The sequence below is a fragment of the Photinus pyralis genome, unplaced genomic scaffold (assembly GCF_008802855.1).
Source record: "Photinus pyralis isolate 1611_PpyrPB1 unplaced genomic scaffold, Ppyr1.3 Ppyr1.4_LG8, whole genome shotgun sequence".
NCBI lineage: Eukaryota > Metazoa > Arthropoda > Insecta > Coleoptera > Lampyridae > Photinus > Photinus pyralis.
The window spans coordinates 35,945,238-36,016,896 of NW_022170819.1; the positions used below are offsets into that span (position 1 = coordinate 35,945,238).

Sequence of the window (71,659 nt, forward strand, 5' to 3'; positions counted from 1 at the left end):
TATCGCTTTTGTACCGAGAATAGTGAATGAAAGCGGATAGTATGCGTTCTTTTGGGAAATGATATCTGCTAATTCGGGAGTTCTTGAGAATGTCGCGTGATTTTTCTAGAAACTTTTCTTTTGCTATTTAAGCCAATTGAATTGTGTTTAGTGGAAGTTCCAACATCGACACCGAAATCAGCAGTGATTTCGCGCTCATTTGTTATAAATCTACTTGTTATAAATGTGTGGACAAGTGACTGATAGTGATAAATAATAATTACCTGTTACAAATCGATCTATTACAAATTCATAAAAAATTAATTGTAAATAAATAAATCAGGTATTTAAATTTGCATCACAATATTTTTAGTTAAATAAAAATATGTGCGATCATGGGTTTGCGTGTTTCTTTCCACTTACGCAATAATATTCGACTTCTGAATCAATATACTATTTTCAATACAGATAAAGTGGAATAATTTATTTTAATCTTTGGTAATCACCTACTTATCTATTTAATTAGTATTCCTTCTTAATTCTTTGAAATAGGACAGCTTTTAGTGGCCTTTACACAAATATTGATTGTACTTTGTCAAAAGAAGACCACAAGTGCGACAGTAAAGTGCTTGTGTTTGTAGTTATGAGCCAATTAAGGTAAAACTTACCTACTTGTTTCATTTGTACCTTTTAATCTTCTCAAAATATTTATGCAGTCTGTCTTTTAAAAGTCTCACCAAATGTTTTCCAAGGCCAAATTCCTTGAGAACTCTTTAAAGTCCCTTGACAGTTTCTTCAGAAATCTTTTAGTGCGCTTCTAATTAACTTTGTACAGCATTTTCAATAACATCTCAAGATATCTAGACATGAATTTCTTCAGGATTTATCCGCAATTTCAGCGTAGTCGCCCCAAAGTCGGTCTATATCTTTTCATAATTTCTAGGATCTAGGATTTCCCTAAATCTTTTCAGAATCCTCTCTTGTAGATTTATTTACATTTTTTTTCTCAAAATATCCAAGCATTTTCAATAAGTCTTCAGCACCATTTCGGATGCTATTAAGAAGTCTACAAAGTTGCTTCAAAATCTGCCATCTCTTCAGATCATATTCCAAATCGATTTTTAGAACTTCTTCAAAACCATTCTGGAAAAACCTAAAGAATCTAAATTGTGTCTTTAGAGCCTCTTCAGAATTTCTTTTAAGGTCCTTTCAGAAACTCTTTAAAATCTCTTAAAAACTGTATTAAATTTTTCTTTTTCCGCCAGGACTCCATAAAAATTCTTTCGAATCTTTTCCAAACCCTGTTCATGTTTATTCAGAATCTAAATAGTTTCTCAGAGTTTTTTCGGCATAATTTCATCATCTTTTCAGAATAGCTTTAGGATCTTTTTTAATCTTCTCAGAATTCTTTATAAACCCTTTTACATTACTTTTTGGCGAGGTGTATTTTTTACGACATCTATATCTGCCCGAAAATCTCTTAAATATTTTTCAATCTTTCTTCAGTATTTTCGTTATCCTTTCACGATGTTTTCCCTCAGTGTGTGAATTTCTTCAAAAATTTTCTCAAAGCCATTTTAATCTCTCTGCCGAGCGCTATCAAAAACTTTATTTTAAAACTTTTTTGCAAATATAAAAATATTTTCAAAATCTCTCCAAATTGTTGCAAATATCTTCACAATCTTTCTACCATATATTTTTTAAATCTTTTCAAAGTTCCTTCGATTTTGTTACATTCTCTTTGTCTCCTTTGCCTTTTTAATTCCTTTCTTTTTGCCCTAGGACATTTTGAATATTTTCGGAATTAACCTCACCTCACAAAAATACAAAATGCTGAAATAACACGCAGAACTTCAGAAATAACACTTAAAAATATAGTAAATTGCTAACCTACTATTCATTACTACAATCGCTTCAAAAAGTCACAAGCTTTACAGAACAAAATTTAATTGCATTTATTTTCAAAATTTCTTTAAATTTTTGCTTAAATAAAAACTCTCGGTTTACCTAAATTACATGAGACTTAAAATTTACTGGGTTTATAAATAGGCGTGACAAACTTGAAAAAACAAACACTTTAATTCTAAATTAAAGCCTATCTTTACCCAATACTAGACAAATTAAATATACCCAGAACAAATTCAACGTTAATCAAATCGCACAGACGAAAATACAGATACATGAAGCTGAAGTTTTATATATTTCATCGACGCTATCCTGCAGATACATAAAACATAATTTCTTATATATTTAAAACTTTTAATGCAAATATATAAAAGTTCTAGATATATGCATGAATGATCGCAGGATATTCCATGCTTCTTGTTTGTATCACAAAATTATAAAGGATGCTTGCCCAGCATACTTATATAAAAAAATAACTTTCAGAACAGATGTACATCATCTGAATTTACGTTACAGAGGAATATTAACTCCTCCGTCGCACAAACATGAATTTTTCAAGAGATCCTTTAGTTATCAAATTGCACATCTGTATAACAAGATACCATCTGATTTTAAAACATTAAGCCAAGTTAATTTTAAAAAAAGCCTGAGAATGCATTTCTTATATAAAAATTAATTTTTATGCACTTAATTGCTCCCTTCAGTTGAATCTTTGCTTGTTTTCGTGTCCCATTAATTCCAATAATATACCTACCTATATATGATTATGCGTGTATGAAACGTGTACCTATATGTATATAAATAATTATGTACCTTAGTGTTCACTGGAGATATTCTTTCTTTAATTTTTTACATGTTTATGTTTTATCTGTGGCCATATCAATATTAATTTCTATATGTTATATCGGGTTAGGTGGAAGAGCAGCACATGGCATACATGTCATTGCTGAACCTCGCCCATTCCTAGTGAATAAAGGCATTTATTATGATTATTATTATTATTATCGGTGTTTCTTGTGAGAACTCAGGTCTAGCCTGGTTAACTAATCGCACGGATTAAAATCAAGTAACGATTAGTGTCTGTGTCTGTGTCTGGTGAAGTTATGTAGGGTCATTAAAAAAAAAAAAAAAAAAATCACACGTACATTGGACATCTAGGGATAGTATGTAATTCGTACTTACCAACATACCTATTGATGGGCACAATAGCCAACGCTATCAGGAAAGAGGAAAACAAAACAAAAAAAATCATTATAATAATTCCTGTAATTTTATTAAATGGAGTTTATTGTGTAAGTGTTTCTTTGGCTTTGCGTTTGGGTTGAATACGAGTGGGTTGTGATAACGTGGTGTGTTTCTGTGAAGAAGGAGTTTTGTGTTTTTTAATTGTATTTATGGTGTTTCTTTGTTCCTGAGGTCGTATTTGTGAGGTTGCTTGGGTTTTTGGTGGAGATATTGCAGTATTTTGTGAGCCTGTGATGCTGTTAAGGTTTTTGCGTTTCGGTTGTATACGAGTGGGTTGTTTCTGAGAAGAAGGAGTATTGTGTTTTTTAACTGTGCTAGGGCGTGTAACTTTATTGGGTGGACCTGTCTTTGTAGTGCATGTTGCGTTACTTGTATTTATGGTGTTTCTTTGTTCTTGAGGTTGTATTTGAGAGGTTGCTTGGGTTTTTGCTGGAGATATTTTAGTATGTTGTGAGCCTGTAGTTCTGTTAAGGTTTTTGCGTTGCGGTTGAATACGAGTGGGTTGTGATAATGTGGTGTGATTCGGTGAAGAAGGAGTTATGTGTTTTTAACTGTGCTAGGGCGTGTAATTTTATTGGGTGGACCTGTCTTTGTGGTGCATGTTGCGTTAGTTGTATTTATGGTGTTTCTTTGTTCTTGAGGTTGTATTTGAGAGGTTGCATGGGTTTTTGCTGGAGATATTTTAGTATGTTGTGAGCCTGTAGTTCTGTTAAGGTTTTTGCGTTTCGGTTGAATACGAGTGGGTTGTGAAAATGTGGTGTGTTTCTGTGAAGAAGGAGTTTTGTGTTTTTTAAATGTGCTATTATGTGCTATATTATTATTATTATGGTCGGTGTTTCTTGTGAGAACTCAGGTCTAGCCTGGTTAACTAATCGCACGGATTAACATCAAGTAACGATCAGTGTCTGTGTCTGTGTCTGGTGAAGTTATTATTATTATTATTATTATTATTATTATTATTATACTGCAGTTGTGAAGAAAAGAACCACTCCAAAGTTACATAGTAAAAATTGAGACCTGTTGCTGTCCCCAAAATAGAATTTGTTCCTTTGAAATTCCTTAAAAGAAATTATCCTACAGAAAAGTATACTACCCAAATACCGATACAAACACTCCGACGTTGAACTAGGAAATTAACTAAATTCCTACTTTAAACTGAAAAAATAAAATATGGGTTAATAAGAACACCATTAGAAATCGATGTAGCGAATCGATGTATAACAAAATTCACATTAAAAAAAAACATTTTTTGCAACCTTGAAAATGATGAAAGTTGTCATTAAGTTTAGGACGCCCTGTATGCAAACAACCAATTGTCAATGTTGATTTTGAATGTATACTTCTTACGCTTCCGTGTACCCCAGAAGCGCTTATCAGCAGTCAAAAATGAGTGCTATCAGATAATTGATAATATGTATAGCAAAACCTGATGGAAGTCATCATGAAATTTTTCCAGAAATCCAAAAATTAAATAATATAGAGGGGGCTTTATTTAAAATAAGCAAGTTGCCACCAACGTCCGGTATAACCGGAAATGCGACCAACTTGAGAATGTTTTAAATTATCCTTTTATTCACATTAGTATACTGTCAAATTACTAATATTCCGCGGTCTCTTTTGAAGATGAAGCTGGCGTTAGTCGGTTCACCTAAAAGTATTCAGGCTCTCATTTTGATAATCTGAAAATTTGCATACCAACATAGTCTTTCATGATCTATCGAAAGAAAATATTACCATAATAGAACACCCTGTAATTGGTTGCATTTTCGAAATCTATATGAAAATCTACGTCTTTTGATACGAATCTCCCTACACCCAGCATCAAAGGTTTTCAAGTTATTCAAGATTTTTCCAAATGTTACACGTTTGACTGCTTTCTTTTGAGTCCGTTGATTTGAATTTTCAAGTCTTCCAAAATCAACAGTTGTAACGAGAGGGCATTTTTTGGAATTTATTCCATTAGAATACGTGGAACAATCGGTCAAGGTTTCATACATGTTCAACCAAATATTCCTTATGTCATGTTCAAGTTTTTATTGTGTCGATTGGAGTATATCACATTCGGTGCCCTATTGACGGGAAATTGTGTTAATTTTACATGATAAAAAGAGTTCATATAATGTTTCAAATCTTACGATGTGAATTAAGTTTCTTCGGAAAAAATAAGTAAATTTCTGTTGTATCAGCGCTTTTGTAGGCGACCTTGGAGTTGGTTAGGGAATGCAATCCCGCAGCAAAATTTTGATCCCGGTATTTGCAGGATCATTAGATAGTAATCCCGCAGGACCTCACAAAACTTTAGACATTCCGAAATAATCAATTTTGTGCATTTAACCGAATATTCTCGAACAAAACACATTGTACTTCCCAGAAAGGGTGCGCCACATCCGCCTTCCTTTCTTGTCGCCGGTGAGTAACCTTTTATGGACCCTTCATGTTTCTCTGGATTTCTGTAATATTCGCTGCAATATTTCCATACAGCCACTTTACTACTAAAGTCTTACAAACAATCGACGAGTCCAACATATTTTCTATATAAGAATAACGGTTCCTGTGTTTTAAAACAGTAGCAAAATAAGTCCGATTTGCGCACTCACTCGCTGTTTAACAATGTTAATAACAGATACAGGTTTGCGCGTAATTATTGCATGTACTGCAACAACAAAAATGTGCGAAATAATCAAATTTTTAGAGTTGCTAATGTATGGTGGTAAGCTTGGTCGATAAATTCTGCAATCCCTCAAATCCCGCGGGATCCCGCTCCATTTACGTACGGGATTAATCCCGCAAAAAGGCTGCTCGATCTCGGTATTGCATTCCCTAGAGTTGGCTCATCAATGAGAATTAACGAAAGATCGCCGCCATTGCTTTCGCGTTTTAAGTCAGCTTAGTATAAAGAGTCTGATCTGAGCCCTAGAGCGAGTTAGAGTCGGATTCTGGTTCTGATAGTCAACTAGGAAAGATTAGCGTTTGAGAGCCCCATTAAATCCAACGTTCGGGATTCACCGAGTTTAAAGAGAAGAAAATAATCCAATTAAAAGTGACCATTGATGTCTAAGTTATGCATTCAGTAGCCGTCTGGAATTTATTATTTGCCCAAGTGGAATAGTTAGCATATAAAGGAGTCCCAGCTACTATTTGGATTATTATAAAGATAGTGCCGTTCAGTTTTCGCTACCTTTAGTGAAAGTCGAGTGCGTATTTTGTGCACATTAATTTGCAAGAGGAGTGCCATTTTTAATAAGCTTTAATGTGACATAAAACTCCGCCAAGGAACATTTATATATTCTAGTCCCACAATTCGCAATCGTGTCAAAATTCAGTATTTGTAGATAACGTGCGAATTCAGCGGATTCCACATAAATAAAATTAAAAACCCTGACCAATATTCCGTATAAAATGAAATTGCAATAGAGAAAACTGGTAGCACCTATTGATACGTTCATTTTTGAACCGCTAATGTTAAAATTAATTAAGGTGAAAAGTTTACAAAAGGGATATCCTACACACTAAACCTGAAATTCATCAATAGGCATTTAAAAACGAGTTTACAAAAGGATCACAACCGAAATCGGCGAGTCAATCGATCTACATCCAAGACGTCTCTTTCCGGAAGCTGCAGTTGGGATTTTAAAAATGCATCAGATACCTTTCCTTTTAAGAACTCCAGGTCTGCACATCCGGGGAAAAGTCGCCCACATATGGTTCGTTATGCAATTGTATTATTTTGGTAAACTTAAATCGGCAGCTGTATGATCATCTGGATAAAAGAAATGTTTGACCTATTACTATTATCACTAAACTGTAAATGAGAGATTGAAAACTTATGTAAAAAATTGTTTGTATGTTTTTGTATTCTCATCGAAAGAAATCTCTGAGTTTGTAAACGAATTCCACTCGTCACACAGACGAAGTTGTTTTTGAAGTAGGTACAAGTTATTAACAATTTTAGCACAAATTATTGACCGATTTAATAAAGAGATGGCCACCTCGACCTAAAAAGTAATTATTCTTGTCTATGCTAGCTAGAAATTTAATGTTTAAACAATTCCATAAGAAATTAATTACCTGTGTCTATTTTTATCAATATATCGAAAGTTGACCATTTCTGCTGTTATTGTATTGGACAGTACAAGTTAAAAAGAGCTCCTTTTTGGAGTAATCATTTCAGCTAAGGGAAATCCGTTAAACAACATCGCAACAGGTCCATTTATCTATCAATAATTTGCAACAAAGCCTCATTTTCTTGCAAAGGAAATTCGCTTAACAAGGCTTTGTTCACAAGTGGGCTAAATACCATTGATAATATACGCTACAAATTTCGGTTTAGACAACGTGATTCTAAAGTTACGTTAGGCTTATTCGCATCAAGCAAAGCTGACCATATAAACTTTCAGCAAACTGCTTCGTGTGTACACTAAGCTAATTGAATATAATGTGATAAGACTTACCAACAACATGAAGGTAGCCAAATTGCGTTTTAGCGGTAACGGTATTAATTTGGCACATGTATCTGCCTTTGTCTTCTTCCTGCACGTTGTTTATATGTAGAAACCAAGTTCTGTGCTTATCGTGAGTTACGCTTATTCTTGGATTTCGCGTAATTACGTGATTATGTACGGTTAGTATGGCCGACTGTTCGAAATGCATCCAAGCTACCTGTAACAAATATGAACTTTTTAATTCCTGGCCTCAACTTCACGAAAGTTTAAAATTGTGTATTGGGGTTTTTAAAATGGAAGCCGATGTGTTTATGAAGTTTAGGTACCAGCATATACTAGTAGATCTTTATTCGATTCAGAACAATGAGTTTTATTTAAGTTTCGCAAAGTTAGTGGAATACTTGGGTTTACCGTATTATGCATTATTCAGTATGATGGGTTTCTTTTATTCGAAAACAATGTCTTTAATTTCAGTCCTAATGATACAAAGTTTTAATATTTGTAGTTGTTATTGTACCACAATCGCATTTTTGAGTTTTATGGCTTTCTTTTATGTATTTTGGCATGCCCATCTTTTATAGGTAGTACGATTAAATGCAGCCAGAAATTCAATTACACTTGAACCGTGTCTTCCAAGCTTTAAACGAGAGCAAAGTATTTTTTTTTCATTAGAACCGAAATATGAGCTAAGAAGCTGGTGGGCGGAATAAAAGCTGGATAATTGAGTGCTAACATCCCAAGAGTAAGATGTCGCGATTTATCGAAAATTTAATATTTTGGATCTAATGAGCCCAAGATAAATGCCTTTTAAATAAAAAAAGGTGTACACACCGAAACGAAGTACAAATGTAATTTTCTCTTTAAAGGCGACGCCGATTAAGTAGGTAGTTTATTGCGGCCAGGTCAGTAAAACACAATGACACGCACTAAAATTAATTCTTAATTATTGAACCTGTTGAACGCTACTTAAGGGAGTATGCGAGTAATCTACGTAGTATGTCGAAAAAACAAAAGTTGAGAACGTAGCTTATTTCGTAATCTTCCTTCATTTACAACTTTCTCGAGTTTTATAAGTAACAAGTTAGATACACGGTTAAGTTTTCTGTGCTTTAAAAGGGACTGTTATGCTTAAATAATAAAATCTACCAAAATTCTCATCATTCTTTTAATCGAAATAACGACGTTTTCAAAAATTGATATAAACCATCCTCGACATGGATTACAAGGCACTAATACCTACCGCCTTCACGACAAATTTGATCAGGAACTGATAATGCCAATTTTGCACAAGAAATCCATCAGATCATTACCGAGGGCAAAATTTTCTACTAGAATTGTTCATAGATCAGTTAAATGAGATAGGACGAGCAAAGTTAACGAGCAACATCGACAAAGAAACGAAATAACAAACAACTTTTCACTACGCGGTCAAAATACCATCCGTCAGACACCTACGAGGTACCTAACCAGCAAAAATTACCATTATTTCCTTCTCTCCTTTTAAATTTCCTCTCGGGGCATGACAGAAATAAAAAATTGACCTTAAAACTTTTCTAAATTTTAAAAAAGTATGAAGGCCTTAATCAAAATCCGTAAAATCCCATGAAATCAACTACTCAAATTTTGAATTGAAAACTAACAATCAGATTAAAACAAATTTGTAAAATCAGACAGTGAAAATTAAACCTTACCTGGATCTTCAATAGGGATTCAAATTGACACAAAATTGATTAATAACAAGAAATGACATTAGAGTACCATGGAGGATAAAACTAGTTCCCCCCCCCCCCCCCCCCACACCTGGTACTTTGATAAGAGGACAGAAAGAAGGATAGTAGTTGGTAGAAAACGGTTCATTTCGTTGAGACCTTTAATTAAAATACAACGAGAAAAAATTAATTTTTAACGTTTACTTTCTTGGGAGATGATTAACGGGCCTCTTTACACATAAAAAGACCGCCTGGCATACATTCAAAATGCTCCGAGACTCCATTCTGCAGATATTTGCACTGAAAGCTTTGACCTCACCAATAGATATGCCTCGTCCTGACGAGGGAATGCAATCCCGCAGCAAAATCTCAATCCCGGTATTTACGGGATTGTTAGATGTTAATCCCGTGGGATCCCGGTATTTGCGGGATCCCGCAAAACTGTAAATAAATTGGCAAATAAGCAATTCTGTGCGGTTAACTTCTATATTAAAATAAATCGCTAATTATCACAATATTTAACAAAAAAGTGCCTAACTTAGAACTCAAAAAAACCTCACCTGTAAAGCACTGAACTTCTAAAATCCCTCAAAAATCAATGTAAATTTTTAACGAAAAAGGTTTAAGAATTATTTAAAAAATAACTTCTCCGTTATGCGTTTCATTAACAAAGTAAACACAGTCGTCAAATTCCTCAGTCCCGCAAATCCTGCGGGATCCCGCTCCATTTATGTGCGGGATTAATCCCGGAAAAATGTTGCGGGATTCCGGTATTCCGGGATCCTGCGATCCCGGTATTGCATTCCCTAGCTGTAACTTTTGAACTAGTAGCCCAATCTTGAAACCATTTGAAATTATGGATTCTACAGGCCACATTCTATAAGAACATTTTTTTTCCGGGTCGATCTGAGACAATTATTTATTCGGGGCTCAAAAAAAGGCAGTGTATAACCTTCCTTTTTTACCAAAAATCGACTATACCAAAATTTCTCGGGAAAACACTTTTTCTTATTAATTTTGGTGCGTAGAATCCAAATCATTTCGTACTTTTTCGATCAGACTTCTCAATCAAAAGTTATAGACTAGAAACCAATTTCGAAAGAAAATTCAAAGGGGCTGTAACTTTTGAACTAGTAGCCCAATCTTGGAACTGTTTGAAATTATGGATTCTACAGGCCACATTCTATAAGAAAATTTTTTTCCGGGTCGATCTGAGACAATTTTATTTTTCGGGGCTCAAAAAAAGGCAGTGTATAACCTTCCTTTTTTACCAAAAATCGACTACACCAAAATTTCTCGGGAAAACACTTTTTTTATTAATTTGGGTGCGTAGAATCCAAATCAATTCGTACTTTTTCGATCAGACTCCTCAATCAAAGGTTATAGACTAGAAACCAATTTCGAAAAAAATTCAAAGGGCTGTAACTTTTGAACTAGTAGCCCAATCTTGGAACTGTTTGAAATTATGGATTCTACAGGCCACATTCTATAGGAAATTTTTTTTCCGGGTGGATCTGAGACAATTTTTTTTTCGGGGATCAAAAAAAGGCAGTGTATAACCTTCCTTTTTTACCAAAAATCGACTACACCAAAATTTCTCGGGAAAACACTTTTTCTTATTAATTTTGGGGCGTAGAATCCAAAACAATTCGTACTTTTTCGATCAGACTTCTCAATCAAAAGTTATAGACTAGAAACCAATTTCGAAAAAAAATTCAAAGGGCTGTAACTAGGGAATGCAATCCCGCAGCAAAATCTCAATCCCGGTATTTGCGGGATTGTTAGATGTTAATCCCGCGGGATCCCGGTATTTGCGGGATCCCGCAAAACTTTAAATAAATTGGCAAATAAGCAATTCTGTGCGGTTAACTTCTGTATTAAAATAAATCGCTAATTATCACAATATTTAACAAAAAAGTACCTTCGGCCTAACTTAGAACTCAAAAAAACCTCACCTGTAAAGCACAAAAAGGTGAACTTCTAAAATCCCTCAAAAATCAAAGTAAATTTTTAACGAAAAAAGTTTAAGAATTATTTAAAAAATAACTTCTCCCTTATGCGTTTCATTAACAAAGTAAACAGAGTCGTCAAATTCCTCAGTCCCGCAAATCCCGCGGGATCCCGCTCCATTTATGTGCGGGATTAATCCCAATGTTGCGGGATCCCGGTATTTCGGGATCCACTTTTGTTTAATACATAACTTGGATAATCCAGTAACTTGTTGGATTAGGTTAAGAAACAACGAGACACTGACTTTGTCCTTTTATCTGCAGAACCGCATGTGTAAGTTGACATACGCTTCTTTTAATCGACCCGCAAACAGCATAAACAGCATTACGGCGAGACAGTCCCCTTAGGCTCATCAGCCTCATACTTCAAGGCTAAGTCACCTCCACTCATCCGTTTCATATTGTAGTCTCGAAACACCGCTTCGTTCTCGCACATGGCGTTGTTAGTAAATAGAAGCAAATATGTTCGATAACTTTTATCTTTCTAACATTTAAGATACTTACATGACTTACACAATTACTAAATTTACAATTAAAAACAAAAACTCATATTACAATGACAGTTTAACAAATTTTCCATTTCTGTGTCTTTTTGAACAAAATTCCCCCATTCATTTCGACCGAAGACAGCCAGGTGCCGCGGTTGATAAATGAATTGGATCTATCGAGTTAACGTAAACTTAGGGGTTGTTTATTTTAACTCATAGGTCATCCGTACTATAGAAAAAACTCAAATTTATAAAACGTAGAATGTTGTTAGCCCTCCTGCCATTTTCTGGGACCTGGTACTTCAACGTTGGCATCAGACATTTCGTATAAAGCAGTAATCAGTAAATAGTTATTTATTCCCGTGTTTTGCCCATATGCCAGCAATAACCGATGTTTTTTGACAGGTTTCTCTGCCATTCACAATATTAGTATCTAACTGACGTTTAATGATTATTTTGAGTGAGCCAATAGCCAACAAGAAGGTAGTTTACTATTTTATATTAACAACAGTACAAATATTTAACCTATGTATGTGCATTCAGCCATTTAAATATTTGTTTAAACGCTAACCAACGCTTCAATTAAACAAACGGCACAAATTAATATCATCCATCACACAAATTAACTGTTTCCTTCTGTCAGTTTCCATTTTCTCCCATACCCCCTACATTCTGTATAACAGAATATCTACTGCAACAGGAAATGAAGTTACAATACCTTAGAAACTTGCTTTGGTCACCCTTTCTCTTGCCACCGCATCACTTTAAATTGATTAAATAAACCTTGAAACTGTAAATTAACTCTCGAAGTGAAAACGGTTACGCTTTTAGTAGGAACAAACAACTAAAGCTGAGTCATTTTTGCCTAATTACATTCACAGACGTGTAGCTGCAGTGATTATGAATTTATTGAATGCAATGTCTGTATTATTGATTATGACAAGGAGGTCACAATTTCGTGCATCGAATTTAAGACCTGAAATCCATATATTCACCCACAATGCACTACTGAAATTTTTGTTTGCACTCATTTTTAGAAAGCATGAACTATGTGTTTTGGACGCGAGTAAAATCATCTCATCTGTTACGTGTCACGCTCGACCAATGCCGTGCGAGATGAAATGTCTTTCTCTTTGAAATTGACTAATATCGTATACATTTTAAGGCGAATTTAAAAGTTTCGGAATAAAAAAACGTCAAAAAAAAGTTTAAAATGTTGTTCATTGTATGTATTAGTTTGTTGCATTTGTATAAGCGAATATTAAGAAATCGTTCTATAACATATCGCGACGAAATGAAGGGAGCAAAGGAGTGTGAGAGAGAAGGAAGTGGCACTCATCAGGTGCCACTGTAAATGCCAAACCAAAAAACAGAACCGCCACAATTTCGCGACCAGCACCCCCTTTTCACCAATAGAAGGGCTTCATTTTTATCTATTTACATTATCTCGGCTCTATACAGACGGAATAAACGAATATTTTACATTTTAGTAAATGCAACCACCTAGACACAGCCATTAGGTATAAGAACCCGGAAGCAAAAAAAGTGGGACTGATTAAGAAACCAATACAGAGGAAAATAAAAATTATCAAAGTCCTCGTGTGAGATCGAAGTGACTTGTGTGGCAGATCAGTGTTTTATTAGCCAGTGTTGACTCCACCATCAATAAGATCTTGGCGAAGGCTACCACATTCACTTGGTCGGTACCCGCTTCCGACTTTCGCGCGTGCACCCACAATTCGCGTTTGAAGTTTTGACTCCACCATTAGTAAAATCGTGTCGGGGGCTACCATATTCCCTTTGTCGGTATTCACCTCCGACGTCCCGTTGACTCTCAGTTCGCATTTTGGTGGATTTCGCTAAAAACCCGGCCCAAAATAGTAATCAATTTTTGGGTACTTCTCATAGCACGAGCTTCTATTGGCGACACGAGAAAGAGAAACCCAAATTAATAAGAAAAAGTGTTTTCTCGAGAAATTTTGGTGCAGTCGATTTTTGGTAAAAAAGGAAGGTTATATTATACACTGCCTTTTTTTGAGGCCCTCAAAAAAAATTGTCTCAGAATTGTTCTTATAGAATGTGGCCTGTAGAATCCACAATTTCAAACAGTTCCTAGATTGGGCTACTAGTTCAAAAGTTACAGCTCTTTGAATTTTCTTTCGAAATTGGTTTCTAGTCTATAACTTTCGATTGAGAGGTCTGATCGAAAAAGTACGAATTGTTTTGGATTCTACGCGCCAAAATGAATAAGAAAAAGTGTTTTCCCGAGAAATTTTGGTGCAGTCGATTTTTGGTAAAAAAGGAAGGTTTATACACTGCCTTTTTTTGAGGCCCTCAAAAAAAATTGTCTCAGATCGACTCGGAAAAAAATTTTTCTTATAGAATGTGGCCTGTAGAATCCATAATTTCAAACAGTTCCAAGATTGGGCTACTAGTTCAAAAGTTACAGCCCTTTGAAATTTCTTTCGAAATTGGTTTCTAGTCTATAACTTTTGATTGAGAAGTCTGATCGAAAAAGTACGAATTGGTTTGGATTCTACGCACCCAAATTAATAAGAAAAAGTGTTTTCCCGAGAAATTTTGGTGTAGTCGATTTTTGGTAAAAAAGGAAGGTTTATACACTGCCTTTTTTTGAGCCCCGAAAAAAAAATTGTCTCAGATCGACCCGGAAAAAAAATTTTCTTATAGAATGTGGCCTGTAGAATCCATAATTTCAAACAGTTTCAAGATTGGGCTGCTAGTTCAAAAGTTACAGCCCTTTGAATTTTTTTTCGAAATTGGTTTCTAGTCTATAACTTTTGATTGAGAAGTCTGATCGAAAAAGTACGAATTGTTTTGGATTCTACTCACCAAAATTAATAAGAAAAAGTGTTTTCCCGAGAAATTTTGGTGCAGTCGATTTTTGGTAAAAAAGGAAGGTTATACACTGCCTTTTTTTGAGGCCCTCCAAAAAAATTGTCTCAGATCGACCCGGAAAAAAATTTTCTTATAGAATGTGGCCTGTAGAATCCATAATTTCAAACAGTTCCTAGATTGGGCTACTAGTTGTAAAGTTACAGCCCTTGGAATTTTCTTTCGAAATTGGTTTCTAGTCTATAACTTTTGATTGAGAAGTCTGATCGAAAAAGTACGAATTGTTTTGGATTCTACGCACCAAAATTAATAAGAAAAATTGTTTTCCCGAGAAATTTTGGTGCAGTCCATTTTTGGTAAAAAAGGAAGGTTGTACACTGCCTTTTTTTGACCCCCTCAAAAAAAAATTGTCTCAGATCGACCCGAAAAAATTTTCTTATAGAATGTGGCCTGTAGAATCCATAATTTCAAACAGTTCCAAGATTGGGCTACTAGTTCAAAAGTTACAGCCCTTTGAATTTTCTTTCGAAATTGGTGTCTAGTAGAGAATGCAATCCCGCAGCAAAATCTCAATCCGGGTATATGCGGGATTGTTAGATGTTAATCCCGCGGGATCCCGGAATTTGCGGGATCTCGCAAAACTTTAAATAAATTGGCAAATAAGCAATTCGGTGCGGTTAGCTTCTGTATTAAAATAAATAGCTAATTATCACAATATTTAACAAAAAAGTACCTTCGGCCTAACTTAGAACTCAAAAAAACCTTACCTGTAAAGCACAAAAAGTCTTCTAAAGTGCCTCAAAAATCATAGTACATTTTTAACGAAAAAAGTTTAACAATTATTTAAAAAATAATTCGCCGTTATCAGTTTAATTAACAAAGTAAACAGAGTCGTCCCCTTGGTCGACAAATTCCTCAGTCCCGCAAATCCCGCGGGATCCCGCTCCATTTATGTGCGGGATTAATCTCGCAAAAATGCTGCGGGATCCCGGTATTTCGGGATCCCGCAATCCCGGTATTGCATTCCCTAGTACTATATGTTGGTTAGTAGTACCCTAACCTTCACCTGCGACAATATGAACATGGTCATTGTCCCAATTCAGGGGGATAGAGCAACAAAATGCCGTTAACGCAAGAAAATACGTATTGAAGTGTGTAGATAAGTGGACGCAATAATAATAATAATCCCGTAACATTGTGAGTCAAAATGTAGATTTTTGCATTTCTGAATTAAGATTCGTTAGCAAAAAAAGTTTCGCGGTTATTTTGAAATATACAAGTTTGAATAACTCGCGAGAATTTTAAGTTTTAATCAAATCATCGCATGGCATAACGAACACGGTTTTCTCTCAATTTCCGACAATTTCCAACATGACGAACGAACGACAATTAGTATTATGAGCAAAACTTTGTGTAAGGTGTCGTTATGGAACTGCAATTGTCATATAGTACATAAACCTTGACTCGGTGTTTTCCAAACGACCTTAGATAGAATTTAAACCAAAGGAACGCGTAGAAACCGCTACGAGGGTTTTCGCGTTTTCAATGCAGCTCCTTTTTCTTTTGTAGGTGTTCGTAGTGCACTTAGGTTATTTAATTGTAAGTGATGGAAAGAAATTCATATTTACTAAATACACATTCTGAACGGATATGCGATATCGCGCGGGAAAGGCCAGCGATCCCGACGTCGTGGCGTTGAGCGTGGAGGGAAATTTACTACCTTGTTTACCACTTATCCACGTTTACACACTCAGCCGGGGCGCATGAGAAAGCTTTGTTTTTCCTGGCTCTGAGCCCGGTATCACTGCCGCCAGCTAATCAGACGGAGTTGTTATTTTGTCAGCATGTAGTTAACGCACTATCGATCCTTTTCGAACTTTCCGATTGTTCCGAATTTTCCGAACATATTGGCCATTATCTACTTGCAGGTTCGAGAACAGTCATGTTCCATGCATAACTACTACAAAAACGCGTTTGACATTTGTTCCAAAGTAACGTTTACATATTAGGGCCCCCACGCTACAACCGCACACACATCACTTTGAAAGGAATTGTTTTATCTTCGCCTCTTTCTTACACATTAACGAACTTTCTATCTCCTAAGTTATATTTATAATACCTGACGTACATATATTTATGGTTGCTTTCAGAAAAATATATAGTCGTAAACATCAACCTAAAACTTTTTCCAATGTTTCACGTGAAAGATTTAATTAAAAGGGAACGTTGGCGTTCCACATGGCACGATGTTCCACCGAATCACAAATCAAGATACGTACAACATCGATATACCTACCCAGAGTTAAGTATTTGAAAAATTAATTTTTTTGATTTGCGGGCTAAATTCTACCTAAACTTACGGAATTTCCAATAAAACCGTACTACAAATATTACCAATCGGAATGCCCAGAAGCATTTTATTGTACCTACATCAAAAATTTTTACCACAACATGTACGCTCTCGAAAACTTTTCGCTTCCATAAAGAAAAACCGTTATTCTGACTATTGATTTGCGCAATTAACAATCGCTACTTATATATTGGACCGTATATCATTTCGCTTCATTAAATTGTTTGGACCGCAGTCTTATTTCTTAGTTTATGTTTGTCGTAAAGTCATAATGACATCAAATTTAACATCTATAACTTAACTTTTGTCACGTCTACTGCTCTTCCTACGTCACTAACGTTTCCTCTAGTAATATATGTATTTGAAACGAAAAACAGATCCATTTTTCTAGCTGGAAGTATAAATTTAGGGCATTTCCAATTAAGGAACCTTTTCGTATGACGAGTTTCGCGTTCATTGAAAACAACTTGCCTTTTTATCAAAAATTGACAGTTCTGACAAGAGGGAGAAAACCAAAATTTTCGTTCAATAGCTGATAGTTGCATAAATATGAGCGAAATAGAAAAATTTAGGGCTTTTTCATGTAGAAATAATTGTTTTAGTTGAAAACACTTATTGGATGCTATGCATATTATAAACCCTTACTTGAAAATATTCCAAGAAAATTTTTGAAATATATATGGCTAAAGCAGTTTGGTGCGTATACTAAATCCATACAATGTTAAAAACTAAAGTGAGTTACCAGGGCTGTTAAAGTTATATTTAAGATTGATTATTGAGGGCTGTTAAAGTTTAAGATTGATTATTGAGCCTCTAATTTGGAAGGGAGGCCGGTAGATTCTCCATTAACTTCCGGTTTTATGATGTCATATATTCGAAAAACGCTTAGTAACCACTTATGTGATTTTAATCTAATCTAACCTTGGGCTCATTGAAGAGATCGCGTTTCGTGAGGGTTTTCGCGAAATTTCTCAAAATTTCAATTTTTGTTTTCCTTTATGATTTTGATGATATTTGTAAATTACAAAAACCTGATTGTTCCTCTTTAAACCAATCCTGAAAATAATGATTGTTTCATTATACTTTGGGGGCGAACTAATCAAGCAATTCCCCGGTCGATTAGTAGAAGAAAAAATTAACCGACGGAAGGGTTCTTCACTGCACTGCCCATTGGTTAATCTTCTATATTATTGTCGATGCCTTCTGATTGTTTCATCAACATTAGCTATAAGGAAAATCGGTTTATGGGCCATAAACGATATGGGTGTCCAATAGATCGATTTGACCCGCAGTACTCCCTTCCCCCACCCTGTGGAACCAATATGGGGGGCATTTAGGAAAAAAACTGTCATTGATTAAAAAATATATTTATATTTCAAGGATGGCATGCGGGTGATCGTTTAAGGATAATTTTAGGTCGCTGATTTCAAATCTGCGACAAAAAAATCAAAATTCAAGCAATTTAGACTCTAATTAGTCATTTAAATATTATAAAAATACTTCTTCCAGTTAATATATTTTTTTTGTTTTAATGTCGATCTAAATCATTAAACAATTTGTTGGATAAATAATTAAAATTTTGATTTTGTAAAAAAATTCATTTTACTAATAAAAAGTAAAACTATCTTAGTTTAAAAATTTGTAGAGGGCGAAGAAGGGGAGATGAAAAAATTTTGCGTTATGCGCTATTTGTGAAACCGAGCTATGGACCGCTACAAATCAGAGCGCGAGCTGAGCTTCTGTCTCATCAAATCCAAAAAGTGTTACCAAAATTAAAAAAAAACTTATGTGCAGACCTGGATTCAACAAGTTGAATGGAAATTTTCAAAAAAATGTCACTTTGTATAGGTGATGTTTCCAAAAAAACAAAAATATCCCTCACAAATTCAAAAAAATTGTCAATTTAGTCTGCTTAAGATCATTTTCTTATCCCACCAAAACTGAAACTGAGAAATTGTCTTTGTTGAACAGTGAACAGTGCGAGGCGAAGCCGAGCTATGCACCTTTACAAATCAGAGTGAGGCGAGGCCGGAGCCGAGCGGATGTCACCTCAAAAGTAAAAAGTGTTAAAAAGTGTTAATTAAAAATTTTTACGTACTTATGTGTAGATCTGAATTCAACAAGTTGAATCCAAAATTTCAAAAAAAGCTATGGACCGTTACAAATCAGACCCAGGCGAGGCGGCTAAGCCGGCAGAGCCCAGCGTAGGTCTCATCAAAACCAAAAAGTGTTCCTAAACTTAAAAAATCTTATGTGCAGACTTGGATTCGACAAGTTGAATCAAAATTTAAAAAAAAAGTCACTTTGTATAAATGATGTTTCCAAAATACAAAAATATTCCTCACAAATTAAAAAAAATGTTAATTCAGTCTGCTCAATAGCATTTTCTTACCGCACCAAAACTGAAACTGAGAAATTGTCTTTGTTGAACAGTGAAAAATGCGAGGCGAAGCCGAGTTATGAACCATTACGAATCAGAGGGAGGCGAGGCGACAAAGCCGCCGGGGCCGAGCGTATGTCTCATCGAAACCAAAAAGTGTTATCAAAAATTAAAAAACCTTATGGGCAATTATGTGTAGATCTGGATTCAAGAAGTTGAATCGAAATTTTCAAAAAAAAGTCACTTTGTATAGATGATGTTTCCAAAAAATAAAAAATATTACTCACAAATTCAAAAAAATTGTGAAGTCAGTCTGTTCAATATCATTTTCTTACCGTACCACAACTGAAACTGAAAAATTGTTTTTGTTGAACAGTGAAAAGTGCGTGGCGAAGCCGAGCTATGGACCGTTACAAATCAGAGCGAGTCGAGGTGGCAGAGTTGCCGGAGCCAAGCGTATGTTTCATCAAAACCAAACAGTGTTATCAAAATTAAAGATAAAGCGCATTTTTTAACCGAAATAGCTTTTGTTTTGACATCACCAATGGATATATTTCCTGCAGACGTCGCAATTGCCCTTTGTGAGTACTCTCTTCCGACAATCCGTCCTTGAGGGAATATACCCGACCACGATAAGAGGTCGAGGAGGAGGGCTATGGTTGGTAGAAATTAATTTCTTTCGTTGAGACCTTTCATTAGAGTACCATGAAGGATAAAACTAATTAAAGATTAAATTTATTACATTTTGTTTTTTTAACCTCAGATTTGAAATCAGCAACCTCAAATTACCCTTAAAACAACTACTCGCATGCCCTCCTTGAAATACAAATATATATTTTTTCTTAAATAGCCGCCATATTGGTCCCACATGGTGGGGGAAGGGGGTGCTACGGGCCAAATCGATCTATTGAACATAAAAATCGACCATGTCAAACGGCATGCTTTCTGCATTATTCGTCAGATTTTTCTGTCTACCGCTTAGACTAGACTATGGGCAGAATTGAGGGATTTTCAACACAACGTTTCGATGTGGATAAATCATCATCAAATTCATTTTTTATATGGCCCGTAAATATTGAGTAGCATTATTTATTTCGAATACAACGATGTACGGCACACAAAAAAACGAAAGTTGGAAACTGTTAGGTCCAACGGGACGATGCACCCGCGCACAACGCCCTAATCGTGCGAAAAGACCTATTGGACAAATTTTCAATTTTCCAGGAAATTTCTTTGTAAAGTTGATGATTTCTCCGAAACGAAACTTTGTATTGAAAATCTCTCAACGGTGTTTTGTAGAGCTGAAAAAGTGTTTTTTATTTTTTGTATCTGTTCAAATAACATCAAAAAATATAAACGAAATCAACTTCGGTTTTGCTGGCATACCTTTGAAAGTAATGGGTATTTTCTGGTTTTCTTTAAAGCATGTTAGTACCTAACTCTTAAATTGAGCAACTTTCCCCAATTTGTTTGAATTGTCGTATCTTCTATGGTTTCCGAGATTCCCTTGATAGACATCCTTATCAAGGTATACTATCAAGGGTTCCTAAAAATGGCGCAAAGATTTCTGTTTGCGGCGCATTTGAGCGCATGATGAAAGGTACGATGTAGTGCAAAAAATGTGTTAAAAAACGTAACTTTTAAAAACGTTAAGTTCGCCCCCCCCCCTCCACTTTCTAACATTTTTTTTAGCTTTAATTCAAGTGGAGCAATTGAGCGCATAACCAGATGCGTCGGGCGGCACATATAGCGGTGGCAAAATTTAAAAACGTTAAGTTAGCCCCCCCCCCCCTCCACTGTGTAGCATTTTTTTTAGCTTTAATTCAAGAGCGCATAACCAAATGCATCAGGTGGCATATAATAGATACGAGCTTCAAATTATGTAGGGGGGGGGGGCTACGTATACTTGGCCCCTCCCAAATGTATTTTTGGTTTTATAAAAAACGATAATGGCGCAAGAGTTATTATCGGAGGCGCATGTGAACCCGTTGTAGAAGCGAAGGTGTACATGCCCTATTGTCGTTGGCCCGAGCGGCGGTATAGATGAGGATAAATATGTCTGTTACAGCTTGTACTGTTTTAAATGTCGGTATTTCATTAAATCTACGGACTCCGTGACTCGATTAGCAATTTACAAATCGCAAGTATAAACTATATACATACCGTGCGTGCTTTTCTCAATGTATAACAATGGTTTCGGCCCTCCGTAAAGATTTTGTCGTCAGTTTCGTTTTTCTATCATAAGATATAGTCCTCTAGAGATTCTTATAAGTAAAACTCTGCGGGACATTAAAATAATATGTGGAAACTAAAGATTTTCTATTGATTGTGAAAGTTCTTAAAAGTTTATATAAAAACTTGGCAAAGTTATATTGTGCAAGTGTTACAATAAATTTTCTCCATCCTAAGATTCACTTTAGCGATAAAATTATTTCCGAAACATACACGAGAAGAATTCGAAAAACTTTATTCCTAACTAAAATAATGATAAATTGTGCATTCAATATAAGTTGTTTTTAATCTGCCCTTTGAACTAGCCTGCATTGTATATCGGTTAGCCGTAATGGAAAAAGTTCGTCAACTATAGCAGCGGAACTTGCATGGATTATCAACATTCAACGTTATATAAAAGCGTCCTCTTGTGCCAAGAATATATTCCTTCGGTAGGTTCACTCGACTCCGAAAAAATTTTTCACGGGACACTATCAACGGGTGAAGTCGCGTTTAAAAAAAGCGGAAAATAAATTACAGCCATTACGAAATGAATCGAATTGGAGGAAGAGGCAATATCGGCGGAAGAAAAATATGGTGACGTTACCTGTGAGGTTATCTTGGAATCGATTCATCTCATCCAATCGAGTCAAGCCGAGTTGTTCTCCCCCTTTTCATGCTTATTAAGTTTAAGTATCGGATCCATACAAGGTTATTACAAGAAATAATGCTAAATTCCTACACGCTATAAACCGAATTTTAAACTATAATTTATTTTGATTTCACATTTTAATAAGCAGGTGAATTGCAATTGCGCTAAAATATTGATACCGAAAATCAATGAACGAAACGTAATATTAAGGGATGTTAGACTAATTTGTTCTGCACTCAATGCAACGCTCACTACGATATTTGTAAAAACAACATGTGCTGCTACTACTATAGTATCGAAACGAGGGTGGCTTTTATTTGTGGGCATTTGTCTCGTTTTTATTAAGTCGCCATTAATGCAATAAAGCGTATAATGTGAGCGAAGACAGGATGATAAAAGTAAAGAACAAAACTTACATTCATATTTTTTAAGAAATAAAAAATCTCAATCTTCCCTAAAATAAAGTTGGAAAGTATGATGAGTCTAATTTATCAAAAGCTTACGGCACTTAACTAGGTAAAATTCATCGATATAAAAATGGATGGAAAGCTCACCATAAATTTTGCGGCAAGACGTTACGTTGAGATAAATTTTTAGGGTCGTCAAAGCAATTAACTTAAAGTAGGTAATTGCGTGGATGATGAAGTGGTCGTTTCAAATTTATATAAACAACGGGACAATGAAAATCATAAAGTTTCTTTCAACCCGACATAGAGTAAAATGAATAAAATATCCGAGCGGTTTCAGAATCGTGTAGCAAAAGAGATAAAGAAATTTGAGACAAGAAATGTGGAAATTATTCATAGGCTTTATTCTAGTGGAGGTGCGGGATTCCAGCGAACCATCAAAAGTCCTTTTATTTCTCTCAGCTATCATTTGTCAAAGCATATCCCAGACTTTATATAGCAAAACGGAGCGGCACTATCCACAATCTGGTGAACACCGACAAAATCAGGACGCCGTAATGAACTGAAGATTACCGCTCAATTTTTCGTCCGATTTAAAAAATTTTCGTAGCCGAGATGAGTACTTGCAGGTGACGACATTTACCTTTCAAGCGTTCTGAGTTATTATCGCAGCTTTTGAACAGCGTCTAGCACAACATGGTTAATTACAAAGAAGCCTCGTGTTGCTGTGATTTATATATCATAACGCATGCGGAATAACTAATAAGCTTTTCAAACGGGAAGAGTTTGAGATAAGCCGCGTCCGCAAATGGGCAATCACATTATAAACACCCGGTGTATATACGCACATTTCCCTTACAATAATGGCCAAAATCGTCAGTCAAGCCGGCTAATATAAACGTAACCGAATTTCTTTAAACTTATTGCAAATTAAAACTTTTATAAATAACAACGCTCTTTAAGTACGGGACTACGACCTCTCTCTATTTAGAACAACGACAAACTTTCTTCGATTGTAAATGAAAGAAAGGCATCGTCACAATAAATCCTGTATAAGAGCAGATAAATGCTCATCAACAATAAAAACATTCAAAGTTAGGGATAGGGCGAGTTAAGGGAAGTTTTTACAGCACTCGCCAGCTGTTCTGCAACGGACTCGGTCCTCGCAAAACAGTCACAGTTTTTATACACGCTTACAAGATGAAAATACGTTTATTGATTAGATACTCCAGAAAGAAACAATTTAGATAGACATTAATTATTTTATTTGGGACATTTTATATTCCGACCCTTTCAGTTCGACTATTATGGGAATTTTGCTTAAAAGCTGTCAAATTATTTTTTTCTGGTTTAGAGCCCGTCAAGTACGTATATAAACTTTTGTCTTGTTTAAAGTTTTCGATAACAATGCTCGAGTTCTACTAACGACTTTTTTCCATTGTCTTGTTTCTTGAAATGCTAAAAAATGCTGGGACACAGTTTGCAATGAACCAAATTCTGAAACGGGCCAAAATACAATTTGTCAAATTCTGCACTATTTATTGCGATTGATTAATTCTCGATTCGGAGTAATAAGGGACATGTCCTACTTCCCTCAATTAAAACAGTTTCTTTAATTCAAAATCCCTTGTACATTGAACATGGACCAACATATACTCTTAAAAATAGTGCCTATTTCACCTTACATAAAAGTTAAACTAAGATTTATAAATAATCATATAGATAATTAATTCACATGATTTGGATATTGGGTGCCCAGTCCAAATATTCCACAGAGTTGCCTTTAGTTGCTCTTGGTTCAACAAAAGCCAAACCTTAATATGTCAGCCTTGTAGGAGTTGGGTGGATGGATAGGGTAAAGGGCACAAACGAGAACACGTCAGTGCTAACTTGGGTCCAGGACTTGCTTGCGTCCTTATGTTCCGACTGAACGGGACCCCAACCAACACTTTCATTCGCCCATCTCTAAAGCCAACCCAACCCACGAGTTATAAATAGCCGAGTTATAAAAAAAACGGAATTCCAGATTTAAACATTCACATAACAATCCCGATGAAAAGACAAATCATGACATAACATAAAAATTATCGCAACAATATTAACAGAGCAATCATACACATAGCTGTAGCCAGATGAGTTACTAAGAGCGGGCAAATAAATCTACATGGCGAGCGAGTGAAAGATTAATAATTTGCTGTGTTCCGCTGAAGACACAAGGGCACAGGGACAATAACCTAAAAAAATATCAAATCAAAAATGAACTTTGGCATTAATACATTTACACACGTGTTATTGCCCCAAATCGGTCAAAATTGTTATTTATGCAACAATTTTGTTGAGAAAAAAATCAAACTCCATTGCGATATGACCCAGAAACGATGATATGTGTATTTCTGGCCAACAAAATATTTTTACCCAAAGAAGATCAAAATCGTTATTTATGCATCAATTTTCTTGGGAAACTCAATTGCTTAATGCCCAAGAAGTGGTCCATGTGTATTTTTGGTGATCAGTATATTTTGGGGAAAAAAGTCGAAATCATTATTTATGTACCGATTGTCTTGGGAAGAACTCGTATTGGCTTCGAGTTTTCGCTATATGAAAGCTTATGGGTTTCAGATGTGGAAGTTCAGAAATTCATTTTAGCATCCAGCACTTTATTGCCAAATATCGATCTAAATCATTATTTATGCACCAATTTTCTTGGGAAAAAGACCACACTCGATTGCTCGATGCCAAAGAAATGATATATGCCTATCGATCGACTTTAAAAGCAGTCTCCATCTGCCTATGTGAGTAAGTTTCGCTAGAAAAACCCACGTAGCGGTGGTTTTGGTTCCACTTGTTCTTACAAAATATAGTTCACATAATTTGGTAGCATAACGTTTAATTGATTTAATAAATAAAAATAATAAGCACCTTTTCGAACGCTTTTCAGCTTTTCATCTTACGCTTAAGAACACGTGTGCCAACTTTAGTTACTTTCGGTTTAGTGGTTTGGCAGGAAATAAGTGGACAGACAGGCGGACTGATGATGATCATTGAAATCGTAATAGAAAACAAACTATTAAATCCATCTTTCAATCTAAAACATTTTTTAATTAATATCGCCACTTGAAATGGTTGAATTTTTCTATCTTTTGCCATGCATGCCACAAAAGGGTCATATTAAGCAATTTTCAAAAGCGGGCAAAGTGGATCCCTCTTGCCCCCCCTCTGGCTATGGCCCTGCTGATACATAATCATAAACAACATATATAGCATCGATAGGCTCAGCCTTAGCAAAAAACACTAAAACGAATATTCGGTCACTACATGTCAAGGGTCAATTAAACCAAACGATTTGCAATATCAGCAAGGTGCTTCTTTTCCAAGACATATAAAAACAAGCACATAGAAAAAGATATGGAGTTTTGGTATCGAAATCAAATAATAGGCCTAATACACATACCGGGTGATCCATAAGTAGTGCGGACAAACAAAGAATTTTTAAATTTTAAAAGCAACTAAAAATAATCAAAATTAATTAATTAAACACCTAACCTCATTACTCCTTCTACGATCGCAGTTCTTCTGTGTCCACGACACTCTTTAGTTATTTATTCATACATTGAAACTTTTTCGAACTACGATGATTTACAACCGTCAACCATCCAGGGCCGTAGATAGGTATTGTCCATGGAGGGTGTTGTCCGACCCCCGACTCCGCTTCCTGGTGATGGCCTCTCCTCCGGGCGCCTGTCCGGGCGCCTGTCCGGGCGTTTCATTAGTTTCCGATGCCTCCCTCCTTTGGCCTCGTTTCTTTCCTTCCTGTATCTCCCTTTCTTTTTATTGTCCTCTCCCTGCCTCCCTTTCTGTCTGCTCCTCCTCCTCCTCTTGGCTGCTTGTGCTTATCTTTAACTCGTCCTCCACCTCCAGTACTCTTCTACTTTCTTTCTTCTTTCTGTGTTTATCTCTGCTTCAATCCCCGTGGCCGCCACCATTTGATCCATAGTGGTGTTCCATGTGAGTTATGATCGTGTTGTACAGCAACATTTTCAAACTGTTTGGTTTTCTTTTCTCTCGTATGAAGTTCCGGATTCCATGTGTGACTCTGAATGCGTTGATTATTCTGTCTTTTACTGTGTTGTGTGCTACATTATGTACGCTCCCAGATATTTTCACTTGTACTTCATGGTTATCTCCCTCCCGGTTATTGTGACCTTTCCTCCTTCTGCACATTATGGGTATTGGGTATTGCTTCCTGGGTCTCTTATAATGATGTATCTCTTTTCGTTGTTTATTTGTAGGCTTGCCATTTCCAGGTATGCCTCGCTGGTTTGGACGAAGTCCTCGATGTCTTCCATCTTATCCGCGAGTACTGGTAGGTCGTCCACGTACGCCACTAGTGTCGGTGGTTGTAATTGGCCACCTGTGCTGAACTTCCTCAGCACCCTCCTGGTTTGTTCTATGGCATTGTCCAGTGCTATCGCGAAAAGCCTTGGGGAGAGCGGACATGCCTGTTTCATTCCTCTGGTTTTCATTCTTCCCAAACCATTGTATACTATAGCGCGTTGGCTGGTTCCTGCCCTCCTGTGTTCGTCTAGGATCCTCCTGGTCGTGAATATATGGTCGCCCGTTGATCTACCTGTTATGAAATCCGATTGGTATGCTGGTGTCCTGTAATGTGACCCTCTAGGCAATGTAGGTTGCGTATATGTTGAATCCGCACTCAGCGAGATTTTCCTGTAGTCGTCTGGCCTGACTTTTGGGATAGGGATCTGCACTGTCTGTTGCCATTCTTCAGGGACAAAGTTCCTGGCCCATACCTCCTAGAGTTCATTCATGTAGGTCCTTTATTGATGCGTATTGTAGCATTTCGGCCTGGATCCTATCCTTCCCTGACATTTTCCCCCTTTTCAATCTTCCTAATATCTCCATCATTTCTTCCCTCGTGGGGGGTGGCGGGAGTGGCCAGTAATCGTTCTTCTCCATTAGCTGGACCTGTACCTCCTGTTCCTCCCATGCTATAATTGCTACATATTTTTTGGGTTCCCCCTTGTTTCCTCCTTCTGTTTCTGTATGTGCTGATACATATGCTAATTCCGCTCCATTGGGCAAAACTTGGCGATGTTCTCTGCAAAGTCGGCGAATTCTTTGATCGCATGTTGTTCAAAGTCTTTGCTTTTCTCCTCTCTGGCCTCTCTTAGCTCTTTCTTTGCTTAAGGTTTGTGTGGGTTTCGCCCAAAACCTCTTCAGTGCTTTGGCATGGTTGTCCATAGCGTGCTTCCTGTTCGGAGATATGGGTGGTTTATGTTCCCCAAGTGTTTTTACTATGATGTTATTTGCACACTTTTTTTTCCAAAAGCAGTGTGAAAATAAAAATCATTTGCACATCGATAACGGTAACTTTTGATTGCGATGTATTTGGTTCGAAAAAAAAAGAGGTTACCTGGAAAGTTTTCCGGGAGTTTAGAAAAATTTCCGAATATTCCATCTCGTATCTTTGCCGCTCGCGTCGCCATATTGGGAAAATGGGGTCCAATTGCAGTTTTTAGTATATTTCTAGCGACTGTCTTCACTGCATCTTATTCTACTCTTGTCCCGGTTTCAAGAAAAATCAAGAACGGGTAACGTAAAATTTTATAAGTTACCACTGTGTAAATAGTGTTTTTTCTCCCGTTAGATGTCGCTTGCTATCGGCTTCATCTTTTGACATTAAATCTCCTCAATTTCCCACTCGTTTGCGCTCGCCACCGGAATAGCTATTTCCTCCAAAAGCTATCCACATCCCGCTTTAATTTGAAATCGAAAAGTGGCACGTGATCAAACATCTCTAAGCAGAGCCCCCTTAGGTTACTTGTGAACAACGGTATGGTCTGAAGTACGGTAAGGAAGGAACGTAAAATGAAACTCTATGATAATAGTATAATTCGTATTTTGAATGAGTTTTTGCATTTTGATTAGTTATTTTAATAGTCAGGCGTCAGGAATGAGTAACAGTAAAAATAAGAATCACTGTCTTTCCCAAATTTATTTTAAATTCTTAGATGGTTGTATAAATGTTTCGGTCATATAATTGTAAGGGCCATTATCAAAGCAATATATTATATATTAAGAGTAAAAATGTTCTCAACGTGTAAGATAATTTGTTGCAATTGATTGATAAATAAATGACATACCTACAGAAAACGTGATATAAAAACAGGTCAGAAAGCAGATTGCAAAACAAAGAAATGGTTGGGGCGACTCATCTTTGGTGTAAAAAAACCTAAAAAAGCAACATGGACAACCAAACTTTAACAAAAAATTATATTGAAATAAGTAAATCGCATCCTATATATCGCACATAGATTTTAAACCGAAGATTTTTGTGTTAGCAAAGTCTCACCCCCGAGACACGTAACAGTGGGCTCTCGTGCGAGATTTCCGAGCCTATACCAGAAATTAAGCGTACGTGCCTTCCGACACGCGGCAGACAGTATTTCTCTTCCAATAAAACGCGCGGTTGCCAGCTCTGAAAAATGTGTGTATCAGTATCAGAGTAGGTTGTATATACACGAACTCATACATTATTTAAAAAAAAAATGTGCTTGTTTTTGTTTTTGAAACTGTTGGCACAAAAAGTAGGTAGATTCAAGACTAAAAAACATATTCGTCAGATGTGTATGGGGTTGGTATTAAATCAAATCATATTTCTCATGCTTGAATTCGCAATAAAGTGGGAGGGAGGGGGGGTCTGCAACTTTTTGATATTGAAGGAATAGAGCCCCCTTAATCATCTGATGAATTTCCGTTGGGGTTAATCTCTATATAGGGAGATCAACCACAGGACTTAGGATAGATGAATGAATTGGAGGAAAACCACAGGTAATCCTATGCGATAAGCGCATAACTATTAGCGGCTGATTTTCAAATCAGTGTCAAGACTCCTCTATGGTAGTGAGACGTGGCCCGCAAATACTGTATTGAAATTGAGTATTGAAAAGGCGAGGCAATAATAAATTTTTCCAGAAAAAATTTAAAACTCTTGAAAATACTTTGGGACTACGAAAATGTTGAAGCCTTTGAAAATTATTTGAATTAATTTCACAAGGCTCAAAGTTTCTGAGTAATTTAGAGCTTAGGAAGCATTAAAATGACCATTGATTTGTACCATCATTTGTCCGTACCAACAGTCATATCTGTAGGCCCTTTTATGGGGGAGATCAAAAATTACGTACAAACTCGGAAACCTCACAGTTAATTTAAACGAGCTCTAAAATTGTATGCTTGTCATATATCAAAAATATGACGTTTTCATTTGACCTTGATTCGGAGGAGTGGTGAGTCGTAAAAATACTTAGTAAATACACACATTAGTTTATTTCTTGGTTTATTTATAATAAACCAAAATTTTCGAATTAAATGGCATCCCGATTATTTATGACGTTGCGATTTGCATATAATCCGTACCTGCGTTAATGCGATGATTTTCATTAGAATTTATGAGGGCTTTGAAGCTTTGTCGAATTCGTGACGGTAAATCGCGCGTGCATAGAGTGAATTTTGAAAATGAAATTATTTAAATGCATCCTAGCAAAACAATATTTGTTATTGATGCTAGGCCATCTGGTTTAACAGATCCCTGTTAGCCGGGCCAACGGACCTTGCCCGGGGCGTATAATCTAATAATATCAACGTTGTAATCAAGGATTCTCCCCATCTCTATTCTCTCTTCGAATTGCTACTGGGACTACATATTGTTCTGGAGCCATAAAAATACTACAGTCCAATGCGCCCAACTTGCTTAGTTGCTAAGTTCTGAACTTCCCTGTCATCACACATTCCAGAATAAAATGACTGTGAAACTTCGCCGGCGAAGACAATACAATTAACTTTTGCGACAAGAAAAACATTCACAGGGATTACGTTTTTGGCATTTCGAAACGGTGCAATTAATTACGCAAGCAGAAAAAGTGTGTGAAATGAAACCATTTTCGCGGCGCCATAATTGAAAATGTAATTTCGCTAGGGGTAGCTAGTACGATCGATACGGAAAATTGAAAGAGATATCAAGATATAGAAAATACGCCATTGTCTATTTTAACACATATAAACAACTACAAATGCAACGGTTATGTCGGGACAGTGGCCGACCGAAGGACGAACAGCCTCTTCCATTATTCGCTCCACAGAATCGCAACCTCATTTTCTCGACCGTTGATTTTGGGTCCCGACTCGGTTTTCCGTCTCTTTCCCATGTCATAGTTGCCCTGACGTGGCTTGTATTTAGATTTCATCCAAAAAGACAACCCCTGATAGCCTCCAGTCCTCGTTAAATACTAAACAGCTTGTCGCATTACCGAACCACCCCTGCGATTGTTTTTCATTTACTCTTACTTGGTAAAACTTAGAAACAGCGATTCGGGTAATGCGAATACAAAATGTTTGATAATTATTGAGAAGATTCAATGGGGAACTTTAATAGCTAAGAGCTTAAGTCAAATTGAGCAAAATTATAATCATAAATTTAAACAACCCCTTTAATTAATAAGCATTTCCAAAACGGTTATAGCGAGCGCCAATTATGACAGCGGCGTATAAACCACACGAGCGAAGTTTAATGGGTCTGGAGATAATATCTTGGGCGGCTTTTCTGTTTGTCAATCGACAGGCCACCACGGCGGCACAGAATAAAACCGTGCCTTAAGCGAGATCGCAATTGTAGATGTACACTTTTTATAACGTCTACACTTTGACTTGCCCGAAAACATCTAAATTTATACGACATTCTGAAAACATCTCAAAAACGCTTCTCATTAAGAACGTAGTTGACTTTCTTTATTTCCTACGAACAATATAATTCATTAGCTGGCGATTCTCTATTTTAAAGAACCCCTTGATTGGATACTGGAGTGATTGCATCTCTAACAATATTAAATCTCGATCGTCTAGATTAAATTTTAGCTCATTTATTTTTGTATCCGTTGCCTAATACTTCTAAATTGGAATAACAAATTGTTATACTTTCCGAAACTTTTTCTAGTGTAATAAAGTTATATGTGTTCTGAATGTTAAAATGCCAATCAATTTTGAATGAATCTAATTGAAGTTTCCTTTGGGGTAGTTAGGTAATTTGTGCAGATTACAATCGATATTTACTTGTCAAAGCAACCTCTAATAATATTTTGATTTTATCAAATTGGTTTCCTCTGAAACGCTGCAAATGAACATTCAGAATTCAAAGTGAAGCAAGCCTTTTGCATAGTGCTTTTTTATTTTGTCGGGACTACGCACACCTTTTTGGCTCAAATATCCTGCTAATGTTGTACGTCGATTAATAACTAAAGCTGGGTACGTGAAGTTAGCAGAACATTGGCGGCACAAATTTTGAGACTAGGTGGATTGGTAGCACTACTACGTTTATGGCGGTTTGTGCCGAAAAAGGTTTGCCAGCAAAATTATTTCGAATTTTAGATCTGCTAACTTTGCACACTTTTGTCGGTATAAATCTCCGGATTAGATGGATTGGTGCTACGTTTGTGCCGGTTTGTGCCGTAAAAAGTTGGCCGGTAAAAAATATACCGTTTGGAAGTTTGTAGGTTATAGGTTTGTAGCACACATTTCCATACTAGGGGGATCGATTAGTGCTACATTTGTGCCGGTTTGTGTTGTAAAAAGTTTGCCCGCAAACCATTGCCTTTGAATGTTATCACAATTTTTAGATATTCTGGAAACCTTGCATACTTTTGGCGCTGTACACTGTTGAAACTAAATTTATTAATGTTAATGTCGCGCATGGGTTGTGCCGGAATGTATAGAAAAAAGGTTGACCAAAAAAGGCACGTTTTTAAATTATAGCGATTAGCTTTCACACAAGTGTAGGGTGCTTTTGATGACACTTTATTGCTAATAGGCCAGTCATTGGGGATTTTTACCGGGAAATAACTCGGGAAATACGAAATTTTATAGGTTTGGGTGCGTTGAACTAAAATACATAAAATGCACAATTTGAAACTTGCCACTGGCGCCGCCATCTTGCCAAGGTGTCCACCAAAAGCGGTTTCCCTCAGATATCTCCAAAAGTTAGCCCTTAGGCAGAGAAGCAGAAATTTTTAACCAGTTCGTATATTTTATCCAAATAACTCATTCATCATTAATTATCAAATTGATTAATCAGTTAATCTATGTTCAATTAATTTTAAAATATTATTTAAGTCTTCACCATCTTCTATGGTGATATACATGTCAACTTCCAAATTTGATTAGTTAAATTAATCAGTTATATTGTGACAATCACTATGGGCTTCATTTCTTTGGTATATAATTATTTATGTCAATTTTATGTTCAGAGCACGTTTCTAATTGATGTTGCAGGGCTATAACCCCACCACACTCCCTCGAAAAACAAACCTGCGCCACTGTTACTGTCCCCAATGACGACCACTTAGCATTTAGTTTTGGTTATCTTCGTTAGACGGCACCACCTCACAGTCGCTTGAATGGAAATTTTCTTTTTTCTATTAATAATAATAAAATACTGTCTTCAAGTTATTGTTTTATCATTGAGTAATTGAATATCCTTCACTCAACGGTTTTATAGACTAAAATATTTAAAATAAATTACTATAGCATGGAAAGTTCACGGTCTCGGTAAATAAATAAATTTACAAATCTAAATTTTTATTTTTCCATTTATGGTCAGAATAAACACTTTCCATGATAGATTATAACTTACAAATTTCCAGATAATTCTATCGAAGCATTTGTCCGTTATTTGCAAAATCCCATTACCTTCGGTGTATAGTCCCCTTAAGTAGGTACTGCTTCATCGGTTCTTTACATATTTTGACGTTCAACCCTGTAATTCAACGACAAAAAACCGTTCGGCTTGGATTCGAGTTTCAAGCTCTTAAATGAGTATTTAAATCTGTTGAAACCCGTCACTTTCCTTTTATTGTATTTACTTCTTATGCACCGCTTCGCGAAGTATCTCCCTAATCGATTTAGCAATTAACTACATGGATGTTCAATTTGCTTGATCGTTAAAATTTCACAAAAATTGATCCACAAATAAGAAATTTACTTTTGCACAGCGGGAAAGAAGCTTTTGACTTGTTTAATATAATCGATGGATTTGCCTTTATTAAAAGGTGCTACTGTGAAAATTTCCGTAAAATCGGTAAAATAAGAAATTTACTTTTGTGCATTCGCATATTTGTACAGTACATTGTACAGGGTGGCCAAATAAGAATGCGAGGTACTGTATCTGGGAACCTGTCCATCGTAGAGGCTTGCGGTATTATGTATTACTATAACGGTCACGAGAAAAACCTGGAAAATATGTTTAAGTTTCTGCAATGGCCGCTAAGGGGCGTAACTGCAATCTGGAATCTAAAAAAGTGATTTTTCAGCGAATTCCGCTATATTAACCTAACAAAAAAATGTCCGGTCTTTGAAGTTGACGATAATCTGAACAATTTTTGTTTAACAATTTTTCCTGTATCTCTAAAAATGAAGTGATGGGGGGTATTCAAAGTTTCCGTAAAGAGCACTCTGTATCTTCGAAACGACTGAGCCGATTTTAACAAACTCGGGTTAATTGAAAAGAGTTATTCTTCGGCTACATGTATTATAATATTTGAAATTTTGTTAGTTTCACATATCGCCGCTTGAGGGCTTTCTTCGACATTCCGACAGAAATGATTAATTTTCTCAAAATTAAATGCGTTGGTTTGATTTTTTTTCATGAAAAAGTAGCTAAATGATGCCTAAACAAGCTTGCGAAAACCGCATCAGTACAGTGGGTTGGGTTTGTAGAGCGGCCTTGGCTGAAACCCCGCCCACTCAAAAATAAAGGCAAAAAAAAATAAAATAAAATATCAAATGTACAGTATTTTTAGATTAAAATATACAGAGTGTTCCACTAGACAAATGAGATTAGGTCCGATATGTTTTTTCCTCACTCCGTACACTTATCTTGTATGCTCAATGGTGAAACCTATCTTCAGGGATTCTTATCTATTTTATGTATTGCAATCGGATTTAGCAGATTTGGAATGTGAAGCAAATAAGGCCTTGTCTTGGCTCGCTATCAAAAATGCATGACGAACCTACAAATGTGAGGTATGAAGCACCATTAACAATGCGGCAAAAGCTAGTTATTTTAACAGTTCGAAAATCCGTGGAAACCTTTACCTCTAAAATTTTTTAGAACATGAATAGCTTACATTGCAATAATATAATAATTATCCCCTGAGCTCTTTACCGTTTGGAGATAACATTCTCTTCCGCAAAATTTTCCCACGGGCGAATTTTTTTTTTTCGCCTAAAGATTCATCACCACCCCAAACTCGTTCCAACCTCCACTTCTGGTCCTTAAAAAAGCTAATAGGGATAACCTTTCCCAAATTGTGGCGTTTATGTCGTATCTTGTAAAAATTTAAATCTTGTCCGCACAAACCATTCGGTCCCTGCGAAAAACTGCCCGGTTTATGGCTCCCCATAATACCAGCATAGTTCCGGGTGAACTAACTGTGACTAAAAATTAACACAGACAAGGGCAAGGCTGCAACGATTTAGATAGGTAGTCAGATAGAGCAATCAATATGATATGCTGGGAGCAACGGATACAAAAACTCCTTTATTGGTAAGCAAGGGCCTGCCACAAGTACTGCCGTATCTATCTGTATACATGGAACAAGTCGTATTTTTAAATATGTACATAGAACCTCAACGTGACTGTCAGGGGGAGTGGGACTTCATTCGCAGGTGCGTAAGACACTACACACGTGCCAATTAACAATTGGCAAGTCCTAGAAGGCGATTCTCTAAGGTATTACAGCCCCAGCATGCAGACTGTGCTAAATTTGATGGTGGGTGGAATATCAACACTATTCATGAGGTCGAATTTATGGAGCGATCGTCCCAGTGTGAATTTACTACATCTAACCAAACTACAGAACAAAAAATACGTTTTGTTATGGTAAAACAAAAAGGAAAATTGCTTGTCCAGTGAACAATCCAAGTAAGGAAAAACTTAACTATCACATTCCAAGTGATTCTGTAACACAATCAGTCTGGATACCATACATTTTTTCAAAATCAAAAAACACCATTGACAGTTGTCAATCTGACGATCTGGTGCTGCCATGAAAATGGCTGTCGTGTTTTCGCAGCGAATTTTTTAAAATGGCCCGGAAACAATGAGGTACATTACATTTGGAACTAAGTGCTTTCGTTCATATTTCACCTGCGCCCATGTCTCGCGGTCACGTTCCCGAAGATGTTTTGTATGCCGCGGGCCAAAATGGTTCCCTTGACCTGAAGAAATGAAATACCAAATAATCTTCCCAATTTAGGCAGCAATAAATCGACTCACGTTGACGTTTGCTCCGCAAAACCCATGCAACCTGCAGCAACCACGCAATATCCCACGACTCACTGGCGCCACTAGCTTTTGCAGGCGTTTAAAAAGTCAGCACCGTATTTCAGGACCACTTCTCCAAGTAACACAAGCAAAAATTAGAATCAAATAGAATCCCTGACTTTTTCTAGTTCCGCTACAGTACGCGGTCTATTTTGGGAAATTTTCGAAATCAATCAATATTGCAGTATTGCACACGTGATAATTACGACTCCGATGGATTAGAATAGGTTATTGGATTACTGGCCGTCTACCACAGTGAAGTAACACAGCACATCACTAAAATACCAAATTTACTGACTGAGAAAACGTTTGCGTAGGTTACCAACAGGGGTCGCTGAACGACCCTACGGCTATTTTATTCAATGACAACCTTAAAAAGTAAAGTATCCGAAGAGTTATTAACAATTAGCTAAACGAAGAAAGACCCAAAGCAAATATTAAAAAAGCGATGGGAAAAAACTCCGCTTGGGGTTCTTAAGAAATCCTTGTTAGTACTCTAAGGATTCCAGTCCGGGGAAAGAAAACTATTTAATTAACCCAACGAATGCAGTGCTCAGTTCTTTGATAAAAAAAGACATTCAATAATTCAATAACCTGCTTTGCAATTTCAAAATTAGCGCGATTTCAGACGAAAAGACCTTATTTATTAAAAACAACATGCTAAACTATACCTTTCTTTGCACACCATCCTCTATTTACCACCTTAATCCACCCCCATAAAATATTCATAAGTTCAAACCACAAACGTTACCATATACACATACCAACACGACCACTAGATAACTGGCATAATAAATAATAACCCTATCTCGCTTTAATTTTCCTTAACGTTCTTAATGTCTTTATTTTATCCTTTGTAGCAATTTTCTACGTTACAAATTACAAGGAATCTCTTCAAGATAAAATTATGAAGTGATTGAAGACAACAAAATGTAAAATAACAAAATTCGAAAATGGCAGTTGGTGCGGACAGAAGTGACTACTTTTTTCTCTCTCACACTACTTCGCCCCTTCATTTGTGCCGCCATGTATTTTAGAAAAAAAAACGCGAGAGCCTGAGTTCGAACCTGCGAAATCGACCATTGGCACCAATGCAAATAATTAAAAATCTGCGGTTGGTAGGATGTGGGGTGGGTTCCCTTGCTTGTGGATTGGCTGGATAGGGGATTGGTTACAGCGAGTGGTGCATCTTCAGCCCGTCCGTCCGTCCGAGGCCTTAATAACTTCTACATTTTTCAAGATTTCTAGTTCGTTCAGACAGAGATGTGCGCATTGGCCAACTGCGCAATATTGACTTTCTTATTTATAGAGATATTTTTTTGAAATTTTTACCAAATATTCTTCTAGTAAAGGCAAATATATTATCACATAAGGAGAAAAAAGAAAATTATGACAAAATGGAATTCAAGATGGCGGTTACTGACATATAAATATCAACTTCCTTGTGTTAAATGGGCGCTAATAGGATTTATGTCAAGCACTACACAAAAAGTGTGAAATATTTAACATTTGAAATTGTTTTGCCAATAGAAACGGTCGGCAAAAATTTATGACGTTAATTTCTTGACCCAATCAAGTATCAATTACTGCTTTGACGTAATTAAGTATCACAGATTATCTTGTGTCATGAACCCTGCTCTACTGCTAATCTTATGAATGGACGGAGAGGCTTGAGGTAGGTGTTAATTTTCTTGGGCCAATTGAGCGACTCTTTTTCAAGATCAGTGAGTGACGGGACCCGGGGTGGGGGGGAGGGATAAATTATTTTGATCTTTCATGGTAGGTATTCTAATGAAAGGTGTCAACGAACGGAACCGTTTTATACCAACGTCCAACTTCTACCGCCTTTCTCTCTGGCCTCTTATCAAAAGAGGAGCTTTGGGGAGGGGGAAGTGGAACTGGGTTTATCCTTCATTGTACTCTAATGGAACGAAAGGAATTAATTTCTACCAACCATAGTCCTCCTCCTCGACTCCTTATCGTCGTTGGATATATTCGCTTATATCTCAGATTGGCGGAAAACTACGGTACTACTCACAAAGGGCGATTGGTACGTCTAGCTAGATCCATTTATTGATATCAAAACTTTAAGAGCGAATATCTCGAAAACGGTTTGTCGGAGGAAAGTACTCGCAAAGGCAAAATGAATCAACCGGACGAGACATATCTATTGTTGATGTCAAAGCTTTCAGTGCAAATATATGCAGAATGGAGTGTCGGAGGATTTTGAACGTATGCATGGCGGCCTTTCAATTTGTATGTGTAAAGAGTCTCCTCCCCATTAATCATCTACCAAGAAAGTAAGCATCGATAGCATGCTACCACCTTATAACCTAACCATTTACTAAGCTATTACGGTTTAAAAAAATGCGCTCTATCTGCACAATTTATACTTATTTTGCTTTATGCCATGATGAAGTAACAGTTCCATCTAATTAAGCAAGACGTAATACAATCAACGTATACTAATTAGGGTTAGTAACTTGCTTCAACTATTCAGACTTGAACTGTAGCTAAAAAGGTTTCCAAGTAAAAATGTTCCCGGCATACTTTAGACTAAGACGTTCGTGAATCTTTTATTGGCAGTTTTCCCAAAAACCTCTTCGGAAAACCGACGAGCAGTATTTTTTCTTAATTCATAAAACGGGACAACAAAAATTCTCGAACATAAAACTGCTTATTTGTGTGGCGGAAAGCTTTTAAACAGCCCCCTTTGATCAAAAGTCGACTGTTTGCTCGTTTTTTTGGCATCATAATCTGTTAACTTTATAATTGTTTTAGTAGTCGCCGTTTTGAGTTCATAAAAGACTAAATAAGCTTCCCAAAGTAGGGAAAAAATAACGATAAAACAAACGTAACGTATGAATCATCGTAAATGGATGATACGATAACATCATTTAGCACACTCGCCCTTTCTGAAATCAGTGTTTAACTGAAGCCCGAAAATTTTATGAGAGCGTCTTCTAGGATTTATTGCTGATATATGTGTAAGTTGCGACGGTTGCGATAAAATAAAAGGTAAGAGTTTTTTTGTGGATGCAGATAGTTTTCGCTTCTCCTGAGTACATTTAACACTACGAGATTACGGTCGAGTTAGACCACAATAAACATATCGAGCGGGCATTTCGGCGGCTTCAATGGCCACTTACGAGTTAAAGAGAAGTAGAACACACCTACGGCCCAAATCTGTCGGCTCCCCTTGATTGTGCAAACCCTGGTGCAAAACCCCGTTAAGCTCGAGAACGTGGTTGCAATCCCCTAAACTCTGAACGCCTTTAAGAGAATCCTTCTTTGTCGCTTAAACAAAGTAAAAAATCGAAAGTCTTATCTTCACTGTAAATTCGATTTGTGTTTCGCTATTTTTACAGGCTTCTCAGGGAAAATGCTTCAAGGAAATGTAACGTAGGTATTAGGACATAATCCCCTAATAACTAAGTACAATTTACAGTTATTACAATCAGCGCAGAAAATGTAGAAACTTTCACGTACCTACTCGGAAGGTCTTTAATTTCGTGCCAAATTGACTTAGGTACTTTGCAATCTTTTCGATATATTAAAGTCCTTCCGAGCGTCTAAGCCATGCGTTGTAAGCTACGGCGACTGCATTGATCTCATCCATGCGATTCACATATATATCTATATTTTTATCGCAACCCTAATTTTAAAACTTCCCCCGTTCTGCACCTGACTAGTTTACAAAACAATAATTGAATATGTAAATTTCACCTTTCATAAAGTTCGAAGAGCACGCATGGTTAACTTTATCCCAGTCACAACATCAAAAGGACATTAGACGATACAACACAAAACGATAGACATGACAAGTGAGCTGGAGATTATAATTAAACGATTTGTCACATTTAAATTAGTTAGGGGTTCTTCCGGTAGTGTTCGAGCTGTAGTTACCTTAATAATTTAATGACGATGACAAGACAGCTTTATGAAGCTCTATTAGGATCCGTGAAGTTAGCAGAAAATTGGCGGCACAAATTTCGAGACCAGGTGGATTGGTTAGTGCTACGTTTGTGCCGGTTTGTGTCGTAAAAGTTTGCCAGCAAACCATTCCCTTTGAAGGTTATCACAATTTTTAGATGTTCTGGAAACCAAACCTTGTATACTTTTGGCGCTGTATACTGTTGAAACTAAGCATAATGTTAATGTCGCGCATGGGTTAATCTTACCTTTGTGCCGGAATGTATAGAAAAAAGGTTGACCAAAAAAGGGACTGTGTCAAAAATCCCAGCACGTTTTTAATATTATAGCGATTAGCTATTGTTGCCACTTTGTCCGTCCGGTCGCTGGTAGTTCTTTATCTTAAGAGCTGTTGTTCTACTTATTTGGCTATTTGGTTTGTTATGGTGTCGAGAAAGGAATTTTCTGTGCCGTTTAAGAAAAAAGTTATGGCAAAAAATCTATTTCTTGCATGTACCATAATTTTACACTTTTGCCGTTTATTGACGATCCGATCGTTTCTTTATTTATTATGTTTTATCACCGTCTGCCCGTCTGTCTGTCTCCGTCCGTCTGTCTATCCGTCCGTCTGTCTATCCGTCCGTCTGTCTGTCGTAACTTTCGTATTTGCGCAATTCAGTTTTCTTATTTGTTAAGATATTTAAATGAAATTTTGTAGGCACCTCAAATAAAGGTAAAACTAATGCCGAATCCAAAAATTTGTTTTGCGCATGCGCAATCCGATTTTTTTTATTTCTGAAGATACTTAAATAAAATTTTGTAGGCACCTCGAACAAAGGTGAAACTAATGTCGAATCAAAAAATGTCTTTTGCGCATGCGTAATCCAATTTTTCTATGTGTTAAGATATTTAAATGAAATTTTGTATGTAGGCACCTCGAATGGAGGTAAAAGTAATGCCAAATCAAATAAATTTGTTTTGCGCCCGCGCAATCCGTTCCGACCAAAATTACGCAAAACAATTATTGCGCATGCCCAGGCCCACATTCGTTATTTGTATACTAATTCTTCTAAAATTTTAAGGGTGGGATTCTTCTTATAAATGAAACTGAAGTAGTACGTCAAAAATGGATTGCACATATGCAACCCTATCTTTCTTATTTGTGGTTGGATTTTTACGATTTTAACATAAGTTGCATCTTACAAATGGGAAATGAATGCACTGGGAGTCTAGAGGGCGGTCTAGTGGGAAATTACACTACTTTTCCCCGAATCATTGTTTACATGATATGATCTATAATTAATAATAATAATAATAAAATCTTTTATTAGATCATGCCACACACACAATTTAACAGGGCGAAGTTCAGATGTTGGGCGACCCAACTCTGGTCTTACACTTAACCCTACTATAATGAATAGAAATCAAAATCTAATTGGGAATTGTACAGAAAAATAAATAATTACTTTGTAATGGGAATAAAAATAAGAACATTAATAACTTTATGAAATACAAAATGTATGAAAAAAAATAAAAATAAATAACTTACAGTCAAATGGGTTATAAAATTTAACTCAACTCAAACGTTTGCCTAACAACAACAATGTTATGAAGTGCCTTCTTAAATTTCCCGACGGGTATGTTTTTTAAACTATTGCTTAAAGCATTATATTTTTTAGAAATATTGTATGAAAATGATCTTTCATATAATTCCGTTTTATGAATTGGTGGTATAATTAAGTTAACAAATCTAGGGTTGTTACTAAATTGAATTTTGTTATATAAATAAAGAGGTTCATTTATTGTTACCACTTTATGGTATAAGACCATCTCATGCACATATCTACGATTTTTCATGCTTAGCCATCCGGTTCCTTTCAATTTGTGTGATGATGATGCTTTCTTATTCCATAAATTAGTCTCAAACAGGAATTTTGAATTTTTTGGATTCTATTGGAATCATAATCCAAACATGGTCCGTACACATTAGCACAATACACAAACTGTGACAGGACAAGTGAGTTACAAAGCGAAATTTTCATTTGTTGATTAAGTATAGAACGTTGATTAAAAATTAATTTTAAATTTGAGTACGCTTTTCTTATCCTATTTGTAACAAGTGATTTAAATCTCAACTTGGAATCAATTTCTAACCCAAGAACTTTCACATCATCTTTAATTGGTAGAATTTCATCGCCCACTTTTATAATTATATAATCTTTCCAGGCCTCTCTTTCTTTTGCTCCTCCAAAGATGATTACAGAGGATTTTAATGGATTTACTTTTAAGTTAAGTTGTTTCGCCGATTGTAATAAGTCGTTGAGGTCACTATTCATTCTCTCATTCGCAAGGTCTAAATCTTTACTAAAGAAATTATATTGTAACTGCGTATCATCAGCATATTGATAGCACGTTGCATATTTCAGGCAATTGGGGAGGGTGGCAGTGTATATAATGAACAAAAGAGGTCCCAACACCGACCCTTGTGGAACTCCCATTGCTACAGGTGTTGACAATGATTTATTATTATTCAATACTACCTGTTGCGTCCGATCAGTAAGATAGTTCTTAATCAGAGCACACGCATTGTTGCTAAAGCCAAAATAATGCAAAATGCTTATCAATATATTGTGATCTATTAAGTCGAACGCTTTAGTAAAATCTAGTGATACCATCACTGAAGTTTTCCCTGATCTAAGGCTGAAAAAATATCGTCTGTAACATTCAACAACGCGGTGCTGCAGCTATGGTTTTCTCTAAACCCAGATTGTGACTGTGGTAATATATCATTATCAGACAGATGGTATTTTATCTGAGATGCCATAATCTTCTCTAAAATTTTAGAAAGAATTGGTAAAATGCTTATTGGTCGCAATTGAGAATAACTTTCAGGATTACTAACTTTCGGTAGTGGTATAACATTGGCATTTTTCCAAATTTTTGGTACTGTACATGATTTTAAGCAAAAATTTATTATGTAGGTTAAATGTGGTGCAATATAAGGGCAACATAAACACAACATTTTTGTACCAATTCCATCTGATCCAACAGACTTTGTTTTAATACTAAATAACACATTTAAAACATCCATCTCGGTAACTTCACGAAAATGCAACGTACTAACAATTTTCTCACATGTATGCTCGGTGTAATACTTAACTGTATCAGAAGCTATCCCAAGATCAGAATCTACAGAGCTTGTAAAGACTTTATTGATGGCATTCACATCAGATAGATTTGGTGGCACAGTTAATTTATCTTTCGAGTATACATTGAGATCTCTCAAGTTCTTCCAGGGAACTCCCTTTCCTAGCTGTTGGAGTTGGTTTTCCAAAAATGCTTTCTTTTCCCTTCTAATAGCCTGAGTGGTATAATTTCTAATTGCCTTATAATAATTCCAATCTGTGCACGATTTTGATTTTTTAAATTTCATTAAAGCCTTATCACGTAAAAGAATCATCTGACGTATAGTGTCAGTAAGCCAAGGAGCTCTTGGTTTAGTGACTCGCACAGTCTTTATAGGTGCATGGCAATCGAAAATAGTAAGTATATTGTAATTAAGAAAATCAACCATGTGCTCAACGTTATCACAAGTATAAATATAATCCCAGTCAATACTTTGCAAGTCCTTATCGAAATTATTGATTGAAAATGTTGAAAAATCATTATACGTAATTAATGTAGGCACTTTACTTTGCTTAGTAGTCACTGGGTAGTTACAAAAAACTAGAAAATGATCAGTTACTTCATGCAACGAAATAACACCATGGTGGGCAATTTCCTTACTGGCAGGAACAATAATAAAATCAATTAAGGTAGCCGTTGCTTTTGTTATCCTAGTAGGTTCGTCAATAATTTGTTTTAACTCGAGCGTCTCGAGTAAATTACTGAATTGAAAAGTTGACGTACGACCAGTATCACATAAATCTAAATTAAAATCACCGACACATATTAATTCATCGCCCTTTGGCAGAACACAAGCAAGCGAATCCTCAAACTTACCTAAAAAATCCATGACTGAAAATTCCTGCTTTCTATAAATGACTCCAAAATTAATAACATTATGTACAAGGTTTATGCTTACCCAAATTTGTTCAAAAAAGTCATTGTCACCTACGTCATGTAATACTTTATACCTAAGACCATGCTTAATATAGATTCCAACTCCACCACCACGCTTTCCGGTTTTCCTATCAGAACGTTCAAAATTAAACCCATTTATTGTTATACTAGAATCACTGATACTTGGAACCAGCCATGTCTCAGATACTCCAATAACATCATAATTGCCTGACAAGACATGTTGTTTAAAATCTGAAAATTTATTAGTTAGTGAACGCACGTTTAAATGAGCTATGTTTAAGAAATTACTGAATGCAGAACTTCAAATAAATGAACATACCTAATATGTACAAGATGAGTACATGGGAATTTTAAAATCAAAAAACACGTTTTTATCGGAAATATTTTACTAAATCTAATTGCAAAGCAAGGTTCTGATAACTTAATATTTAACTCCTATAATCTAATGAATTATTAGTGACGAAAACACAAAAAGAAATAATATCAAGTGACGTACAGAGGTGAAAATAAGTGAACGCAATATGCGAATGTGATAAGCTGAGATTTAAATGTCTAATGCAAGTCATATGAATAATCAAAACTAATATTGTAATCATTATCAGCTTAGGCTTAGTGGACATCCTTAAAGTCATCAACAGATTTTATCACGAATATCTTGCTGTCTTCGACTTTCCTCATGGCTATTTGACCGTTGCGAATCCACACAAATTTAATATTATTTTGCTTTGAATACAGTCTGGCCTTGGCGTATAACACACGATTGAACTGGGATAGCGACTCGTTAATAAAAATGTTGCTGTTTGGATTTACGTTCGGAAGTCTAGAGAACATCTCCCCTAAATCACTTACGTGCACGTTGCGTTTGATACGTTTACACTTAAGTAACTGATCTTTGTCCATCCTGCTAACAAACTTAAGTATGATCCCCCTAGGTTCGTTGGGTTTATTGGGGTTCTTTCCTAGCCGGTGACATGCATCGATCATTGATCTATTTAAGGTAAATCCTACCGCGCCGCTTACTGCAGTGACGACGTTCGTTATTTCTTCACCTTTTATTTCGGGAACGCCACTAATTTCAATGGAATTCTTACTCGAATACTGCTCCAACATAATTTGCAGACCACCCCAAATTTATGAGAAGGTGGTTGATACCTTGGTGTGTGAAGCCACTAAAACAACATAATAAACGTTGCAAGTGCTTTAAAGACCAACTAACTTTTCTTATAGTATTTTTGTTATATCTGCAATATAATGTAAAAATAAGGGAAATAGAATGAAATCATATTGGATACATTTCTAAATGGGCTGATTATTCGTAATTTCATGATTGCCTTAGGAATGTCACTTGACGTTTGCTTATAAATAAAAATGATCGGTTGAAGAAGATGATACACCGTCCATTCAGTGGCTTATTGCAGAAGCAAAAGGAAAGTTGGAACCTGCAAAATCCAAATGCAAAAGGTTATTTATAAACAATATGAAGGGCTGTTGGCATGCATGCTTAGAAAGCATCTTTCAAACAATAGTTATTTACATAAAGGTCAGAAAAATAACACATTACTGGCGCGGAAATAATTATTTCCGAAGCAAGCAGTGTCATTTTACGACGAGTGAAGCATTTTAATATTAACAAAGGACCCGAACCAAATACAACTTTTGCGTTTGCAGAAAGTGATCGGAAAGGATTTCTTATTTCAGTCCCAGATTATAGTTTCATATGATATGTTACATTTGAATTAACATACGTTACATCTCAACTTTAAAGCTCGACCTGCTTTAGTTGCCTTTTTTCGCACACCCAGGCATGTTTTAAATAGCGATTCTGATGCAGGCATAATAAAAAGTTACATATTCGCACTATATTTACATTTGAACATAAATTCGCCGTTAATTAGTTTTTACCACACGACGAAAATCCCATGTTGCATAAAAAACGCTTCTTATTATTGGTTTTGTTCCAAATGGCAGCTCTCAATGAATTGATGAAGCACTCGCGACAATAATTTCGTCGAAATTGGTGGTAGTTTTCGGGTTGCGTGGCTATATCGATTCTTTATACTGTGGTTTGAGCTTTAAATTAAAAACAAATCTGCTCGCGATTCACATTGAAAGCTTGGCGAAGAATTTCGTGTTAAGCGATCTAAAAAAGTGCTTAAATTGCTTAGATTTTCCCTCGGAAGTTTGGCTAAGAGTACCTCCCTCCCACCCCATTTTTAGCGCATTTTTGCAAATTTATTTGTAAAAAGTAGCTTTTAATCTCACTTGGCTGGCTGGCTGGCTGGCTGTCTGGCTGGCTGGCTGGCTGGCTGGCTGGCAGCAAATGTGGGCGCGTAGAAGAACTCTTGTAGAAAGGCAACGGGTGTACGTGTATCTACAAGGCCGTGTAATTTGTAAACCTTGGGGGCAGGGCTACATGATGTGGGGTTGGCGACATCTGGGCGTCATCCTCGAGCGTAGTATACTAACGTGAAGGTTTTTCAGTTTTTTCCTATCTTCTACTACAGTTTTGGTCCGATTCTTTTCAAAGCTTTTACCTTCCGTTGCGAATTCTGTCACGCGTTTTAACGTTTCGTAAATCTCGAATGGCGGTCTCTCTTTCTCGTGTCGCCAATAGAAGCTCGAGCAATGAGAAGTGCCCCCCAAAAATTAAGTACTATCTTGTGAAAGGTTTTTAGCGAGATCCACCAAAATGTGGGTGTAATATAAGTATGCACCGAAAAAGGAAATGTGGTAGCCTCCGACAAGATCTAACTGATGGTGGAGAAAAATCTTCAAACGCGAATTGCGGGTGAACGGGACGTCGGAAGTGGATACCGTCAAAGGGAATGTGGTATCCTTCGACAAGATCTTTTATTCATGGTTGAGTAAAAAGTGGCTAATAGAATACTGATCTGCCACACAAAAATGCGCTGAAGTCCCTTCGATCTCACACGAGGACTTTGATAATTTTTTCATATGTACTCGCCGAATCCTACTGGCGAAACGGACCCAATGAACCACCGATTCTACTTATTAAGCGGCAGAGCAAAGGGATGGAAGCTTTATAGGGGAGTCGATGGTGCCCGTCTGTCCGTCTGCGAACGCGATAACGTATTGGCGGATGTAAGTGAGTCGTTTTGTTGACCCAGTACCAAACGTGGTCGCTGTATCTTCCTAATTTAACTTGATAATAAATGGGGCGTGGCTAATCACAGTCGAATTTTGCATTGGCCACCCTCGAACCAATGTGAAAAATTCTTCTTTAAACATTTCCCAATTTTCCCACTTGTTCCTGTTCATTTCGTCCCTGGTTATTGCGTTTTTTTCAACCACCCCTTTCGCGTATGTTAATTTATCTGGTTAATTCCTTTAAATTTTTTGGGATGATTTGGATGTTGCCATTAAATTTCTTCGGTTTCTGGTGTAGCATGAGATCGGCCTTATAAATAAGGGACGGGGAAAAGGTCGTTTTTTTCTAGTTTTGCTTTGATTTTCCAATATCTGCATCGTGTTGGTTAATTCTCTTTTCATTCTTCTTCACTGCTTCCAGTTCACCAACCACAGCCATTACTCGCGCTCGGAAATGCTCATGACTTTCTTGCATTTCCAATATTGTATGATCTTGACTATCCACCCTCCTATTTTCTCCTGATCCTCTTGTAGTTATACCTTCTTCTCCATTTTCTCTTGGTATTCTTGTACACTTTTTTGGATTTTTTGTTCTTTTTGCTCTCTGCAATTTTAATTGGGATATACATATGGAAAGGAAAGTAATAAACATTGTAAGTATCAATCTTTAAGTTGAAACAATTTCTTTAGTGCTTGTTCACAATGGACATAAGCATAACAAAAACATAACAGATACATAATTCATAATGTTGAATAGTAGCAAACCAACGTATGTGTTCACAATGATTACATAATTTTTATTTTTTTGTAAATGTTTGCGTATGTTTTATGTCCTACCGAAACGGTACATAAAAAATACATAAAGTTGGGTCGGTTTCAACTTTACGTAGGTTTTATGAAAAATCTAGTGGAATTAGGTGTATTTCTGTTGGGTACAAAGACGCAGCTGTTGGTTTGACATTTCAGTTACTACGTCTAACGTCGATGACATCTCTTCTGCCAACATAATCTGGTTATTTTTAAATTGGTACATAGTTTTTGGCGCATTATTTCATAGTTTGGTGTGGTTTGGTCCTTCGTGTGTTGTTTTTTGATTATATCCAACACGACATGGAAAACGTATAGACGTCGAATTATTAATTAGTTTGGTGCGATTAAAACCCTAATTGTTTAATAAAGGGGACAAAAGATATAAGGTTAATAGGTGATCGAATAATCCTGGTGTATGAAAAAACCATATTCTTCATCATGCAGCTTCATTTCTAGACAAGCTTAAATTCTTAAATTCTCCCCTTTTCTCTCGGTCTCGATTTATAGGTCTGACCCACCAACGCCGTTTTTGTTTTGTAACAACTTTGTCTCTGTGTCTTCATAACAGTAAAAGCAATAAAACTGTTGAAATTTCCATCTCAGTGGCACACACATATACACCACAAATAATATTGTTATGTTCTTGACGTTTTGATTTGCGCCTACGCAGATAATTATAATCTTACGGTCACTGTGAACACTTTCTCCACCTGCGTAAAATTATGTCTTATGTCAATATTATGTTTTATGTATCTGTTATGTTTTTGTAACGCTTATGTCCATTGTGAACAAGCACTTACAAAAATTATGTTGCTACGTAAGATCACTATTACTACCATACTACGTGTTCCTTGAACCACGTGGCAGAAGGTGCGGTTCCTCTCTCAGTAATTGTCGGTACAGACCCACGAACATTTCACTTAGTGGCTTCATTTGGTTATCAATTCCAAATTCCTTCATGGTCTTTTCGAAGACCGGATACAGGTATTGTAAGGCACCGTGATCGATCGTCGGAAACAAGTGGTGAAGAGCGTGATCTCCAAATGTTGTAAGCACCAAAAATGGGTTTCCGGTCACCTCGCATCGATCGTAGGTTGTGTCCAACTGGTGAATGCCGAAATCTAACTTCTTTGCTCTGAAATAGTTTGTGGGGTAAGTTGGTTATTGTTTCCCACGTTGCGTACCTGGGCGCGTCGCCTTCGTGGAAGGCGTCGGGGTGATGGTGGGATGCACTAGTTCCAATAGCAGCAAAGACGAAGCTTGATACGGTAACTATAAAAAGCCACATCTTTAAAACGACCTGCAGATCTACCCCGCAAGTAAGGTACATTGCCAATGGGAGGGTAAACGGTATGAAATCTGAGATGTACACTTTTCTACTTTGGATCATGGAAATTATCCTACAAATACAGACTTTAGTAGACAATTCTAAAGTACTTATCCAGGTACTTGCTTGAACAGGTACGCAAGGAAGTAAAAGGCGACCCAAAGCAAAGTTATGGTCACGAACGATCTGCATTTGGTGAAGAAGGGCTTCTTCACGGGAAAATGTGGCGCTAATACCTCCCACGTGACAGCTTCTAAATCATAAATGGTGTTGGTGAACAAGTGGTGGCTTAATACATGGGAAACTCTCCATCCTCTAAAAAGGAAGTTGTCTAAAGTGTCAACACAAGTCACAACCAAAGCTACCTGAAGTCCATTAGGCACAAATTGAAGTAGTACATCCTGAAGTTGTCGCGCTTGTGGAAGTGATTGTGTGAGGCGATTGAACCGAATGTAAGTATGCAAGCGGAAATAACGCCGATGGCGAAGCTGGAAAGCTTACAGGCGCAAATCGCCGTGAGGAACGTCGCAACTACCAACGCGTCTGTCACTAGATCAGTGGTCCTAGACGTATTTTTGGGGATGGTTTTCAAAACCGGTTGGATGTTCCTCTTCAACGTGCGATAGAAGCCATCCTCTTCAAAGGTGAAGGGCGAATTGCGATGCTTAACGGCTTTGCGCACGTAAAACTTCTTCAACATTTGCTCTGGTGCCGAGGAAAGGTGGTGGGATTCGAACGCCTCCGTAATGTCTGTGCCCTGAAAGCGCGCACGTGGAGGTTGTGAACAAGCGTCGCGTGCTCCTACCTTTGTCATCTCCAGCCAGCTCGACCCGCCGGGGTGCGACTGCACAAATTCGCTTACGTCATACAAACCATCGTGGATCCGCCACAGTCCTTCGGCTCCATCGCCCTCTCGTTTGGCCTCGAACCACTTGTCACCAGTTATAAGCCCTGCGAATTTTTTAGGATAATTGGGTGTCAGTGACAGTTTAACTTCTGATGCGAGAGACATGGTCCACGCGACTGTGCAGATGTAGCAACTCGTTTATCAAGTTTTGAAAGAATAAGGTCAAAGCGTGATCAGATGAAAACGGTCGTATACCGGATTTTTGTGACAAACAAATATTTACTTAATCGTTGTGTGGTAATCATAGATTGTGATAATGTATTTCGTTAATATAACATGTTAATAGACTTGTATTGTAAAATGACAATTATTGTTAATATCATTACTTTTACGGGTCAAAATTGATAAAGATGTTTATTCGAAAAATGATGTGTAAGTTTAATTTTTGAGAGTAGTACTGAGTGTACCGTACAATGTTCGTCATACTAAGTGAGATAGTAACGCAATAATTGCGAATATTCCACATGTAGAGGGCAAATTGCTGTTGCATGTAGAACGCCATGTGTTCTTTTGCAATCAGAGGTTATCATCATTTCTATGACTGACCTATCACTTGGTCATACCTATTGCTTTTTATTCCAATTAAGTAGTATTAACAACGAGAATATTGACATTCGGTATTATAGAGTAGGGTTTTTTTTAGAGGGGGGGGAGGACAACTTCGAGTTACGATTTATTCAAATTTTACCATCAACATCGGAAAGGGAAAAAGTCTAGGGCAATATTTGATGATTGGAATCCAGTGACCTAACTTGGTCCAGCTGAGCGTTGGTGAGTTTGGTGGTCCTTCAATAATCGATCCAGGTCTTCTCATCATATAGCTCTTGCAGTGATATCTGGGAATTGTGACATGGTATTCCACGCATGACAACTAAGACAAAGACAACCTTTAACCTTAGGGGATTTCTAATTTTCTGCAAATTCATACAGTTGCGCAGCCTTTAAGGCACGTTCAGGAAATCATCTAGGAGGTCTAGGGGAGCAGATTCTTTCATCGTAAGTACGGGAGTGGCGCCGTGGTTCACCTCAAATTTTAGAGGATCCAGGGGTTCCCCAACAACTGCTGCAATTGTAGAAACACCTAGAGGAAGTGCTGGATTGATACAGTCAGGATACAGCGGCCAGGTTGAAATGAACATTGATAAGCGATTTGGCTAACAACGGGAACTTGAGTTCGTCAAGGTCTTTTCCTGGCTTGAATCCAATCCATAATTTAGTATTCATGACACCCTTGTCATGGTAGAAGTTCCTGCTTCCTGTGCACGAACAGTAGGCAAGATCTTCTACCATGCTCCAAAAATCGCATCCAAGAATGATGAATGAGGGTGTCATGAATACTGAGTGATGGATTATGATGTAACAGGTGGTCACTTTACCATGTCAAAAATAGATTTTGAATTTGCATTTTGTTAAACAGGAAAATTTACATATATACCGCTTCATAGCGAACATGAACAAAAGTATGTCTGGCGATAACAAGCAACATTTGGGAAGGCGAGCGCGGTTGCCACGATATCTTCAACCCAAAAGAGTTTCAAAGCTGAGCAGGTCCGTGCCGATTTTCGCGAACTGTCACGTACTACGAGAGGAACGCTGAATTTGAATTCTTAGTGAAGTTACGAGCGTTAGCACCCACAATTTGGGGTGCGTTTATTATTATTGTTACTATTGGTTTATTTCGCGTGTTGTGAGAAATTTCGCGGATGTGTGAAGATTCGTTGTGAGATTTTGAGAACCAGAACGTGCATTTATTGACAGTTGATAGTAGTAAAGAATTAGCAATTTAACTTTGGGTAAAAACATATTCAGTAGCGAGAAGGAGAGTTTCCTGCAGTTTTATGTGTGCGAATAGACAGATTACCGTAAATTACGGGATGAGATTTCTAGCAAGGTTTTTTTTTTATTTGCGAGTGGTCAAATATACCTGAAGGGACATTTTCCAGTCGAAGAACCGCTTTTCAAATTAAAAACGAGATTAAGTAAACTGATATTAAAATCATTGTGATAGCTTTGGATCGCTAACCGTAACGGCTGGTTAAAAGCAAACTTTTTGAAGTGAGTTAGTTAAGCAGCCTGATTTCTAGCAAAACCTTTTTATTTGCGTGTGGTCAAATATACCTGAAGGGACATTTTCCAATCGGAGAACCACCTTTCAAATTATAAAACGAGATTAAGTATGCAATGATTGTTTCGGATCGCTAATCGTAACGGCTCGTTAAAAGCAAGATCCCTAAAGTTAAGTGAAGTCTTTGGACATCGCAGTTGCTTTTCGGGTTTTCTGATGGTGAATCAGCCATTCAGGAAAAATCGTTCGTAGTCCTCAGATGAAGCCTTTCTCTCAAGACGGTTTATACTTTGCGTATAGAAAATAGGACTTGTTTGCAAGTAGGGCAGCATCTTTTTTACAGATTTTAGGTGCAACTCACAATTTCCACTTGCTCTTCGCATTTTTGAGCATCATAACTCCCTACAGCCACCTCCAATCCATTATATAGCCAATCGATCCAAGCAAAAACAGAATGAGATGAAACACTCGCTTAGTTGTATCATGACACTATTAAAATCTCCAATAAAATTGTTACGTTGGGCAAAGGTAATAAAATTACCTTGAGATAAGCACACGTTAAGTGAATACCAATCAAATATAATAATTACAATTCGATTGCATCGAAAACCAATATGTAAGCAAACGTAAAAATCAAGGAATCAACGAAAATAACAAAATATACCTTTGAACTTCGGGTCGCAACCTTATGAGCTCAGAAGGGTGCGTTATGCAGATCTGTTAACGATAAAACACAACAAGCATACAAAAGTGTTAGTGAATCGCGCTGCTACATAATATTGCGAAATAGCAATACTAACATGTGCCAATGTTGTCCAAGTAGGACAACGTAAAAGATAATAAAAAAAAAACTTTGAGTGAATACTGCTTAATTATGTAGCATACCTCGAATTGTTCAAATGCAATAATACTAATCCCTAAAACGATTCAATGGAGTCACCAAGACATCACAGAGAAAGAAAGAAATCACTCCCCCCATCACTAATCCCAAGAAAGGTAAGACCCTAGTCAGTAAAAGTAATGGAGTACCAAAAGACCCTTGCAAGTAATCAATTCAAAGGCAGAAACTTTACTGAAGAGGAAGTAGTACAACTGCGCAGACAAGATAAACATAAAGGAGAAGGAATAACATTGGAAACACTATGGAAGACACTGCGCGACCTCGGTCGGCGAGGCAAATAACTAGGTACAGTATTCAAGTTAAAGACGATTGTCACTCAAACAGATCTACATACTAAACAGAAGAAAAGTTAATTAGGCATCATCCGGCAGCGGGCACGAGATAAGAAAGGAACGGATACAGCGAAGAAATGGAACTATATTAGGTGCTTTCTACACGTTGCGTTGGAACTGGTTCAATAAGTCTTGCATGACGCCTGTCAATATGTTACATAGATTTTTTGCCTTCCTGTATCCTGATGTAATAATTTTTGGAGGTTTATTTACAGTTCGTTGCGTTTGTATCATTCAACCTCATAAAAGAACCTAAATCCAACGTATGAATAATGCACAATTTAATCAGTTTCGCACGGTTCACGAGCAAAGTTGTTCACAACAAACATGACGTTTCGTTTCTCAAGCGCCGGAAAAATTGGAGGTCATTTTTTTAGTTTGCACAAATTTAGTTCATGTGCCTCTATGATCTTGAAATAGTGTTTTTTGTTTGTTAATGCCAAAGAAACGTTGACGGTAAGAAATCAATAATACATTAAGTAATTCCCTACCTAAGATTTAGGGTTCCTTGCGTACAGGGTAACAGATGCGTGTTGTTGATGTCTGTCATGCGGATTTCGGAAACCATGACACGATAATGGTCAAATTAGGGAGGGAATTAAACAGTAATTCAAAAAAATTCCTATATTTTCTTGGTTAAAAGATTCTTCATAATGACTGTTAAATAATCTGGAATTTTCAAAATAAATATACGGAGTCAGATAAAAACTTATCGGATATAACACCTTGTATATTTAATCTAAAAAGAATTTTTTTCAAGAATAATAATATATCTAATACCAAACGAATAAAAAAAATTAAACATTGGTTCAAAATGATTCAAAATTATAAAAAATTTTTCAAATGGGTCAACATGATTTGAAATGATCCAAAATGATTTTAAAGTATTAAAAAAGTACGAAAATATTTTAGAAATTTTTGCATTTTTTTTAAATCGTTTGAACCTTTTTCAAATATTTTTTAATTTTATTGAATAATCCGTTTGCATATTCCTGGTGGTTTTAAAAACAAAAATTTAATTCAGATTAAATATAGAGGGTGTTCGATTTAAAAGAAGGGAGATTAACGCTGATAACTTTTTTACCGGATCCCGTATATTTATTTTGAATACAGCAGATTATTACGATCATTATAAAAAAAACCGTTTTAATAATCATTATTAAACATCCCTTGTAACTAACAAAATATAGGGTCATTCTGAAATTGATAACTTTTGTATTTTCCCCCTTATCTCTTAAGCGAGCATCAATTATAAAATGTTAATTTTGCCATTTTAAGTATGACCCAAAAAGAGCACATTACACCTATTTTACTTCCTTGATAGCACTCGCAATTACAGGGATACACTGCAAAAACGTCAAAAGTCGTCCCTCACGTTCTCTGTCCTCTACTACCCCTAATTCCCACAGTTAGTTCCATTACGTCTCCTAACAAACAGTTTTTTAACACGTGACCCATTTGTCTTGTCAATCTCCGATTATTTATCAATATTTTTGCAACATGCGCAACCAAATTTCTGTACCTACTCTCCACGTTTTTAATGCTATTTTGCTTTGCCAGCGGTATTATGAACTCCTTCGGCCATTCCCCACTTAGATCATTTTATAAATCTGTCAACTCTTCAACCCTTCTCCTTGCAACCATTTTAAAAAATTTACTGGAATACCATCTACACCTTCAGCCTTGCCATCTCCTCCAATCTGGGCTCGGGAATGCATTTTTGTAAGTATATAGCGACCGAAGCATCGGCCCACAAGCAAAGGACAAAAAATAGTATATTAGGAGACAACTCTTTAAAGCACGCGCAACGAATTTAAAGGCACGACGCGTAGCGGAGTGCCTCTAAATGTTGCAAGGGCTTTAACGACCAATTATACAGGTTATAGTATTTGTGATTATACCTGAAATATAATCTAAAAATAAGGTAAATAAAGTAAAAATTGTGGGAGGTTTATTCGCAACTCCACAATCGCCACGGAAATGTCACATGACGTTTGCTTATAAAAATCACAGTCTTTGTCAATAAAATGACTTCAGTTGAAAAAGATAATACACCGTCCATTCAAAGGCTGGTTGTAAAACCAGAATAAAAGTTGGTAGGTGCAAAATCCAAATCCAGTAAAGCCTATTATAATGAATCAGAAAATCAATAATGCCCGGCATATATGAAGGAGATCTTAAAGGTATTTTTAATCTTCTATCACTTGGTGCATTCATTCAAAACTTCAAGCAATGCTACGGTTAAGAAATGAAACGGATTTGGTAGTATACTCTAAATTACACGCGTTTGGGAAAGCTTCAAACAAAGGATAGGTATAAGCATAAGCCAAAGTAATCCTTTGCATTTACAGAAAGCGACTACTCGCGAATACTCTTTCTCCAATGCTAGTTATAAATACCTAAAATCGAAGCCAGGATTGCATCACAAATCGCAGTGTGTTTCAGGTGGAGAGGGTCCACATTTACAAAACGTAGAGTACTTGAGTCATCCAGCATATCAAACTACGCAGTAATCAACAAGTAGTAAGCAATTGACCATTGACACTACGATAATTTCCACTCTAAACATCAGTACCAATTTTAGACAAGCCGAATATGTTTCTACCCTTACTAGTGTGCTTCTTTGTGCTTCTCATATACTACACTCTGTTTAAGCCGTTAACTTATTGGAAAGATCGAAACGTGCCACACATAAAGCCATGGCCAGTACTGGGAAACGCCCTACCGATGCTGACCGGGAAACATTCGATCACAGAGTTCATCGAAATGATTTACCATCAGTTTCCGAATGAAAGGTGAGGCCTGAAAATTGCACCTGAAAAGGTAAGGCGTAAGTTTACAGGTACGTCGGCATTTTCTCGTTCCGCAATCCCCAACTGATGATTAAGGATTTAAACCTAGTTAAACGGATCGGAGTAAAGGATTTTGACTATTTCACAAATCGCACTGTGCAAATAACCGAAAAGGTAGAGCCGTTGTTTGGTAGGGCGCTGATTTCGCTGCTCGATCAGAAATGGCGCGACATGCGAGCGACTTTAAGTCCCACGTTTACCAGCAGCAAGATGAGGTTCATGTTCAATTTGGTTTCCGACTGCGCGGTGCAATTCGTTGACCATTTCCTGGACGAGGATGATGGGGATGTGATCGAGGTTGATACCAAGGACGTTTCCACTCGATTCACGAACGATGCAATAGCCACCGCCGCGTTTGGCATCCATTTAAACTCACTGGAGGACAAGACCAACGATTTCTTCTTGATGGGAAAGGACCTGAACAACGTTACAACTTGGCGTGCTTTAAAGCTACTTGGATACTCGATCTTTCCCGCGTTAATGAGGGTGAGCAACCTCCTTCCTGCACTTGTCTAATTTCTGTATTAGTTGTTAAAGGTGCCACTACTTCCCGGCAAGTATTTAGGGTTTTTCACGAACATCGTGAAGGGAAACATCCGCGAACGAGAGGAGAAGGGACTCGTTCGGCCGGATTTGATTCATATTCTGCTCGAGAGGAGGCAGGGCAAAGGAACAGATGAGGATGTGGTTCCTCCAAAGGAATTTGCAATCTCTAATGAGGTAGCTGTTGAAAGTCGGCGAATCGTGGAACTCACTGACGAAGATATTGTCGCTCAAGCACTAATGTTCTTTTTCGCCGGATTTGAGACCACCTCCACATTAATATGCTTCATGTGCCATGAGCTCGCGGCGAATCCAGATGTGCAGCAAAGGTTGCAAGAAGAAATCAATGACGTATTGAAGCGTTGTGATGGAAAAGTAACGTACGAAGCGCTTTTGAGCATGAAGTACTTAGACATGGTTGTATCTGGTAAGTTGCGCTGAGTTTGATTATTAAGAAATGGACGAGTGTGCATTTTAGAAACACTAAGGCTGTGGCCTCCTGGCATTTTACTTGAACGAGTATGCGCAAAGGATTACGCAATTCCATCCGACGATGGCCAACGCTCGATTACTGTGAAGAAAGGAGTTAGCGTTACTGTACCAGTATTTGCAATACACCGTGACCCGAAGTACTTCAGCGATCCAAACTCCTTTTCCCCGGAGAGATTTAGTGACCAAAATAAGTGCACGATTAAGCCATTTTCATACCTACCCTTTGGTGTTGGACCTCGCATCTGCATTGGTTGGTATTCCTAAAGAAGGTGCTAGATTGATCATTTTGCACTTGCAGCATCACGCTTTGCGCTAATGGAGACTAAAATTCTATTCTTTCACCTGCTGTCGAAGTTTGAATTGGTTCCTACGAAAAAAACAACCATTCCTATGGTTCTAACCAGAAAGAAGATTATACTAGCTCCAGAAAATGGGTTTTGGGTTGGTCTTCGTCGTAGAAGTACACCTTCACATTAAACATTTCCAATTTCCCTAGCGATAATTATTATTAAAAATGATTCAGTCGTCATATAATCAATCATGGAAATACAGTTACGAAACCAAAAAGAACATTGCGACATCCCCTCTTGAACAGTCATAAAGCGAGGGCACGCCCGCTGTTGAATGGATGCCTAAAATCTGCAAATATGTATAATTCTGTATTACACTTTAAAAAAACCTAGGGTGAACGGCATTACAAAAATTAAAAAAAATGGGATTCTATAGTCTCCCTAACATGGGGTTCTTTAACATTCCTACAACGTTCTTAGAGTCTTTCTAGAATATTCTTACAATATTCTTCAAAAGTGGCTTTTAAATTAGTTACATGTTGTGGAAGAAGTCCTAAATATTGTCCCACAAGTGTTTTTCAACACCAATAGTGTATATTAAAAGAGATACTTGTGTTGTTTAAATGTAACCTATAACTTTTGCATCATAAATAAAGCAAACGATGTATTAGCTGCATTTTATAGTATTTATATTATATTATTTATATTAGTATTTATAGTATAATTCAGATAACGTATCGATTTTGATTTTGATGGGATTATTTAAAATTTTCGCTTTATCTGACCACAACGTTCTCAATTTTTTTTGTTATTAATCCACAGAAATTAAGTTTTAGATATAATACGCAGAAAAAATTCCTTCCTTGGTGCAAGCCTCGACGCCATAACGAACCAAATAGCGGACCGACAGACGGACGGACAAAGTGGCCACAATAGCGCTTTTTTTTTATTTTTGTGGGAATACCCTAAAAAGGTATACTCTTTCAGGAGTGTTTTTGGGCTTTTGGTGGCGGGCCTTTCGTCGTCGGGAGCCTTAGCGGCTGGTAGCGGGCGGCTTACAGCCGTTCGCGGCGGCCTTCCACGTTAATCAGCCCCCCTTCCTTAGTATGCAATTTGCTCAGACCCAAGAAGCTGCGGAGCTGCTAGCGCGTTGCGGGTCTGGGAGCGGCGCGAAGAGTAACCTAAAAATGGCACTTGTTTTGTGCGAAGCGTAGGTGGTGCTGTTGAAGTCGATTTTGCGTTATCAACTTATGAAAGGTGGGGGGGGGGCGTCCCTCGAACCTGGTAGCAGGCACCGCTGGGCGTCGAGAAGGAGGTGAGTGCGCGAGATTCCGGTGCGTGAGTGACTCGTCAATATCCCGATTTGAGATCCAGTGTGGAGAACACCTTCGCTGTCTATAGCTCCAGAAATGTGGGCCGTCCGCATTGTTTCGATCTCCTGGTCGATGATCGCCTTCTTGGTCTGCGAGTAGCGGCAGGGCGGCAAGCGGAAGAGCGTGGAATTGTACAGTCGAATTCGGTGCGTTTTCGAGGCGGTGGTGGGCGAGGAGGTAGCTCGAAGTGTGTGGAGCAGTTGTGTGGGAAACCCATGGCGTATCTCTTCGAGCTTCGGCGGGATGGTCTCGGTCAAGCTTGGCGGAGCGGGCCCAGTGGGAGAATTTCCGGCGTTTTCTATCCCAATGGTCACATCGGCAACCGTGATCTAGAGCGGCCTCGTTGCGGAGCCAGTCATAACCCAGGATAATGAGCGTTGCGAGGTCGTTGGCCACAAGGAAGGTCCTCTGTTGCTTGGTCCCCTGGATTAGGACTTGAAGTTCGGTACTGCCAAAAATGTGTAGGGTCTTGCCGATTATGTGATCGGTCCGGCCGGCTACAGCACAGCTGGGAAGCCGATTTCAATTGGACATCGAAGAAAAAATTAACAAGAAGGCACGCTCAGAAGTATGGTCGGTCCGTGCGTCCCGGAGGCCGGGTGGAACCAAACGTTCGATATTTTAATATATAATTATTGTGGTTTACTGGTGGTCATCTAATTTTTAAACTACGATTTAAACAATTTCGCTACCGTACACGAAAGTTGTAATAATCCGCCATGTGCAACCGTTCCCGTCAAGATACTTTAATTATTTTTTTTGCGTCCGAAAGCTCTTGCCATTTAGAAGACGATGGCAAATTAATATTTTGGAATTTCAGCTCCGTCAAGATTAGATGACCAACTCCGCCGGTTGATACCAACATTCCAATTAACAATAGAAATTTCAATCCGGCCAATTAAGTAAGTGAAGCTAAATCAATGTGTTGCAGTAAACATCTTTCCACATAGTCGTGAGGGGTATCAAAAATAGCCCTCCTAATTGATTTGAATTTTAAATCCAATTACCGATTACCGAATTTTAGCACGTCAGCAGGTCGCACAGTTAATTAAAGAAGTTGTAATTTTGGGACAGTCAACCGGGCCGGAATTTTGGGAAGTTTATATAGGGTAAACGCTTAATTTCGAGGAGATCTTTTGTGTTTAACGGTATTTAAAATCCTTTCAGCCTTTTGCACTTTCTCAAAATGTTGACCTTTGCGTAAAATTTTACATTCATACCGTTTACGTATTGCTTTTACCTTAAGTTTACCGCACCGTATTTATAGCTTTTGCTTTGTCTTGCACATTAATTTCTACCGCTCCGTTTAATTGCAAGTTACTTTCTGTGTCATTAATTATAAGGGGGGATATTGTTTCGCTCTCCTGCATTTGCTTTCTCGTAGATACTGTTACAGAATTCATTTATTTATTATTCCCGCTTAGGGAAATTGCTGTGGGCTTTAATTTCATCGGCCTTGCCCTTCAGAATTTCTGAAATTGCCGTTTATTCTGATTGAGTTTACCCGAGGTTTCCGATCCGCCCAAACCGCGATTAGTGCACCCCATGATAACGCAAAAAGGAAAATACAATATACATAGATAGTACTTTATTTTGCGTTAATGACTTATTTCTATTTACTCTATTAATTGATACATTTAGTAATGAACCGTTCGGGGCTTCAGGCCGAACCAAAACCCTTTCTCTGGATTTAGTTTCATTATTTTTCGTGATATTTTTATTGGTACTACCGATTCTTTAACCACGACTATTTCGAAGTATCTCAAAATGTAAAAAAATAACACCTTAGCTTCGAGTAGGGCTAACCGGTTTCCAATGCAGCTGCGCGGTCCAACACCAAACGGCACATAAGTGTAAGGTACGATATTCTTTCGATTTTCTTTGCTGAACCTTTCGGGATCGAAACGGTCGGGATCGGGATAGTACTTTTCGTCCAGCTGCATTCCGTACATAACCATAATAACCATGTCCCCCTTTTTCAGATGAACTGGTTTTTCACCCTCCCTTTTAGGTGGAATCGTATACGGTTTGACGCACTTCCGATCTATTGATGTAGGAGTTGGCCACTTGCGTAAGGCCTCTGAAATGATATATTAGCGCTAATCCGCTATTCACTTAACTTTACCCGTTAGCACCATATCCATGTACTCCATCTGCATTAGACTTTCATACGTTAATGTTCCGTTTCCTTCCCTCAAAACATTGTCGACTTCTTCCCGTAACCTTTCTTGTATATACGGATTAACTGCAAGCTCGTATGCGATAAAGCACATAAAAGCGGCAACCGACTCGAACCCGGCGTTGAAAAAAACCATAGCTTGGGCGGTCACATCATCATCACTCAAATTCAACTTTTGCCTATGCTCTTCCTTTCCAATTTTAGATTCTTCAATGACGGCGTATCCTGAGTCGATTACATCGTTCGACCGCTCATGCTTTAGTCGTCCTTTTCTCGCCTCCATCAGAAGGTGAATCATGTCAGGTCGCACGATTCCATCCTTTTCGCGCACCGCGATGTTAGTAACCACAAGATTTCGAAAGAAGGCATTAACGTTGTTGGTAAATAGACGAATTCCAAAAAACTGAAAGCAGTCCACTGATAGCCAATTGGTTAAAGACCAAGTTACTTACAAGAGCCAATTTTGGTAAGAAACTAATTATGATGACCTTCAGATTTTTCCAAAATCCGCGGTAAGTCGTCGCCTCCTGACCAATTTGATAGAACTCGTTGTCGGGCTCTTTTAGGGAATCGCATTCGACGCCAAACGACGAGGACGCAATAGCGTCGTTGGTAAACCTCGTGAAAACATCCTTGAGTTCCACTTTCACCGTGTCGGTGGAACCTTCCACTCTGAAATGATTTACGAACCTCTGGCTACAGTTCGATAAAACTTGAAAAAACATGGTTTTCATTTTACTGCTGGTAAACGCGGGACTTAGAGTTGCTCGCATTTCCTTCCACCTCTCACCTGTGTAGCTCAAAGTCAGTAGACGTAATCCTTAATAAGAATATCGTTACCTTTAAGAGCAAACAGATTTTTGCCCCATAGAGGTTCGCTTTCGTCGGGAAGATACCTACTATGATCGACAAAGTACTCGAAATCCTTGACGGTGATTTGCTTGATCAGTTCAGGGTCTTTGATTACCAACAGCGGACTCGTTAGTAGGTACACTCCAGCATATCTGAAATCGGAGAAATGGCTTTAAATAGTTCTACCAATTTTTTGAGGTATGCTTTTCGATTTATTCTACATGGGCTGACTGTATTAGCCCCAACAAATTTAGTGAAACATTGCCGGCAAGGTAATGCATGTAAACCAGATTTTCCACCAGCAATTTAAACTATATAGTTCCAGACCCTTGATTCATGGGATGAGGCGGAAAACTCATGGCCGGTGGTCATCATAGGTGGACAGTGAAATGCGACATACCAGAACGGAGAAAGCATTTTTTTTAGCTGTACACAAATCTTTCTAATGAGAGTCATCCAAGTATTTAGACGCTTCACCTCAGTTTCTGATTTTGATTTTTTTTGTAGTCTTAAACGAATTGGTGGAAAAATGACAAAAGAGACGCTGAAAATAACCAAAATTTTGGCCCCTTTGAAAACGAATATTCCAATCTTGTCGAACCTTTGATCAAGATGTTGCTAGCTGGACAATTTATTACTATCTACCGTTTACGTTTTCTTGGCTCAGATTTTTAAGCTAGCAAATCCAAAAAGCACGGCACGGCTGATGGTCAGGCACAGCAATAGTACAAATAAAAAATTCGCGGTTTGGAATTTTAAAACCTACAATGGAATAATCTGGTTCTGTGATTCTCCACTACCAAGACCTTCGTCTATGTATCAAAGATAAGTCCTGATTAATCGGAACGATTCATTGTTTTAAATGTAAAAGCCAGGGCACAAAGAAAACGTGTGTCCGAAAAATAATAAAGAGAGCGCGTTATATGTTCCGAACATGAGAACTGATCTCTTATCTGTTAGCAAGATTACAGATCGAGGTCTCGACGATAATTTTCAGAAAAATGGGATACGGGACGCAAACAGAAAAGTCGTTTAATTGGCAACCACATTCGACGACTTATACTACGTTCGTGCTCGAATCCAGTCACGATCCAGCGATCCGGTACATTCGTGAAAGAAAGTAAGGTATAAGTAGCTTTAGACAGGCGTCTGAGTCACGCCAACATACGAGACATCCAGGACAGCATTCGGAAAGGTATCGTGATACTGATAGATGACGTTGACAAATTTAACTGTGACGCATGTTCTGAGCTAGGGGACGAGGATACCGTTTCCCCGACAAATCAGAGCGTCTGATGAAGATCTTGGGGCAAAATTTTTATCTAATTTATCGACGATTGTTCAAGGAGGTGTGCGATAAAATTGTTGAAAGGCCACCACCGACTTCATAGCACTCGTCGAAAATCAGAAGGGAACAACTGCAAAATGTTTGCATCTGAAGAGACAGGAATTCCCAGATTGACAGTCCCACGCAATCTAGAACAGGAATGGTATGGCGGAACTAAAGATTCGAACCTTGGTAGATGTCGCTAGGTGCCTTGTAAAGGAATCTAATCTACCTAATTCTCTTTGCGCTGAGACATACCGCAAAATATCTGGAAAATCGCCACGAAAAGCTGAAACGTGGAAAGGTATCCGGTTTCAGAGTTCTTGGTAGTAAGGTTTGCTAGCTTGACCAAAGGATAGTTCGATCGTCACGGATTAAACGGAACTTCTCTCGGTTGCGAAGAATCAAAAGTATACAGCATTTGGTCTAAGTTCTAAGAGGATAAGCGTCCTGTTTCGATACCAGTTCTACTAGAGGAAGAAATCGAGAACTTAGTAGATCGACAATTTCGATGAAGAGATGAAGGATTCCGGGGTTTTGTAAAGGATGACACCATGAAGCCAACGACAACAGGGTCGAGAAGTGTGCAGTAGCACTATCTGTGGCTCGAGGAATCCCCCCCAGAGATCCTGGCCGACCAGAGAAAGTGAGGATTGGTTCAAGGGAAAGACCTTGAAAGATGTTATTCTAGAGGACAATGACGAAGTGGATCTTTCGGAAGTTAACGCGAATGAATAGCGCAATGCCATCGTCGAAAAAAAGACCCGAGTGATTTCCGACCGCCCCAAAAGATAGAAAGTTTTTGGTTGCCGCATGGTTCTAACAAGTTGTGTTCTGATGGCGTCATCGAGAAACGGAAGGCGCGATTGGTCGCACAGGAATCCGACCAGCAACCCGTCATCCGCGCTTTACGGCAACATTTGCACCAGTGACTCGTGGATCTGCACTTGCTGCAACACATGGGATGGAGATACATCAAATGGCCGTGAAAACCTCGTACCTCTACGGATTTCTTGAAGAGGAGCCACCGAAAAATCTTTATAGAATTCTGAGGTCTATTCAAATGGCTAGAGTCAACTTAGAGCAAGAGCGAAGAAGATGCTACTAGATACACCCATGAGGGAACAAGGAATGTTTGTTAAACAAGTTGTAAATCAGCATATGCAAGATGAAAGGGCATTTTTGGTAATACAGAACAGTATTTGATTAGCAAAGTTTAAAATTATCGTTCTAATGAGCAATCTGACTCAAAACGTAGCCTGCACATCTACACTATAGCAGAAGGCTTTTGGAGAACATTTGAAGTCAAATCCTGAAGAACATAAACCACGAAAAATCACTTAATAATCCTGAAAAATTTATATACAGAGTCTCTGATAACTCTGGAAACGGTCGATTATCGGCGAAAATATACAGGTTATCAAAAAAAGTTTTATACAAAAGATTTGTGGTTCTTTAATGTCTAGGCAGTACTAATTTTAATTATACAGTGTTGGACATAACGGCGTGGCATACTAATATTGCATTGCACACCCTATATATTATTCGATATTTAAATTTTTCTCTAAATTTTGAGCATAGTTCGTAAGTAGCACCCAAATGCAATCGTTTCCGAGTTATCGAGTTTTGAAAATAAAAGACATTGCTTTAAAATGTATTGAATAAACCACAATAATTAATTACATTACGGATTTTTTTAAAAACATTCTATGGTTCTGAAAAGAACCTTTTGTAAAGTTTGTTATGCTTGTTTGGAATCATTAATCATTGTTTTTTGTTCAATTATTAATGAAATAATAGCGTTTATTTTCAAAATTCGATAATCGGAAACGATTGAATTTAGGTACATTATGCTTATTACAAATTTTAATTAAAAATGAGATAAGAATTGAAATTTGGCCATTTTATTATTCCATTAAAAATGCAATTTTGGTGTGCCGCGCCTTTATGAGCGACCCTGTATAATTAAAATTATTACTGCCTAGTAGACATTGAAAAACCCCAAAACTTTTGTATAAAACATATTTCTATATTTTCACCGATAATCGACCGATCCCTGACTTATCAGCGATCCTGTATAAAAAACCTGGCTAAACGTATCCCTATTATGAACAACTGATGTATTATCTGATAAGCCAGATGGATTTGGGTTTTAGTTCGGTTTTTAGGTACCTACTGATGGTAAAATACTGATACGATTTTATTTCAGTAGACCAGGCGTACTTACTTACATCGTTTGTTGTATTTAATTGATCCCTATAACAGTCCAGTGTATCTTCCAAAAGAGTCGCTCGAATTTGAAAACTAAACCATAGGCGTGTAGGGAATTGAGAGCACTTTCCAATAATGCGTCACTTGACCCAACGTTCAATGTAAGATTATTGAAGAGGTGGCAACCCTGGCTTAGGGGTGTAAATTTTGAAGTAAAAGATATACCCTTTCCAACGAAAATTGACGTGTTTTTGCGTTTTTTTCAAGAACTATTTCTTTACGAGTTATTCGGTCTGTTCCGTCTTCGTTGGGCCACCCTGTATACAAAACGCGCGTACGATTGCATATTTTGGAGTGTTTCCCTTTGTGACCTTATTATGATTGATTAAGATTTTCTCTGTGTTGTAATGAGTTATCCATTTTCTGGTTTCAGAACCGTAGAGCTGTCACTTTATAGCTGTCAAACATATCTGTCAACCGAAGTGTCAAAGTTTTAGTTGAATGTTTGACATTTACGAAAATGGATCGTATAAAGTCCAGTTCATACAACAATTAAAGCCTGCTGACTATCAACAACGCAAAAGATACGCATTGAGCAACCGACTGTAAATGCTGATTTTTTGTACAAAATTTTCTTCAGCAATGAGGCACATTTTTCGCTTGGTGGCTACGTGAATAAGCAAAATTGCTGAATCTGGGGCTCTGAAAACGATTGAAGAGAGGCAGTTGCATCCACAAAAAGTGACTGGCGCGCATTATGGGCTGGCGGCGTCATAGGGCCATATTTTTTCGAAAACGACGAAAGGATGACCTCTACCTTCCCTGCGATATGATCGAATGATAGTAGACTTTTTTGGTCGGCGATTGAAGATATGGACTTGGACGACATGTGGTTCCGGCAAGACGGCCCAACAGGCCACACAAGACGACCAATTTTGGCTCTATTGATGCGCGAGAAGTTTGATGGACGTCTAATTTCACGTTTTGGTGGTGTTAATTGGTCACGGAGACCATGCGATTTGACGCCGTTGGATTTTTTTTGTGGGGCCATGCAAAAGATCGTGTTTATTGCTGAAAATCCACTAACTTTAGAGCATTTGAAAACCAACATTGGTCGAGATACCTACCGAAATGTGGCAAAAAGTATTTTTTTACGTTTTGTTTCTGAAGCCACAAAATGGATAACCTGTACGTTTAATATTGCAAATATAACGGACATATTTTTGTAAGTCGTGTTGTGTTTTTCTTATTACTCGTCTATTAACCTTTGAACCAACAACAATTTACTCTCGAGCGAGCAAAGCGGGCGAGTGCTTTCTTTTATTGGCGCGAGAGAGTATAATCGCCGCGCCTTTGGCCCGTTGCTCAATATTACTACACTGTACACATAATTTTTCCACAAAACCTATTCTAATTAAAATAAATCTAGCATTTGCGAAATGTCGTACTATGATTTTCTTAAAGTAAACAACCGAAGTCATGGTAACTGAATAACAAATAGAGAGCAAAATGATTTCGTAAAAAAATGTTCGGGTTGTAACACATTTTGAAACACTTGCAAACGTAGTTTCTAAATGAAACATTTCAGATCATTGTTCTTCTTTGTGAATGTTTGTTTCGAACTCTTCTACATAATTATGTTGGTTATAACTTTGTAAATCTTCCAAGGGTCAAAGAGCGACAAAGTTTAATTCTGATCCTATTGAAAGTAACCGTGTTCTTCTGTATAATTGATTATACTAATGTAATCAAATCTCTATTTGAGGTATGGCCGTCGTCGCTCAGGTCCAAACTGCAAGCAAACTTTCGGGAAAGAAGCAGCTTCTTCACTTTGTTTCTTAAATAACGATAGAGATTAAAAGGTTAAAAATATTAAAATAGCAAACGTCGTGTAATAAATGAGAATAAACATTTTTTATCGTTGTTGGACCTTAATCGTTGATTGTTAAATAAATACAAACAAAATTTACAACATTAAATGATGAAATTGGAATTTGGCTTATTTTTGGTAACTTCTTTTCTGCAGAATCAGAGTGCTAAATGCACAAAGATGTGGGCTTGATGCATTTGACTACCAACACCTACATGAACAATAGTACTTACTAGTACTATTTGCAAGAGAAAAGGTGGACTTGTCCGTTCTTTTGTCCTCAAAATAAATGATTCTTGAAGAAAACGTGGGATATTAGGTAATATTAGCAACAATCACAAAAGTACTTCCTTAATCCCTAAATAAGAACTTAAAATTACCTGACATCGGGAAAGGCGTCGTACATCAACCTATAGATATCCGACATCGGCGTGAGCTGCATAATCATCTTCACATTTTCCCACCACTGTCTTCCAACGCTAAGCTGAACCACGCCTCTCCTCGTCCAATGTTGGACAGGTTTAATTAGCGCAAAGTAAACAAACAGGCAAAGAGCGAGTAATATTAAAATCAGAAACATTGTACGATCAGTAATCAAGTACACGATTCACTGTTGGAAGTATACTAAATTTTCTGCTTTTATTTATATACACTAAGATTTCGCCATGGAGTGTAAGAGGTTGAAACCCCACACGCTATCTTAACCTTTCAATTTCGTTTTGATAAAGCAAAGTCAATACTAGTCAATCGCATTAAATGGTACATAGTCAAAATATATTTGGCTATTCAATTCATTTGACATTTGTCACATTTCGACCAGTGAAATGTCGAGATTTCAAATTGTTGAGCCAATGGGAACGAATTATAGTGAATATTTCCCTCATATGTCATAAATGCCATATGAGGTGTGCAATTATCGCTCAATTACAGCGATAATTGCACTGTAGAAAGCGAAAGAGCCCTGCGATAATTGCACTGTCCATATCCATGGCAACTGGCAACTCCTTTGGACAATTTCACAATACACCGACAATTTATAAGTAGGTAACGTCAGGTTGACAAGTAATGCTTGTTCGGGAAATGTTCCCCTAAATTACACTCGTGCATCAAAATAAACCTGATAATTTTTTATTCAAGCATGTTGTCAGTAAAAAACTGCATTCGGTCATTTTCATAGTTTGTTAAAAGAGCACTCCACCTTCGGTGTCGGGCTCTTTCGCCAAAATATGAAAATAAACTCATGCAGTTTTTGGACAACATGCTTTCAAAAAAATTATCGGTAATTTTGCTGCTCCACTCATGCTAGTTACGCTTTTTAATACCACTCGCGCAAGCGCTCGTGGTATTAATCAGCGTAACTAGCATTCGTGACAGCAGCTCAAAAATATTCGACAATACTTCGACTACTTATGGTATTATATATGATTATATGTATTATATGTTACGTAGTCCCTCGAAGCTTATACAGCGTTTCTCCAATTGCGGGAACTCCGTCCGGAAGTGTTTCACGCGCTTTTTGACTATACATTGAAATTTTTAGTGTTGAAAACACTTATAGGATGCTAGTTTCGAAGTTTATATGTAACGTTTATATGAAACGCTCAAATGTTAAAAGGCGTCCAAAACGAGTGGATCGATTACGATGAAATTTTGTAGGTGGATTTTTGATTAAATTTGTAGGTCGGAGTTCGTGAATTGATAATGTAGGCCAAAAAATAAGGAAGGCCCTTTTGACATCTCCGTTTGTTATGAATCGAATTGCATGAATCAACGCAATCCCAAAAGTTGAGTCTAATTGATTCAATATTCACAGTGTCCTATTCGCACTCCGAACATTTGTGTCCCGAATTGCAAACTGTACTGATTTTTGTCACTTATAATTGCACAAGAGGTTTGTATTTTACCGAGTAAATTTGGGTTGTTTAGGTAATAAAAATGTGTTGCCTAGTAATTAGACGAGAAAAACTGTCAACTAATAAAAATGCGACACCGCAGGTGGAGCATTTTTAGGTTGACAGTTTTTCGAGTCCAATTGCTAAAAGGAAACAGATTTGAATTGCCACAACCCAAATTTACTCGGTTTAAATACAAACCTCGAGTGTAATTCGGCAGGACAATTTAACGAACAAGAAATTCACCAAATTAATCAATTATTGACAGACGTCAAACTAGTCATATGGGAAAGGATAATACGATATTTGGTTCGAAAATGAATAAGTGAAAAAACCACTAGTGCATTTGTCGCTGGAAAAGTTGCAGGTAACTTTTGCCGCTGTCAAAGTGACAATTTCACTGCGGCTTATGCGATTTTTTATACATGAGTTGAATTGTCAGTGCAAAATATAATTTGGTTCGCGATTTGTGAATAAATTTTAATTGCAACGAATACAACTTTTTTTTATTGACAATTCTTACATCATTGTTTTTATTTCATATTACTTGATTATTAATCATTTTTAAATGTATATAAACACAAAATTGCAACATTCCGCCCCCCTTGAAAGACAATACTTTCAACTAAGTACTCATGGGTAATGGACACAATTTGGAAAAAGAACGAGTCAGGATTCCAGTGGCAGTTTTTACATCTGCAACTCTAACAACATTGTCTCGTCCGGGATGTAATTTTATTATCCGTCCTACTTTCCATTGACATATCGGTAATTTGTCTTCTTTAACAATTACTATCATATCCATTAATAAATAATTCGCCCTTTGAATTAGTCCATTTATGACGTTCTTGCAATTCGCATAAATATTGTAACGTTATTTATAAAATTCGGGTTCGATTTATATCAATATTTATTAAACAAAACTAAAACACTATAAAATCCGTACAATTTATATCGATTATTTATATCACTCACACTTCGCAATTTATTTCAGATTTTCGCGCTCGATGTTTCATACGTACTCGTTCCGTAGTAGACTGCCGCGATGTTCGGTCCGCAACTATTTATACACGCAAGCAATGTAAGTCCAGTACATTCTCGAATACGCGTAGAAAATTCCAGAACGCCAAAGGCGACGTCATGTCTGCAGCATTTCCGTTACACTGCCCCCTTCTTAATTCTGGACGTCTCGTTCAGAAACTGCGTTAGTATTACTTTTTAATGCCTCGTGTCGGAATCTGCAGTCAGAGCCTGCTCGACAAACACCTTTCTTGAAAAAGTAACAGTCCACAGTTTTGCGGAGGGTCGTCCCCTGTGGGTTGAAGCAGCATACTGTAATTCGAACGCTAGTGTTTCTAAAAATCACTTCGATCATGGTTCGCACTATTTTCCAGTCCAACCCATCTAAACCACATCCAATCTTCGGAATCGCCAAGCTATTTATGTCATAATATGCCATGAGTTTCCTTAAGCTTTTTAAAGCAGACCAGAGGTTTTCATAGGTGGGTTTGCCTTCTGACGTTTTCTTTGAAACCAAGTAGAACAAAGAGCGTTGACTATCTTCCAAGCGCAGTACTTTACCCACTCGTGGTCTTTGCTTTATCAACTCGTCTATTCTTCCAAATTTTTTCCGGAATACGGAAGCTATACCTCTACCCATGCGAAGGTCTTCGGCGACACAATGGGCGATGGAAACGTTAACCGGAAGCTCAAAAATATTTTGACAAATTTCCTGAGTAACGCCAAATCGAGCTTTCTTCCGCTGGGCGTAATTTCACATAAAATCGTTAAAGTTTGGCTCGATCCCAAAGCTGCGTTCCTCTTCTCGAATACCTCTAACTTCTTCGTTGTTGTTGGATCCGGCATATCGTGCGAGTCGATTAATGTGGACAACTTTCGGTTTTCGGTGGTTCATTCTGATACGATATATCACGTCATTTATTTCTTGATCACCTCATACGGACCTTCCCATTGTCTTTGTAGCTTGGGAGAAAGACCCCTTCGTCTCTGTGGATTGTGCAGCCATACCAGATCTCCAGCTTCAAAAGTTTCATTGGCCGAGCGGAGGTTGTATTGATTTTTCATGCGATCGCTGGCAATCTGAATATGACTTCTAGCCAAGTCGTGAATATCGTTCATCTTCGCCTTTAGTTGGTCAACATAATTTTCACCTGCAACATATTCTTCATGGGGTTTACGCCCAAACTCGAGATCACATGGAAGGCGTAGTTCACGACCCAACATAAGGCAGGCAGGAGTCTGACCCGTGGTCTCGTTGACGGCTGATCGATATGCCATAAGGAACAGGTGGAG

At 37.4% G+C, this 71,659-nt stretch overlaps 5 protein-coding genes and 1 long non-coding RNA gene across 11 annotated transcripts; 2 read left to right on the forward strand and 4 right to left on the reverse strand.

Moving 5' to 3' along the window:
• Positions 1 to 26,850: 26,850 nt before the first annotated feature.
• LOC116179577 lies at positions 26,851 to 46,296 on the reverse strand. Its single transcript, XM_031499374.1, has 4 exons — positions 44,865 to 46,296; positions 44,017 to 44,246; positions 43,068 to 43,966; positions 26,851 to 27,257 (listed from the first exon to the last, which is right to left on the reverse strand). Exons 2-4 carry the CDS (start codon positions 44,037 to 44,039, stop codon positions 26,851 to 26,853), a joined length of 1,329 nt encoding a protein of 442 aa, XP_031355234.1. The 5' UTR covers positions 44,040 to 44,246; positions 44,865 to 46,296.
• Positions 44,625 to 45,125, reverse strand: LOC116179578. Its single transcript, XM_031499376.1, has one exon. It carries the CDS (start codon positions 45,123 to 45,125, stop codon positions 44,625 to 44,627), a length of 501 nt encoding a protein of 166 aa, XP_031355236.1.
• A 2,322-nt stretch (positions 46,297 to 48,618) lies between the features above and the next one.
• On the reverse strand, positions 48,619 to 50,411 carry LOC116178483 (cytochrome b5-related protein-like). Its single transcript, XM_031497990.1, has 5 exons — positions 50,066 to 50,411; positions 49,626 to 50,017; positions 49,387 to 49,575; positions 49,118 to 49,333; positions 48,619 to 49,068 (listed from the first exon to the last, which is right to left on the reverse strand). The coding sequence occupies exons 1-5, from the start codon at positions 50,270 to 50,272 to the stop codon at positions 48,774 to 48,776; spliced, it is 1,299 nt and encodes a 432-aa protein (XP_031353850.1). The 5' UTR covers positions 50,273 to 50,411; the 3' UTR covers positions 48,619 to 48,773.
• A 114-nt stretch (positions 50,412 to 50,525) lies between these two features.
• On the forward strand, positions 50,526 to 53,534 carry LOC116178484. Its single transcript, XR_004146853.1, has 3 exons — positions 50,526 to 50,753; positions 50,811 to 50,938; positions 50,998 to 53,534. It is a non-coding gene; the product is annotated as an uncharacterized LOC116178484 (long non-coding RNA).
• Positions 53,535 to 53,678: 144 nt separating this feature from the next.
• Positions 53,679 to 58,312, forward strand: LOC116178481 (cytochrome P450 9e2-like). Of its 6 annotated transcripts, none has more exons than XM_031497988.1 (7): positions 53,679 to 53,921; positions 55,911 to 55,988; positions 56,038 to 56,260; positions 56,308 to 56,803; positions 56,846 to 57,287; positions 57,339 to 57,602; positions 57,651 to 58,312. In XM_031497988.1, the coding sequence occupies exons 3-7, from the start codon at positions 56,061 to 56,063 to the stop codon at positions 57,827 to 57,829; spliced, it is 1,581 nt and encodes a 526-aa protein (XP_031353848.1). In that variant the 5' UTR covers positions 53,679 to 53,921; positions 55,911 to 55,988; positions 56,038 to 56,060; the 3' UTR covers positions 57,830 to 58,312. The 6 variants fall into 6 exon arrangements, with proteins under 6 accessions (XP_031353848.1, XP_031353847.1, XP_031353846.1 ...); XM_031497987.1 differs by having other exon boundaries at positions 56,050 to 56,260; XM_031497986.1 differs by having other exon boundaries at positions 55,901 to 56,260.
• Positions 58,313 to 60,588: 2,276 nt separating this feature from the next.
• On the reverse strand, positions 60,589 to 68,089 carry LOC116179836 (cytochrome P450 9e2-like). The gene is made up of 5 exons (XM_031499690.1): positions 67,835 to 68,089; positions 62,035 to 62,198; positions 61,647 to 61,984; positions 61,141 to 61,597; positions 60,589 to 61,095 (listed from the first exon to the last, which is right to left on the reverse strand). The coding sequence occupies exons 1-5, from the start codon at positions 68,032 to 68,034 to the stop codon at positions 60,653 to 60,655; spliced, it is 1,602 nt and encodes a 533-aa protein (XP_031355550.1). The 5' UTR covers positions 68,035 to 68,089; the 3' UTR covers positions 60,589 to 60,652.
• Positions 68,090 to 71,659: the final 3,570 nt, after the last annotated feature.

Excerpts from the sequence above, each read along its gene's own strand:
- LOC116179577 (XM_031499374.1), bottom strand. The coding sequence starts at position 44,039 with ATGACTTTTTTGAACAAATTTGG. Across the intron at positions 43,967-44,016 it reads ACTTTTTTGAACAAATTTGG|AAAGCAGGAATTTTCAGTCA; the intron begins GTAAGCATAAAC and ends AGTCATTTATAG. Across the intron at positions 27,258-43,067 it reads GTATTACACCGAGCATACAT|GTAGATCAACGGGCGACCAT; the intron begins GTGAGAAAATTG and ends ATTTCATAACAG.
- LOC116179578 (XM_031499376.1), bottom strand. The coding sequence starts at position 45,125 with ATGTTGGAGCAGTATTCGAGTAAGAATTCCATTGAAATTAGTGGCGTT.
- LOC116178483 (XM_031497990.1), bottom strand. The coding sequence starts at position 50,272 with ATGTCTCTCGCATCAGAAGTTAAACTGTCACTGACACCCAATTATCCT. Across the intron at positions 49,576-49,625 it reads TTGTGCCTAATGGACTTCAG|AGGATGGAGAGTTTCCCATG; the intron begins GTAGCTTTGGTT and ends CTTCCTTTTTAG. Across the intron at positions 49,334-49,386 it reads TTCCTTGCGTACCTGTTCAA|GATAATTTCCATGATCCAAA; the intron begins GCAAGTACCTGG and ends CTGTATTTGTAG.
- LOC116178481 (XM_031497986.1), top strand. The coding sequence starts at position 56,061 with ATGTTTCTACCCTTACTAGTGTGCTTCTTTGTGCTTCTCATATACTAC. Across the intron at positions 56,261-56,307 it reads CATCAGTTTCCGAATGAAAG|GTACGTCGGCATTTTCTCGT; the intron begins GTGAGGCCTGAA and ends GTAAGTTTACAG. Across the intron at positions 56,804-56,845 it reads TCTTTCCCGCGTTAATGAGG|TTGTTAAAGGTGCCACTACT; the intron begins GTGAGCAACCTC and ends TTTCTGTATTAG.
- LOC116179836 (XM_031499690.1), bottom strand. The coding sequence starts at position 68,034 with ATGTTTCTGATTTTAATATTACTCGCTCTTTGCCTGTTTGTTTACTTT. Across the intron at positions 61,598-61,646 it reads TCTTACCAAAATTGGCTCTT|TTTTTTGGAATTCGTCTATT; the intron begins GTAAGTAACTTG and ends GACTGCTTTCAG. Across the intron at positions 61,096-61,140 it reads CATGGATATGGTGCTAACGG|AGGCCTTACGCAAGTGGCCA; the intron begins GTAAAGTTAAGT and ends ATATCATTTCAG.